Source organism: Zootoca vivipara, chromosome 10, assembly GCF_965207765.1.
Source record: "Zootoca vivipara chromosome 10, rZooViv2.hap1.1, whole genome shotgun sequence".
Taxonomy (NCBI): Eukaryota; Metazoa; Chordata; class Lepidosauria; order Squamata; family Lacertidae; genus Zootoca; species Zootoca vivipara.
The window spans coordinates 12,318,705-12,390,793 of NC_142593.1; the positions used below are offsets into that span (position 1 = coordinate 12,318,705).

Genomic DNA, 72,089 nt, shown 5'->3' on the forward strand with positions numbered 1-72,089 from the left:
TCTTTCCTGGCCAAGTTCAATGTTTTATTTCTCAACTTAGGTTTGAAAAAAGCATTTAGGGAAACACTCAGAAAACAGTTGCGGATGAATGGCTTTGTATTATCAGATCATATGTGATCAGCGGTGCCTATTTATCTACTTGCACTGGTGTGCTTTCAAACTGCTAGGTTGGCAAGAGCTGGGACAGAGCAATGGGAGCTCACCTTGTCGCGGGGATTCGAACCACCAACCTTCTGACTGTGAAGCCCAAGAGGCTCAGTGGTTTAGACCACAGCGCCACCCACTTCCTGAATAAACAAGCATCACTGATAGGTCCACCGCCATTGTGAGGCTCAAAGCAATGAAGATGATGCCTCCCCAGCTGTTGCCATTGGCTGTGGGTTTCTTGTGATGTCACAAAAGCACTTGGCAACTGAGTGGATATGAAGGCAGGCCAAGGGGAAAGCCCTTTTTATTTCCAACTGGACACACCTGGCACTGGATGTGACATTCAGCACTGCCCAGGTTTCTTCCACTTGGAGGAGGCAAAGTGGTGAATGGAAGGAGACAATCCTCTGGCACAGGGGTGTCAAACTCAAATTCATCGGGGGCCACATCAGCAGTTTGGTCACCCTCAAAGGGCCGGTTGTGTCTGTAGGACTATGTGTCCACTCTTTATTATCATAAATTATTGTCACTGCATTTAATTATTCTTTTTTTATGTAATAATGTAAGCTCATTCCCGCCCCCACGCGGATCACATTCCTGCGTCATGGCGCGTGTGTAGGAGGGGATGTAAACGAGGGAATTTTGAACAAAAGGTGGGGATCGACGGCTTGCGGGGGGGCTCAACTAAACCTTCGGCAGGAAGGAGAAAGCCACTGCTGGGATTAAAAACCTGCAGATGGCTTCCCTCTCCTGCCCTGCGCACACCCAAACCCCGCTAGGCAGGATGCCACACGCTGCAGTGCAACCCACCCCATGCTTTGGAGAGGGGTAGGAACATGCAGTGCAGCGCCAACTCCCTGCTTTGCTTTTGCATCCTCCCTCATCAGCGCCAGAGTCCCTTCCCCTCGCGCTGAGGGAGGGCAGCGGATTTCCTGAGGAGGAAGGCGGCGGCAGCCCCAGCGGACGTGCATATTCGCCTCAGAGCTGCTCTTCCCCCCACCCGCGCTGTTGTCGTCTTCGCCGCCGCCTCTCCCTACCGGGACTGCAGGCAGAGGAGGCTTGAAAACCTCCCCCCCCCCAAAAAAATCCCCTCCCACCTACTCAAACCGCGAGGCGACTCCATCTGGAGCCCTACATCACGAGGGGCTGAGAGGAGGCAGCGGCAGAGCGGGAAGAGCAGGAACCCGTGCCGTCGTCGCCGCCTCCCTCCCGGCCGCCCCCCGGGGAGCAGCTCCGCCGGAACTGAGAAGCCAAAGGGCGGCTCGGGGGTGGGGGGCAGAGCAAAAGCCAGGCACCCTCCCGAGTGTCTATGAGGAGAAAACGGGGGAAGAGGGAAGAGAAACCCAGCTCCATCAAGAGAGCGGCTGTTGCGCTTCGCCTACTTCCCCCTCAGGCTCACTCCGCGTCCCTTTCGCCCGCTCGCTCGCCCACCTCCCGGATGCAGCCGAGGAGAGGAAGGGAAGCGGCGGGCGGCGGCTCCCCAGTGCCGCCTCACTCGCTCTTGGAGACAACAGCAAAGCCCGCCAAAAAAAAATCCAGCGCTGCTCCGTCCCGGCACCAACTTTGCCGGCGGCGCCTGTAGTAGGGCTTTCCTACCTCCTCGGCGGGCTTCCTCCTCCTCCTCCTGCATCTCACTTCCCCGTCTGGCCGCTGTGCCACCGCCTCCCTCAGCCTCATTCGAAATTGAAATTCCCTGGCCAAGGCCGTCAGCGCGGCTCCAGCGCCCCGGCCTCCGCCTGCAGCCCCGCCCCCGGTTTTGACCCTCGGCCAATCGCAGGCTCCAGAACTACTGTCAGTGGCTACTGGCGGCGGCTACGCGGGCCACATGACGAGGTCTGGCGGGCCGGATTAGGCCCCCGGGCCTTGTGTTTGACACCCGTGCTCTGGCAGTAGGATGCTATGGAGTGATAGTAAGGCACGTTTGCTTGCTTGAAGGCTGCTGGTATCTGTGGTTGGAAGTTGGCGGACGTCTCATGATGGACCTAAGAGAAGCTGGCAGATTGTTGGTGGATGGAAGCCAGTGGCTTTTGGATTCGGAAGTTGGTGGAGGCTACAAGGCTAAAGCAGGCTGATGTTTGTGGAAGTTGGCTGATGGAAGTTCACCTTTGGAAGACAGTCAACAGAAGCCAGTGGATATTTGTGGATTGAAGCCAGGGCACAAACGGCATGTTTTTGGATGTCGGCTGGTATGTCTGTGTGAGTACATGGAAGGTTTCAAATGTGGTTGAGGCAGAATGGCGTTTGCATGTGCACGAATGTGATGTGCAGAAGGTAGATATTCATGAATAGATGGAACCCATGGGAGGGGGGGATATTGGTTTCATGGAATCAGAGAATCAAGTTTTGGAGGGACTCCGAGGGTCATCTAGCCCAACCCCTTACAATGCAGGAATCTTTTGCCAAATGTGGGGCTCAAACCCACTAATGTGCTTCTGAACTGCTAGGCTGGCAGGAGCTGGGGCAGAACAATGGGAGCTCACCCCGTCGCAGGGATTCAAACCGCCAACCTTCTGATTGGCAAACACAAGAGGATCAGTAGTTTAGACCACCGCACCACTCACTCCCTGGATAAGTGAAGTGAAGACTGACTTGCAGTGAAAATCTCAGGAGCTTTGGAAGACAAAGCTTAAACTGGCTATTTTTTTCAACCAGGGCCTACAGCAGGGGTGTCAAACTCAAATTCATCGGGGGCCACATCAGCAGTTTGGTCACCCTCAAAGGGCCGGTTGTGTCTGTAGGACTATGTGTCCACTCTTTATTATCATAAATTATTGTCACTGCATTTAATTATTCTTTTTTTATGTAATAATGTAAGCTCATTCCCGCCCCCACGCGGATCACATTCCTGCGTCATGGCGCGTGTGTAGGAGGGGATGTAAACGAGGGAATTTTGAACAAAAGGTGGGGATCGACGGCTTGCGGGGGGGGGGGCTCAACTAAACCTTCGGCAGGAAGGAGAAAGCCACTGCTGGGATTAAAAAACTGCAGATGGCTTCCCTCTCCTGCCCTGCGCACACCCAAACCCCGCTAGGCAGGATGCCACACGCTGCAGTGCAACCCACCCCATGCTTTGGAGAGGGGTAGGAACATGCAGTGCAGCGCCAACTCCCTGCTTTGCTTTTGCATCCTCCCTCATCAGCGCCAGAGTCCCTTCCCCTCGCGCTGAGGGAGGGCAGCGGATTTCCTGAGGAGGAAGGCGGCGGCAGCCCCAGCGGACGTGCATATTCGCCTCAGAGCTGCTCTTCCCCCCACCCGCGCTGTTGTCGTCTTCGCCGCCGCCTCTCCCTACCGGGACTGCAGGCAGAGGAGGCTTGAAAACCTCCCCCCCCCAAAAAATCCCCTCCCACCTACTCAAACCGCGAGGCGACTCCATCTGGAGCCCTACATCACGAGGGGCTGAGAGGAGGCAGCGGCAGAGCGGGAAGAGCAGGAACCCGTGCCGTCGTCGCCGCCTCCCTCCCGGCCGCCCCCCGGGGAGCAGCTCCGCCGGAACTGAGAAGCCAAAGGGCGGCTCGGGGGTGGGGGGCAGAGCAAAAGCCAGGCACCCTCCCGAGTGTCTATGAGGAGAAAACGGGGGAAGAGGGAAGAGAAACCCAGCTCCATCAAGAGAGCGGCTGTTGCGCTTCGCCTACTTCCCCCTCAGGCTCACTCCGCGTCCCTTTCGCCCGCTCGCTCGCCCACCTCCCGGATGCAGCCGAGGAGAGGAAGGGAAGCGGCGGGCGGCGGCTCCCCAGTGCCGCCTCACTCGCTCTTGGAGACAACAGCAAAGCCCGCCAAAAAAAAATCCAGCGCTGCTCCGTCCCGGCACCAACTTTGCCGGCGGCGCCTGTAGTAGGGCTTTCCTACCTCCTCGGCGGGCTTCCTCCTCCTCCTCCTGCATCTCACTTCCCCGTCTGGCCGCTGTGCCACCGCCTCCCTCAGCCTCATTCGAAATTGAAATTCCCTGGCCAAGGCCGTCAGCGCGGCTCCAGCGCCCCGGCCTCCGCCTGCAGCCCCGCCCCCGGTTTTGACCCTCGGCCAATCGCAGGCTCCAGAACTACTGTCAGTGGCTACTGGCGGCGGCTACGCGGGCCACATGACGAGGTCTGGCGGGCCGGATTAGGCCCCCGGGCCTTGTGTTTGACACCCGTGGCCTACAGTGATCCTTTGCATAGGACTGCATTTGCCGCCTTAGATGCTTTTACTGAAGAATTTAGAGGTGGAAATAATCCTGAAAACAGTGACGTTTCCCTGTTCTGTTCCAAATGAGTGTTAGAAAGTGAACAAGTGTACTCCATATAGAGGAATGAAGTGGATGAAAAATGGAACACAACAACAACAACAATTTATACCCCGCCCATCCGGCTCCCAACAGAATATTAAAAACATGATAAAACATCAAACTTTAAAACTTCCCCTAAACAGGGCTGCCTTCAGATGTCTTCTCAGATAGTTGCTTATTTCCTTGACATCTGATGGGAGGGCGTTCAACAGGGTGGGCGCCACTACCAAGAAGGCCCTCTGCCTGGTTCCCTATAACCTCACTTCTCGCAGGGAGGGAACCGCCAGAAGGCTCTCGGAGCTGGACCTCAGCGTCCGGGCAGAACGATGGGGGTGGAGATGCTCCTTCGGGTATACTGGGCTAAGGCTGTTTAGGGCTTTAAAGGTCAGTGCCAAAACTTTGAATTGTGCTTGGAAATGTACTGGGAGCCAATGTAGGTCTTTCAGGACCGGTGTTATGTGGTCTCGGCGGCCACTCCCAGTCACCAGTCTAGCTGCTGCATTCTAGATTGATTGTAGTTTCCGGGTCACCTTCAAAGGTAGCCCCACGCAGAGCACATTGCAGTAGTCCAAGCGGGAGATAACTAGAGCATGCACCACTCTGGCAGGACAGTCTCCAAGCAGGCAGGGTCTCAGCCTGCCTACTAGATGGAGCTGGTAGACATATTTCACAATGGAGCCAAGCAGGCAATATTCAATACCTGGATGATACAGAAATGTCTGAAGAACCCACAGATGTAATTAAGTGTTGAACCTAATGCATTCTCAGCTGTCATGTCTAGATCATGACAATGTGGCATGCCCTTCCTGAAAAAGATTTGGTTGGCTCTCCTCAGCTTGTCAAGCTGCAAAGAGTCCCACTGCAGAAAAGGGTGGGTATCACTGGATGTCGCCATTAATTTCCGTTTATCTGCAATAAGGTTACACAGATGGGTAATTGCATCAATGACTATGCATTTCCCATTCATCATAACAGAGTGAATTGCTTCTATGCTAAGAAATAGGAAATCTTTCGGAAAGAGTCATCCTATGTAGTGAAAGATAAAGTTCCTGCTCTTCCTGCAAAGGTTGGTTGGCCTTATTTTTAGTTTTCCAGTGCCAATATCTTCCCCCCTATTTACAAAGGAAGTGTAAGGAACTGCCAGTACTAGAAATTAAATTGCCTTATTTACAACTCTAATACAATGCAAACCATTGCACTTCGGCTTCATACGGTTGACAGCAATCCAGCATTTTTCAGGGGGGGGGGGGGAATTGCAGGATTGAAAGCTCATGCATATTGAAGTGATATTTTAAAAGGTGCTGCAGTATTTGTCCTCTGAGCCAAGACCAAGGGAAGCTGAATTTAATTGTTCATTAAATCAGTACTAGGTAACTCATAGTTTATAGTTTGTTTGTTTGTTTTTTTAAAAAAACCTTGTGAATATTCATTGGTCTCTCAGTAGAGACGCCAAGAGCAAGAACACTACGTATTTTTGGCAGTTGCTATTAAAAGAAAAAAAACTGCTCAAATTTGATTGAAAAATAAGCAAGAGCATAGATTGTTCTAACCAATCATTTAATGAGTGCATCGAAAAAATGATGCTATTAACTAGTCTCTTCCAATGACTGAATCATTCTCTGCTCCACTCCTAGACAACACTGGTGATTTTATATGGATAGATATAGACTGTGCTATATAGAGAACTATAATAAGCAAACAATCAAGCAAGACCAAAGTCAGAAAACATAAAAAGGTGCATTGTGGGTCAGATCCATGGGAATAATAATAATACCGTAATACAGTTTTACCTCCCAGCTAGAAGAGCAAACTATACACCATGAAATCGAAGTTCTACGTAAAATGATTAGGAGCCCAATAAGATTCACTGATAAGGATGGCACACTTTTAATAACATAGAATCCAGCATTTTATGTGTGTTTTAAATTAGATTTTACGACATTTCCATTTTTACTTCAAAACTTGGCTGAAATGTGACACATTTCCTTAACAGGGGAAATTCTTCAGAGAGAGAGAGTTTGATAAAATTTCATACTTGATCTTTGGGGTGAAAATATAGATTTATGAAGTAAAATTCTGAAAGAGGATGGTCTAATGGCCAGATATGGTATCTTTAAAGTCCGGGGATCAGGTTTATAAGCATATGCAACAGTGGCTGTCCCCGTTGCCCCAGGGCAAAGCTAAAAACAATGGCTGGGGTTAATACAAGTTGACTGAAGAATGCGCATGATGGCCTGTTATTGTGCACATTCACCAGAAAGGAAGAATAATGAGCATGTATAAGAAGCAAAAATAGGGAATTGGGCACATCAACACGCATAACTTCCAATTAATATTGAAAGACGTGAGAGTTTCACACCTCAGTAAGTAAAGGTATACATTGCCCAAGAAAATAATAGGCTGAATGATCAAGCAATGTGTGAAATGCCCCACATGAAATACCCAACATTTTAAGCTTGGCTAATATGGGAAATCAAAATTTATGCTGTTCTTTTGTGCACATTCTCCAGTCCAATGATTCAGCACAATGGTTGGTTTTATGCACATTCTTCAAGGCAAATCACATTAACCACAAGTGAGTGTGTGTTTGTGTGTGTAGCAAGCACATATCGACATATCAGCCTTTTTTCTTTTTTGCCTCCACAGGGCTATTAAATTATACACCGTTTTTAAGAAGATGAGGTGATGACAGAATAGTAGACGTTAAATGCAGTAACAAAGGCACAGGCTAAAATATCTTAATCTTATTTTCGATTAGTCTACTGCAAGCTCTTGCACAGAGCTCTTCTCCTATAGCACATACCGGCATTTCAGCAAACTGAATTGCTGACAGATGCCAGTCATAGCTGCCAAGTCTCCCATATTCCCCGGGAAACCCCCGTTTTTCCAGCTGCCCCCAGCTGAAAAAACAGATTTTTTTGTTTCCCCCCGGTTTATTCTGGCGCGACGGCCATTTTAGAACTGGGCGGAGCATGCTCAGAAGAGACTTTTGATGCTGCATTGCCCAGTTCCAAAATGGCTGCAGCGCATAGCTGCCAAGTTTTCCCTTTTCTCACGAGGAAGCCTATTCAGCATAAGGGAATTTCCCTTTAAAAAAGGGATAACTTGGCAGCTATGCTGCAGCGTGACTTCTGGTGCGGCAGCCATTTTGGAACAGGGCAGAGCAGCATCAAAAGTCGCTTCTGAGCATGCTCCGCCAAGTTCCAAAATGGCGACAGCGCTACTTCCGGTCTGCTACGTCCGGTCCAGTCCCTTATTTCTCAGGCCGGAACTTGGCAGGTATGATGCCAGTACAAAAAAAAACCATGCAAGAAACCCAGATATAAAAGATACTTATGGAAAGTCAGGCCTTGACATATGAAAAATATGGAACATAATGAACTTCTATGCTGAAGCTTCCTTGGGATATTTTCTCTCATAGCCATGAAGTACCTTTCAAATTAAGGTATCAGGCCCAAGCTTCTTTTGCAATAAGAGTTAGGCTAGGGGTGGGGAACCTCCAGCCCAAGGGCCAAATTTGGCCTCCCAGGCCTCCCCATTGTGCCCATGAGTTGTTTCGGGGGAACCATGACTACCTTTGGGCCACGTAAAAGTGGGGCTTGGCTCAAAGGAGTTGCGTAGGCACTGCAAAACCTCTTGCACACAGCTTCCCAGATGGCCAACAATCAGCTAGTTGTTGAGCATTTGGGAAGCACTGGGCAAAAAGGCAGAGCAAGTCAACCCACGTTATATATTCTATATAGGGTTGAGGAAAAGAGAATGTATGTTGCTGGGATGCTTCAGAATCAAGCATGGAGAGCCTGTGGCCCTCTGGGATGTTGCTGGACTAGAACTCCCACCATTCCTGGCCATTGGTCAGGACGACTGGGACTGCAACAACTGGAGAGCCACAGGTTCCCCGTTCATGGGGACAGAATCCTCTATCACTTTCCCAGCAAATACCTCTCGATGCTCAAAGACACAAGCGGCAAAAAAATAGACTTATCTCTAAGTACTGTATAGGGATTAAGGAGCTAAAACAAAGAGGGCTTAAAAATAATTTGATAAATTGTGTGTCCTTGTTTCTCAATTTGATCCTTTCACATGGTTTTGTATGCTCTGTGATATTTTGTGCTGTTATTTTCATCGACGATAGTTTAGTAACTCTTTATTGTAACTGATAAGTGTCAACAGTTCAATTATTATTTGCTGATAGTTATGTTATTTTTACTGTTTACTATTATATTCTAATGGATTACCAACTATTGCTTTATTTGATATAAGTTGTTTATTTTAAAATTACTGTGACTTTTTTTGTGTGTGTGCATTGGATCAGATTGTTATTATGCGTTTGACCTTTGCTGTTTATTTTGTTGTTTCTTCAGCTTGCAAACTGCCTTGTGTATACAAATTAAAAGTGAAATGAAATTTAAGCCTGCAATCTTATTTAACCTTTCTGCGAAGTAAGCTTCCGTGAACACAGACGGGCCAACTCGTTTAATAAAATATTTCCAAACTCACCTTTTGAATTAAAGGCAGCTACTTACTACTAGGTGTAAATATGCAGAGGAAGCAGTTCTGAATTCATTTCAGAATTCGTTCCCTGAATATAGATATGGAAGAGCACCACCCGCTGTAGACATTGAGAAGATTTTTAGAACAAGTCTTTCTCAACTATCTGTTCCCACAGATACTAAAATTTAAATTGAAATGACATTTGGAGGGGGTACAGAGTTAGGGAGGGTTCTTTGTTAAGCCCCTTCAGTGATTGGCTGGCTGCACAGTTCCCCCGCATAGAGAATCTTAGCTGGCCTGTTCTCAACGCCAATCATATGATGAGAGAATTTTGTCACCTCTGCCTCTCACCTGATGTCAGAGATGATGCCACCTATCGGGACACATGCTGGACCTGATTAGTCCCATGGGCTGGAGGTTCCCCAGGAAAGAAATCTCAGCATGCAAGGAAAGAAGTCACACTACAGTTAATAATTACCATAAAACTTTATTCCCCCCAATTCATGACTTTTGCTTCGGTGTGTCGCTGAAAGGCACGTTGTCCAGAAGCAGCTCTTTTCTTGGTACAAGCACTAGAAGAGAAAAGTGTTACCTGTAAGAGTTCATGCGGTCTTTACAAAGGGATGTCAGCTGTTTGTCAAACTATAGCAACTTTCTTTTTCTTAATGGCATTTGCAGAGGGGATATATACCTATACAGTGGAACCTCGGTTTATGAACACCTCGGTTTACGAATTTTTGGTTTATGAACGCCACGGACCCATCTGGAACGAATTAATTCACTTTCCATTACTTTCAATGGGAAAGTTTGCTTCAGTTTATGAACGCTTCAGTTTATGAACAGACTTCCGGAACCAATTACACCCATGCTTCGGGTTAAGTACGCTTCAGGTTGAGTACTCCATGGACCCATCTGGAACGGATTAATCCACTTTCCATTACTTTCAATGGGAAAGTTCGCTTCAGTTTATGAATGCTTCAGTTTATGAATAGACTTCCGGAACCAATTGTGTTCATAAACTGAGGTACCACTGTATCTTGTGCGTTAGAAGCATCCATACGTTTGTGCCATGGCAATAAGTATAATTAGTAAGGACTTGACCAACTTATTACTCTGGCAGTGTGCCAATTATCTGGGGCCAAAGAAAAAACAAATTTTAGCATTTAAATCAGGCATAGGCAAACTCCGGCCCTCCAGATGTTTGGGACTACAACTCCCATCATCCCTAGCTAACAGGACCAGTGGTTAGGGATGATGGGAATTGTAGTCCCAAACATCTGGAGGGCCAGAGTTTGCCTATGCCTGATTTAAATCAAGTGCTCCATTATATAGGGAGGTTTGCTGCCAATTTATCTGCAGTTTTCTTAAAGGGGGGGGGGCAGGAGGAGGGCAAGAGAGAAAGGCAGCCAGTTTATTTTGCTTGACTGCGTTGTCCTTTATCTGCCCTTGTCTCTACTGTAGTTCTGACCATCTGGCACCTTAAGCACCCTCTCGAGGGCTGGTCTCTAGGTTATTTAACCTAATCTGACAAAGGCTGCTACCCTAATATACACCTCCTTTGTAACAGCATTTAGTCTAAGGGTAGCATGCACAAATCAAAAGGCCCAGATATCCCTGTTAGGAACAAGGGGAAAGGGAAGGGGCTACGGTTCAGTAGTAAAGTCCATCATTGGCACACAGAAGATCCCAGCTTCATTTTTTGGGCCATTACCAGCAAAAGGAAAGGGTCTGTTAGCAGATGATGGGAGAAGCCAGCCAGAAACCCTGGTGAGCCTGCTATCAAACCATTGATCCACCTCAACCAGTATTGTCTACTCCAGGGGTTGCCAACTTTTTTGAACCTGTGGGCACACTTGCAAAATGGAGAAACTGTTCTGGACACCCACACACCCTGCAACCAAGCACACATCACAGTCTATTACGTTAACTGCAATATACTGCTTCTTTCGAACCTAATTTCAACGTAGGGAGGGGATCTGAGTGCCAGGAAAGGCATATATGGGCGCATGTGGACCTGTGTGGACCATGCCGATAGCTCCTGGAGTAAAAAAAGGTAAAGGTAAAGGACCCCTGGACAGTTAAGTCCAGTCAAAGGCGACTATGGGGTGCATAGCTGCCAAGTCCGGATCGTAAAGATCCAGGATCGGCAGCGCGCGCATGACCGGAAGTTGCGCGACGCAACTTCCGGTGGCGCTTCGCCCTTCTATGGGCACCAGAAAATGGCGGCGCCAGCGCCGGAAGTCGCTTCCACGCATGACCGGAAACACGTAAAAGCGACTTCCGGCGCCGCCATTTTCTGATGCCCATAGAAGGGCGAAGCGCCACCGGAAGTCGCGTCACGCAACTTCCGGTCATGCACGGAAGCGACTTCCGGCGCCGGCACCGCCATTTTCTGGTGCCCATAGAAGGGCAAAGCAGCACCAGAAAAATGGCCGCCGGGAAGAAGCGAATTTAAGGGACAATGCTGGGATTTTCTGCCAAATGGGAGACCGCCGGGAAACGGTGAGAAAAAATGGGTTTTCCCGGCGGATACGGGATACTTGGCAGCTATGATGGGGTGCGATATTCATCTCACTTTCAGGCCTGGGGAGCCATTGTTTGTCCACAGCTTTCTGGGTCATGTGGCCAGCATGATTAAACCACTTCTGGTGCAACAGAGCACCGTGATGGAAACCAGAGTGCACAGAAACATGGTTTACCTTCCCGCCGCAGCGGTACCTATTTATCTACTTGCGTTGGCATACTTTTGAATTGCTAGGTTGGCAGGAGCTGGGACAGAGCAACGGGAGCTCACCCCGTCGCCAGGATTCGAACCGCCAACCTTCTGATCGATGAGCCCAAGAGGCTACATGGTTTAGACCACAGCGCCACCCACATCCTATTAGCTCCTGGAGTAGACACTATGAGACTAGGTGGACCTGACTCTGCAGAAGGCACTTTATGAAGTTTTATGTGCCACCTGGGCCATGACAGACATCCATAGCTAGACCGATCGCGATGGATTCCTGCTTTTGTAGGAACGCAAGAGCCCTTTCTGAAGTCGAGCTTACATGGAGGAGAGAACGTCTTCAGAAAGGAAACTGCATGCAGCCAAATGGTGAATCAGATAGATTCCAGGATACTTAATCGTTTCAGCATGGGGGGGGTATCGTAATCCAGCAGCACCACTGTATATCCTGTCCCCTGAACAAGACCACTTTTAAAGGTAAGATGTCACGATGCAAGAAGGGAGATTTGATATGGTTTGGGGCCTAGAGGGGCAGCATTGCTTTTTTATGCAACGAACAAGTGTATCCCATATGTGGAAATAAGAGGCATAAGGCAGCTGCCTATGCTCTGATATTAAAGATTCTGGTTCTATACGGAGGACTCTTCGCGCTCATGCAACGTGGCATGACCCGTTTGCCGAGCTGAGTTGCAACCTCCCCGCATCTTCAGTCCATGTTTTTGTCTTGCTTTTCAAAGGGATATGGGGGAAGCCAAAGATGGACAAGAGGAATAATGGGTCGTAGTGAGCCTTATATGGAAGTAGGCAGTTGGGAGGGGTGTAGAAATGAAGAGAACGTCTCCGGTTGCCAAGGAAATGGGAGAGAAGGCAGGGAAGGGGGGGGGGGAATGTCAGAGCAGGCAGTTGAGAAAGGCGGGTGGGAAGCAATGAGAGGTTCGGGGACACGGGAACTATTATGTGACTTCTTCGAGTGATTCTTGCTTACTCATGTTATACAGGGCTCTTTTCTTCTCCCTTGCTGATCCAAAATACTCTGATCCCATTTTCAGCTAAGGAAATCCTATTCCTGTTTTTGAGAAAAGGCCAGTTTGCGTACTGTTGGTTTTTTTTTAAGGCCGTTTGTTGATCTGAATCCTACTCTCTCTTCAAGGATCTCAGAACACTGTTTTAGCCACTGCCCAGTGAGGTAAGCTCAGGTTATGCTCAGCGGCAGAGGCTTCTAAAACCTTTCAGGGAGTTTCAGGACTGAACAGAGATCTGGACTTTCTCCGCATTTATGTCCAATATGCTAAATGGCTGCTGACTGACATATCCATTTAGCTGATATTGTGAAGAACTGGGCAAGTTTTTGCTATGTCTTTCAAATGAATGCAACATATTGGGTAACATCCTATGATGTCCACCCACTTGCACAATGGGAACACCAGTTTCCCTTCATCCCAGAGTGCCCTGCGCACTCCTCAGAGCTGTTCCAGAGGGTCTCCCAATCCTCTAGAGCAGATTTTGGGGTAAAATAGGGCAAGGAAGACAAACATTGTTGTGTGAGTGAACACCTGCTTGAGCAACCTTGGTTCTGATCTACTGTTAGATTAAGATATTAGTGGGAAAAGTATAACAACTGTCAATATCAAGGATAACAGCAATGCCCTAGCTAGATAACAAAATAGATAAATTGAAAAATACATATATACAGTGGTACCTTGGTTCTCAAACACCTTGGTATCCAAAAAACTTGGAACCCAAACACTGCAAACCCAGAACTAAGTGTTCCGGTTTGTGAATTTTTTTCGGAAGTCAAACATGCTCTGTTTTGAGTGCCACACTTCTATTTTGAGTGTTATGCTGAAGTCTGTTTTTGCTATTTATTTTGAGGTTTGTTTTTGTTTTTGCGGCTCATTGTTTTTTGTGACTGTGTGGAACCCAGTTCAGCTACTGATTGATTGAATGATTGTGTGATTGCAGTACATTATTTATTGCTTTCATTTTATGGATCAATGGCCTCGTTAGATAATAAAATTCATGTTAAATTGCTGTTTTAGGGTTGTTTTTAAAAGTCTGGAACGGATTAATCCATTTTGCATTACTTTCTATGGGAAAGCACGCCTTGGTTTTAGAACGCTTTGGTTTTGGAACGGGCTTCCAAAATGGATTAAGTTTGAGAACCAAGATACCACTGTACAAACTAAGTAAAGAAGAGCAATTACAGACAGAACTAAGAAAACCCAAGCACAATTCCTGTGGAAGTAGAAGATAATTTCAAAGTTATTTTGGTAGGTCCCCCAAGATCTACTGTTCCTTTTAAACGTTATTCAGAAACTCACTAAATTTCATAACCAGCATTGTTTTTCTTAGCAATTAACGGTACCGCTTGCTCATTCCAAACAAACCTGGCACAAATGCTGAAGGTAATCTTATAATGGAAGTAAACAGCAGTTAAACCTGAAACCTGCTTTCATCATTTGAAAGGTTAGCAAAATTCTGAATACATTTAATGCTATCTACCCAAGAGGAAGTAGCAGTGTTTGGTGTTTAAGCAGACATGAAGCATTTACAACTTTCCAACTTAAAATATTATTTACTTACATAGTTGGTTGGAATCCACATGAACACCTTGAAGGACAGATGTTCTGAGTATAAATTCTACATCTGAACCTATTTTTACAAGCTGTTCATAAAAGGGGAGGAAAAATAGAAGTGATTGAATGCCACAGCATTATTTTTGGAAGACATCCCCTACGCTTGTCGAGTATAAAGTACCAAATCTATATATATATAAAAATGTAAAAATTGTGAAACTGCGTTTTCCACTTTTCTCCATAACCGCTTGACCTATTGTCCTGAAATTTTGACACAACGATCCAGGCCACTCCCCGAGCGTTGTTGGGGACAAAAATCCCTCAAATCACACACCTGGGCAGGTATAGACCTGGTTTTCCATCAACTCAAACAGCGCCCTCAAGTGGCGTAATACCCTCCTCCACCCCCTCCCGTCCTGTGAAATCTAAGCCACACCCACAAACCAAATGACATCATCAACCAAGCAACTGAAACCACCAAGGCGGCCATTATCAGACAGACTAGGCCGCCCCCCTAAAAAAACCCCTGATATGGTCTCAATGTTATCAGACTAAAAAACCCAAAACCGTGGGATTTTAAGACTAACAAATGCACCCCCGAGGGCTGGTTTTGAGCTGCCTTGGTCACCTCTGTAGAAAGCACAAACATCTATGATTGGTTCAAACACAGCTGTTACTGGGTGGGGAGGGGAACTTACAAAAAGTGATCTCTTCCATTGCTACAGATTCTGCAAGTGGACTCATGAACATTTGTTCAGTGTTCAGTGCAAGGTATCGTTTTACCCATCTTGTGTTTGTATGAGAGTACCTGTCCTAGTTTTGCATGCAAATTACTGTAGAGGATGATTTAGGTTTATTTTACCCCGCACTCCCCCTCAAAAAAGAACCTCCAGGAACGCCACTCTTAAGAGCTCTTCTTTCCAAATTCCCATAATTGGTGTACATTTAGAAATGGAAACCTTTGCAAAGAAATAATTCAATGAATGAAAAATCTTTCCTGAATGGGAACCTCAAAGGCTTATTCACTCGCCCTCTGCAGGTGGCAAAACAGAACACCTACCTGTATGGTTAATGTTTCAATATGATTCAGCTCATAATTGAAGTAGTAAGTTATTTAGAAATGTGTTTCATGACCCAAAGGAGAGTTTGTAGGTGATTTAGCTTTGTTTTTTTTTGGTTCAGCTTTTTCTTGCTCCCGTAGCAAGGAGCAAGACACATGGGCATCAACCGTCCGTAGGAGGAAAAAAAGGAAGAGTTCCAACATACTAGTGTACCCCCTAGTGGTAGCAAAAATAAAGTTTTATGAAGTCACTCAGAATTATCTGCTAGAAATACCCCAAATTATAATTTGTGCATTAAAAAGCTTGGAGATGGAGAGGTGGTCAAAAAGGGGTACCTGTGACAGTTAAGCCAATTTAAGCTTGCAGTGGGCTGGAAGGGATTTCTATTAAAGTACCTCAGCTATTTTTTCGGAAGAAGTCTCTTCTTTATTATTTTTGAATTCTTCATTTATCTTAAGTCTTGCAGCTGGATAAATGGAAAAAAGGGGAAATGTTAATTTCTCTACATTTGGTCTTTACAGGTTCTGCTTTCATTTGCTAACAATATGCAAACCTGTAACATACCATTGCAGTCACAGAATTGATTCTACCCCGTGAAACAAAAACCTCATGCAAAAATCTATAATTCTTTGCATGTCATATTTGCATGCACTAGGATTGGGGTAAAAAGCTAGTTCATTTCCCCAACAGACTAACAATAATACAGGGTACCATGATGTGTTTTGAGAAGTTCAAATGCTGCTCTTCAGTGTACAGGTTTAAATCTAGCTACAAATTCCACTACATGATGCAATTCACGCAACTATAACCAACCAAATTTAATCAGTCTTTGTAGAATGCACCGGTTTAAGAAGAATATGCTATTTTGGTTCTATCTCGCACCATTTAAAATGTGTAATAAAATTGCTAGTGACAAGAACTATGTATCAATGGTCAGTCAGACATCATCATGTAAACACACAGCAGTCTGCTAATATACCACCACCTATTATGGTACTTATGACAAAACGATATGACAAAATCGATATGACAAAATACCACCACCTATTATGGTACTTATGACAAAACGATATGACAAAATGCTCTTGGTAGGTAAGACTTCAGAAGAAAACAGTTCTGCATATATGGAAGAGTCACTAACATTGCTTCATTACATGCTGGTACATACTACACTATATTAAAATCATGCTATAGTAAGTAACTTGAGAGCAACACAACACTCAGTCCTTCCTCTGAATCCAAAAAAAGTGCCCGAGAATGGAAGCCCCCTCCTCCAGCCTCTAAAAAGTTACTATAAATTTTGACAGGCCAAGGATGTTTGCAGGGTTATTTGCAAATCTGTTAGTCTGGCCAACACCCCAAGAAAGCAAACTTTTAGAGAGTACAGCCATACCTCAGTTTAAATACGCTTCGGTTTGAGTACTTTCAGTTTAAGTACTCCGTGGACCCATCTGGAACGGATTAATCCACTTTCCATTACTTTCAATGGGAAAGTTCGCTTCAGGTTAAGTACGCTTCAGGTTAAGTACAGACTTCCGGAACCAATTGTGTACTTAAACCGAGGTACCACTGTAGTCATGTTTGCCTCTTGTAGTAAAGCCTGCAAAAGCATATGCCACAAAAAAGCCAATAAGGTGCTCAAAGACAGCTCTTAGTGCCAAGACAACAAAAAAAATTACCTTCTAGGGCTCTAGTATCATTTTTGAAAACGCGTTGCCTTGTTCTGTGCAAAGTTTTGAAAAGCTTCAAGACCTGAAAATTCAACAGAATATTATAGGTTTTCTGTTTTTGCGCTGTCCTCAGCAGGAGACTATTCACCCTAAGGAAGAAAAGTAGCAACTTCCACATTTTTTAAACATGCAAGATGGTGCTGTTTCTTGCCGCTCTTCCTCAAAGTGACAACACAGACCGCAAAGAGTGCAGTACAATATGCACTACTTGGTTAATACATGCCCACAGGTGCATAGACATGGTGTGTACTTCTCCACTTTGGCACGCTAAAATATGCATTACCATATAAAAAGGCCATCAGCAGAAAGGAAGGCGTAATCAGTCTCTGGCAGCAAAATAATAATAATATGAAGAGCCATTTTGGATCAGATCAAGGGCCTAACAAGGGAGGGTTGCCACCTTTGTTTTGGCAAAATACAGGACAGGGTGGGGCAGGGTGATTGGGGGTGATTCCCCCCCCCCAATCTAGTGCTGAAGTGACTTCAAAGCAATCCATTACAATCTATTGCAGCCTAACAGGATGGCCCCTCCGGAATTTGTCGCGCATGCACACGCATACCCATGAAATTGTAAATCTGTCAGTGCTTGGCTACCCAGAGCTTAAATACAGTCAAACCTCGGAAGTCAAACGTAATCCGTTCTGGAAGGACATTCGACTTCCGAAACATTCGACTTCTGAGGTGCAGTCGAAAGAGCCATTCGGAAGCAGCATGTCTGCTACGTCGGACATTCGGCTTCCAAAAATCGTTCTAAACCCAGAACACTTACTTCCGGATTTTCAACGTTCGGGAGCCGAAACATTTGACTACAGAGGCGTTCAGCAACTGAGGTTTGACTGTACACAACATTTCACACACCCTTTCACACATGTTTGGAGACGATCCCTAACTTGGCAGAAAGAGAGGGAAGAGAGAGAGAGAGAGAATTCCTGAAATACAGGACAACCTGTATCAATACAGGATATAGCATTTTACATTGAAAGACTGGACAATCCTGTAACAGGACAGGTAGCAACCCTAGTTACTTGGCTGACACATGCTCAGCTCACAGGATGGTGTGTATGTCTCCACTTTGTGCACATTAAAATTGCTTTCCCACCTAAAGGAGGCTATCAACAGAAAGGAGAGTGTAATCAATATCTGGCAGCAAAAGCAAACACCCAGCACTCTGTTCCGACAGTGGCCAACCAGGCAGCTGCAGGGAGCCCACTAGCAAAATGCTGAGCGCAGCAAAAAACTCTTCCCGCCTGCGATTCCCAGCAATTGGCATCCCTGGCCATGGAGTGGGGTCCCCAAATCAAGCAAATAAAATACAAATTCTTAACTAACAGTAGAAACTGTGGAAAGATTTTGACAGATTTTTCTGAGCGCTTGGGGTCAAAAGAAACTAATTATATATATATATATATATATATATATATATATATATATATATATACTTTTCAAGTTTATACATTTCACTAATTTTCAAGTTTATACAATTCACTAATTTTCAAGTTTATACATTTCACTAATTTTACAATCATTTTGACATTTCAAAGCTTGACTTCCTTCCCTCTCTTTCTGCGGTTCCTTAAATTTGTCTTTAATATCTTCTGCAGATCCAAATTAACTTAATTTACTTGTTTGTTCATCTTCTTTAAATATATACGCTTATGAAGCTGCAGGTTATTACAATAATAAAAAGTAATTTGAAACCTCCAGTTGTTGAGACATTTCATTCGGAATCTGCTGGAAAGAGGCAGATAGAGGTAATCCTGACTACGCCCATGTCAACAGCTAGGGATGCCAATTTGAATAAAATATTTGGGGGGAGGTAAGCCCCGCCCCACATAATCAATCACATGACATGGCACAACACACCATTTGGGAATTCCCATCAACTCTTTTTTGGGGGGTGGGGTAGCCCCCTCAAATATATATACAGTATATATATTTGGGGGTGGAGGGACCTCTGCCCCAGGAGTTGGTTCCTATGTGCCCCCCAGCTCCCCAATGGAACCCCCACTCCCAAGCTCAGCTCTGCAGGGCTCTCAAACCAGCCCCCCACCTCAGTCTGGGCATGCAATGGGGGGCATGTGACAGGTCACGTCACGTGATTGCAGGGGGTATATTTACCTCCCGGCTTCTCATTGCAAGAGCAGCAGAAGCAGCAAGCAGGCTCAGCAGCCAACGCTTTCAAGGTAGAGGTGAAGCCACGCCCACTCACGCCCACTGCCGCTTCCCCGCGACCCAATAAAAAGGGCCTCCCCTTGAGGACGGCCCCTACCCTCCGATCCTCTTCTAAGCGGCTGCGCGCGGCGCCGGAACCATAGAGCTAGAAATTAAAACTGACCGGCGCTGCCTCGGATAGCGGGAATCCCTGGAGACTTAGGGTGGGGTTAGTTTGCTTTTTTAAAAAAACAACAACACCGCGTTTGGTTGATGTACTGTACAAGGTAGAAGTTGTTGCCAGCGGCCTTTTAGTGCTTAGGAGGATAAGACCTCCGGAAACAGCAGCATGGCTCTAGGTCCTGCTTTCCAGAGGGCATGGGTCCCCTGTTTTAAGGTGATGTCTATTTGCAGAGCTTTCCGACAGTAGCCTAAGTTAAAGAGCCGTCAGAAGGGAGAGCAGGGGCCTCGAAGTTGATGGCCAGGCAGCACCTGGACAGCAGCCTGACAGCGAGTCACACGGTCATAACCTTTCCCACCAAAAGGAGATGTGTTGCATTTAAATAATAATTATTTCTTACACTTATATACATTATTTCTACACTTATATTTTTGTGATGCTCACCTGCACCAAAAATAAGCCCAGTCTTTAGCTAACTGCTTCTGGCTTGTGCAGACATTATTGGCTTTAAAATGCAGCCAGGAGGAGCTCGTCCTTTTTCTCAACTTGCCTTGAAGCATGAATGCCTTGAAGCCTTGAAGTTTGAATGAAGCACAAAGCAGTGGGGACCCTTTTCCCTAGATAAGCATTACCCCCTATTGGAGGAATAGCCAGGCCCCTTTCCCCAGTCCCAAAATCTGAATCGGAGGTAGATGTTTCATGGGGACCAAGACGTAGGCAGGGCGACATACATTTGCCTCCCCATTAGCTGTCGTCTCATTTTCGACTGAGGCCCCTTTGCAAAGTGGCAACATGTATTTAGCAACAGTCCTACCTGGAAAGCGAAGGGTTAAAGTCGTAGAGATGCGCGCTAGAAGGGGGAAGAACGAACCACGGAGAAGAAAAGGCCTAGAGCGATCAATGCGGACCTCGGCTCCCTTATCGGCTCGTTGCTCCTTTATCCCCGCCCCCTTCCCGCGAGCACGCGTCCTGATTGAGGCGTAGTTAAAAAACGGCGCGAAAGGCGGGGAGAAAGTTGATGGGCGGGAGGACAAGCCAATAAAGCCATGGTATCACCCTACGCGAGAGGCGTGGAGTGGTCCGCTAGCTCATGAAGGTCTATCATTGGTTGGATGGAACCGGAGGGGGTGGAGCCGGGATACGAGCCAGAGAGAGGGTCGCGTGAGGCGGCGGTTCGTGATGGCTGACGAGATCAGCAAAGCGCAAGTGGCGCAGCCGGGAGGGGACACCATCTTCGGGAAGATCATCCGCAAAGAGATCCCGGCGAAGATCATCTTCGAGGACGAGAAGGTGAGGAAGTGCGGAGGGCGGGACGGGCTGAGCTGAGACCCCGGCGGGGCCTGTTAGCACCGCGAAGGGCCAGCGGCTGAGGGAGACCTTCGCTGACCGGGTTGTGAGGACTAGGTAAAAATAAACCCAGGGCTACATTTAGGTTTGATGAGGCCCTAAGCCACTGAAGGTAACGGGGCCTTTTATATGACCAGCTGTCCTTTGTCAACAACAAATTGTCACTGTTTTTTGTGTTAAATATATGCTATCTGGTAATTTATGGACCTAATAGGTATCTCAAGCCATTTGCACGTAACAAAATAGGAGCCTACACAACACAAAACACTGTTGCTGTATGTAGGTTTTATTTGTTTTTTAATCTTATATTTTGGAAATGTACATCCAGTTTGTTTCCCTTTATTTTTTTTGGGGGGGGGGGCAAAGAGAGTGGGGCCGTAAGCTATAGCTTGTTTAGCTTACAGTACATGTAAATCCGGCACTGAATAAACCACAGCAACAATAATAATTGCATGCCAAAAAAGAGGAGTTAAATAAAACTCACTTTCAGCAACAATAATTGCAAGCCAGAAAAGGAGTGTTACTGTACATAAAATTCTCTTTCATCTGCTGAGATGTGACAACTCATCTCTGCAACCTGAGTCATTGATGCAGTTGTCATAGCTATATGAAATTGATTTGAAATGGTTAATAGCAAGATGGTATTAAAATGTGTATTGTGTGGCTCAGAATGGTGGACTGCATGATGTTTTATTACCCTTGTGCAAAGTTAACATGGGATTGGAGATGAATACGCTGATATTAAAATCTCCCTGGCAATGGCATGAAAGGTTTGGACAACTAACGCCAACATTGCAGCAACAATAATAAAATAGGGAAATGGGTACTACACATTTCTTCAGTACTTAGGTTAACATTTTGAAGCATATCCTTTGCATCATAAACTAACAGCAAATAATGTAATATTTGAAAAAGGAAAAGAAGTGTTGGTGTAACTGTTTTTGAATCCACAGTATCTTGGATTATTAGCTTGACTAGGAGGACACATAGCAGTTACCTACCCTTAAATCTTTGAAAACTCAGCTAGATAAGTCTGAAAAAATCTGCCACAGAAATGTGTGTCAGCCTTGGGCAGATATTGCCCAGCCCTCGCTGATACTCACCATGAAGTTGTTACAGTAAGTGCCACACTTTTAACAATTGGAAAAAGTGCCAGTTCTGAGTACACTTGGGTACCCCCAGAAAAAGCACTGAGAGTTAGGATCTCCATCCTTGCCAGCTGTAATAGTAATAAATAATGGGGTGAAACATGAAACCAGAGCTCCACTTAGCCCACAGTATTTCTGGAGATCAACTGCTTATGTCATAATTTAAGATGCTAAGTCTGTTCTGCTCCCTTGCAAAGTGACTCCATTCCCAAATACAGTGGTACCTTGGTTTACAACCATAGTCCGTTCTGGAGGTCAGTTTGTAAACCAAAACAGGTTGTAACCCAAGGCGCGCTTTCGCCAATGGGGCCTCCAAAATTTTTTGTTTGTAATTAAAAAAAAAAGGGTTGTAATCCAAAAAAAGGTTGCAAACCAGGACACACACTTCTGGGTTTGACGTGTTTGTAATCCAAAATGTATGCAAACCAAGACGTATGCAAACCAAGGTGCCACTGTAATGAGCTCCAGCGACTCCGTAAAACTGTGTTCTAGTAAAAATTAGTTTTTAGTTATGGGAAAAATTAAAATTGCTCAAAAAATTCTTGCATGTGTCTTATCTTTGGCTTTTAAAAGAATGGTGTCTTAAAAAATTGATTCTCTCTCTCTCTCTCTCCCCTCTCCCCTGCAGTGCCTTGCATTCCACGATGTTTCCCCACAAGCTCCAACCCATTTCCTAGTAGTTCCCAAGAAGCCTATTGCTCAAGTATCTCAAGCACAAGATTCTGATGAAGCTGTAAGTATTGCACAGAGGCTTTTAAGTGGTGTTCTGCTTTTCGACTTTTCAGTAAAGCTAAGAATAAATGCTGCTCTTATCTCGCTTCCCATTACAAGCTTTCCAAACAAATCCTAAAACAATTCTGTTGCATGTCTCAAACCTTTTTTGCTCTTGTGTTGCTTATAAGAACCACAACAGAAGTTGCATCTTCCTGGTGCTCTGTGGACTATAGTTTGGCTCAATTTTTATTATTATTTTTATTTGCTTGCATTTCTATCCTACCATGCTTTCATTGCAGAAATTAGGTAGTGAATTAATTTCTGATGTTACCATCAGAATTACCATATATGTTTGCTCATGGGACAACTTTATTGCATCAGAAATTATTCTCGGATGTACCTTCAAATTCCTGAAATTAGGAATAGATAGATATGGAACCTGTGCCCCTTGAGATGTTGGACTTACACATCCCATCATTCCTGACAATTGTCCATGCTAAGTTCCTCGTCTCTGCCTTGAACCCATTCTGAGGAAGTGGAATGTACTGCTTGGGGGTGTCTGGGTTCAAATCTCCATTCAGACATGAAGCTCACTAAGTGTCCTAGACCAGTCACCAATTCTCGGCCTAATCTACTTCACCGCCTGTTGTGAGGATATTATGTTGGAAGAAGGCACATGTATGCCATCTTGAGCTCTATGAAGGAAAGGTGGAATATAAATGCAAGAAATAAAATCTTACTCTCTGTTTTGAGTTATATAATTATGAATTTTTTTAAAAAAAATCAGATTATGTCCTCATGGTCAGTCTTAAAAGTGCACAATCCATTTATATTGGACAAGCTTGCATCACTACTTTAATAAACAAAAGTCAGGAGACATGAAATGTCAGTCGCTCTGATATGAGGCACTATAATGTAAATGGTTTGCCCATTTTCCAGGTATAGTTGGTTGGAACTATACAACTATTCTGTGCATGCCAGGAAAGAGGAGAGTTAAATAAATCCCACTTTCATATGCTGAAATGTGAGAACTCATCTCTGCAACCTGGGTCATGAATTTGACAATTGATGCAGTTTGAAATAGATTTGAAATGGTTAATAGAAAACAAAATGGTACTAAAATGTGTATTATGTGGCTCAGAATGGTGGAATGCATGATGTTTTATTTCCCTTTTGCAATGTTAACATGGGATGGGAAATGAATAGGTTGATATTAAAATCTCCCTGGCAATAACATGAAAGGTTTGAACAACTAACGCCAACATTCCAGCAAGAATAATAAAATAGGGAAATGGTTACTACACATTTCTTCAGTGCTTAGGTTAACATTTTGAAGCACATCCTCCTCTTTGGCCCTTTTGTATCATAAAGTAACAGCAAAGAATGTGATACTTGAAAAAGGAAAATAAGTATTGCTGTAACTTTGCTTTTGCATCCAAGATTATTAGCTTGACTAAGAGGACACATGGCAGTTGGATAGCTACCCTGAAATCTTTGAAAACTCAACTAGATGAGTCTCTGAAAAAATTGCTCCTGAAATGTGTATTTGATTTATGTATACACAAAGTCTTGGCTCAAGTTCTTTTTCCATTATTTTGGTCAACGAATGAGCCCCAGGAGTGATTCAGGAACTTCTCAAGAAGGGTGTGGAAAAACACAAAACATTAGGGGCTGCTAGATCAACCTGTGTGTGAACTTTGACGATTATGTTTCTAGCTAGTTCCATGATCTATGAGTCCAACTTTAAGCAGTGCTTGAAAAGGAGTGAATTGACGTCCATCTGAGGGATGTTGAATATCTGAAACTTCTGGTGGCAGTGTATGTGTGCACTTTTCCAACTGAACTCTTTTACTTTAGTTGCTCCATAAAATCTGAATGTTTGCATTATTGGTGTGTTTTCCTTTTCCTTTCCCCAGCTTCTCGGACACATAATGATTGTGGGCAAGAAATGTGCTGCTGAATTAGGCTTGACGAGGGGATACCGAATGGTGGTGAACGAAGGGCCGGATGGCGGCCAGTCTGTCTACCATCTGCATCTCCATGTCCTTGGTGGTCGTCAGATGGGTTGGCCTCCAGGTTAAGAAGGTGGGAAGAAAGAATGTTGCCTCCCCAACTATCTCTTGAACACCCTGAATAAATATTTTCAAAATCCAACTATGATCAATACCTTCAGCCACTTAACCTTTCCTGTGGAGTACAGTAGAAGTTTGCGCAATCATTGTTCAATAAAGTTATAAGCATGTCGGCTCATCTTTTTTGTGTTCTTCTTCCATGTTGTCTAACACAAGCTTCCCCAACTTGGTGACCTCCAACAGTTTTGAACCATTGGCCGTGCTCACTGAGGCTGATGGGAGTTGTAGTCCAAACCATCATCTGAAAGGCATGACATTTCTTGAAGGATGCTCTGATGGTTCTATCCCTTCAATACGTTAATGTCCTCCCATAGAAGAAGGTGGCATAAGGAAATTCCTGGATCATCTCCCATCTAGGTAGTGACTATGCTTTTGGTATAGCATTACTGCAGCTGAAGCCCTTAGCCTTTCCCCCTTTACCTTGTGCCATAATGTCTTTCCTTGCAGCAACCTTCTGTAATGAGTTGTTGCTATTTTACAAATGAGTTACGAAATCTCAGGCGGGTATTGCCTTGCTCCAGGTCATTCCCTAAATGCAATGGTCAGGGATTTGAACTCTGCCCCTGAGCTGAAGCTGCAGGCTTTCCTGAAACCTTTGGAGCCTCATCATTAAGAAGAAGAAGAAATCTGTGCAAGCCAGGTACTCTTTCAGTATAAGATTACTGTTTTCCCTGATTAAGGAAAAAGTTCTACTTGCCCACATCCAGAGAAAAAAGCAACTGAATATTACTTTGTTAATGGTTGGAGTGTTACGGAGTTCATATAGAAAAAGATATATACAGTATAGCCCATATCACCTAAAGGCCTTTGCGTGATATGCCAAGCAGGTGGGAAAGTATTTTATTTAATGTATTTATATGCCACCTTTCCTCCAAATTGAGATTCAGGGAAGCCAATAGAGTTTGAGGATCGTGATGCTAACAGCATTAAACAAAGTTGGACCATTCATTATATGATAGAGGTTGGAAGGGAACATGGAGATTGTCCAGAAGCTGATTGAATGTTCTGTGCCAGTGCAGAAAATGCTGGATCGATAATGACACCTGACCTGCTTTCTTCAGATGGAGGTGAAGTTCTGGGGTTAATTAACAAATGAAAAATGCACTTTGTGTCTAAAGATCACACACCTGAGTTCTTAATGTTCTAATGAAAATATGCATTTACAAAAATAGCTTACTGGATAACTGCAAACCACCCAGTGTAATAATTTGCCCACATGTGGAAAAGAACCCAGAGATATGACTTCGTAGGAAAATTACCTCAGTACAAATCATAATCAAAGTTGAAATTATTAAGCATATCAAAACTTGTTGAATAAGAATCTACATAGCCTCTGCAAAGATATATTAAATTTATCAGTTGCTTTATCTTGCCCAGGGCATCCCAAAGCAACTTACAACCAAACAAACAGACACACCTAAACCACAGAGATGCATTAAAATCTGGAGGAAAACACTCCATGGCAGTGGGGAATTTTCAGGAAAGGGACTGGGCCCCCTCAAAATTCCTCTTACAGGATACCAGATAGTGGCGCTTTCAGCTGTAGCCAATTTATTTATTTTACAAAATTTATATACTGCTTGATTGTTGTTTTTAAATGTAGTTTGACTTTTCAATACTGATGCAAACCCCTTACTAGTCTGTTGTTCCAATGCAAAGTTGTACGTGTGAATTCTGAATAAAAAAATTCCTTCAGTAGCACCTTAAAGACCAACTAAGTATTTTGGTATGAGCTTTTGTGTGCATGCACACTTCTTTCTGGTAATCCTTAGTGCTTATCTAACTTTTGGCCTTGCCAGACATACTATTTTTAGCGTTTATAGCTGTTCAGTGTGTGTGTGTGTGTGTTTTTAATTCTATATGTTTCCATAGGATGCTGTTATCATTACATTGCCATGCCTGAATATCACAGTCATGAAACCACCTGGCATTTTTGAAAGGTCTGAACTGGTTCTGCGATATTTTCATGGCGTGGAAGGTGTTTTGCACAATACTATGCATTTTGTGTGGTATTCAGAGTGTGGGCCTGGAGTAACTTCCATTTCACGACACCCCTCCACCAGCTTTTCTTTGACAGGAGGTTAGTCATAGCCAGTGTTAGAAACCGAGACATGAAAGCTAGGAGCTAAATGACACCTTAAAACTAGGTTATGGGTGCAACAACGGAATGTCTAGGAGCACTTTTTAAAATACCAAGAATACAAAGCTAAAACTGAATGAACTGCAGCTAAAATATTGTGTTCATTTTTCACATGGTCTAGTCCTTCCCCTTCCCACTCCCCTAAAATTCTTTGATAATACTTTTTATTAATTTTCAGTTACCATCCAATAAGAGCCTCAATACCAAATTATAATACAGTTACTAATACCAATCATTCAAATACCGAATTATATAATTTAGGTTCCTCCCCCCCCTGCATGCTAGAATTGATGGTTTGATTATTTTCTTTATAGGGCTTGCTGATCAGAAGGTCGGTGGTTCAAATCCCTGCGACGGAGTGAGCTCCTGTTGCTTGGTCCCAGCTCCTGCCAACCTAGCAGTTCGAAAGCACGTCAAAGTGCAAGTAGATAAATAGGGAAGGTAAACGGTGTTTCCGTGTGCTGCTCTGGTTTGCCAGAAGCGTCTTTTTCATGCTGGCCACATGACCTGGAAGCTGTACGCTGGCTCCCTCGGCCAGTAATGCGAGATGAGCGTGCAACCCCAGAGTCGGTCACGACTGGACCTAATGGTCAGGGGTCCCTTTACCGTTACCTGTGTTCCAAAATCTTGCTAATTTCAGTTACATTCCAGTCAAAATAATAATCCCTTATACAACAACTGCAATATTAATAACTTCTGTTTGTGTTGACACATTAAATGTTTTATAGAACTACAAGTGAGGCACTCAAACTATATCCTTGTTCTTCCTGTGCATGGCAATTAGTAGGCACCCCGCTAATATTCTTAATAGGGTCTCTTCTCCCGCCTTCAGAGAGTAGCTGGAAGTGGGGAGGCAGAAAAAGCTCCTCCTTTCCTTCCACTCTGCAGTTTTAATCTGAAATTTTAGGCGCAGTACTGCTCCCAGAAGCCACTCTCGCTGATAAAATGCCCAGTCACAAAACATGCCTAGAACAATGAGAGCTGGTCATAGCTCGGGTCAAAATAGTCAATGTCCTGCTTACTAATTTTTGTCACGAACAGAATTTCAGGATAGCAGCTAGTTAAATACCAAACAACAAGAAGAACAACAACTAGCAACCCTGTGAAAGTACTGTTGGTATTTTGCTGCTTGGAGGAAGCAGGGATTGTAACCGAGTGTGATGACAGCCATAGAACTTTTCTCAGTCTGAACACATTCCATCATTGCTGTGGACACAGGAAAGTGCAATGATACTCTAAAGAACAGAAACACAGTAGTATAGATGACCCACTCCCAAGATTTGCGACAGAAAACATCAGGGCAAACAGCAACTAAGATAAAGGGACCCCTGGCTGTTAAGTCCAATCGCAGATGACTTGGGGGGGTCAACCGAGGGAGCCAGCGTTTGTCCGCAGACAGCTTCCGGGTCATGTGCCCAGCATGACTAAGCCGTTTCTGGCGAACCAGAGCAGCGCACGGAAACTCTGTTTACCTTCCCGCCGGAGCGGTACTGGCACTTTGATGTGCTTTCAAACTGCTAGGTTGGCAGGAACTGGGACCGAGTAACAGGAGCTCGCCCCATCTCAGGGATTCAAGCCGCCAACCTGATCGGCAAGCCCAAGGCTCAGTGGTTTAGACCACAGCGCCACCCGCGCTACTACAGTGCGACAAATGGTACACCGTGGTACCTTGGTTTAAGAACAGCTTAGTTTATGAACAACTTGGATTAAGAACGCTGCAAACCCGGAAGTAGGTGTTTTGGTTTGTGAACTTTGCCTTGGAAGCAGAACATGTTTCACTTCCTGTTGAGTGTGTTCCATTTGTTCGTTTGAGCCCCCCACTGCTATGGGAAAGCACACCTTGGTTTAAGAACTCTTTGGTTTAAGGACGGACTTCTGGAACGGATTATATTAGTAAATCAAGGTACCACTGTATTAGAAAGCACCCCTTATATTTCATTTCTATACAAGGTAGAGTTTATTGTTTTGCCTTATCATTGGCTTGCCCTAATTTATTTGGAAGTATTATTACAGACTTGATAGGTGATTGTTGCATTTGTTGGGTTGACCACACGAGGGCAGAGCAAGACTATTGCTAGTAATTCTTGGATGGTTTGGAATTCCTTGCCTCTCGAAAGCAGCGTGGAAACATTAAGCTGACTGGTGGGAGGCTTGAAAAGGGGTTATAACTAAAGGTAGGGCAGGAACAAGTCTTCTCACTGAAGGAAACAGGGCACGTTACAGGAAAAGACAGATCACTGTGTCTTCTCCCAGCCACCCCAAGTTCATGTCCAACAAAAGTTTGAAATGTGAACAGGAGCTTGTGCTAGCTCTGTAAAGGGCAACCCAAAGATCTCACTGGTATAGAAAATATCAAGTCAGAAAAGCATGGCAAGTTAAAAGCAATTTACACCACTTGGTTTGCTTCTTCGAAAAAGCTAGCAGACCTTGGTTACACAAACCCCAACAAATATAATTATGCCTGTGAGGCTTCTGGTTCTGCCACTTGGATGGGCACCAATTCTTTCCCACTGTTTCAACGGCTTTCACAGCAGCTTCTGAGCCATGGCTGAAAAACTCATGGGAAGAGACCTTGAATGAATGAATTTACTTTATTCGGTCACAGACCAGCATAAGCAAAGCATCTAAATAAATAACAGTATGAATCTAAGTGAATAATTATTAAATAAATGGGAGCAAAAACCAACCGTAGATTAAAACAAATACATAGAATACTTGATTAAGCATAAATAATGGGTGAATAAAAACTAATAAGAATTTTAAAAAGATCAGTTAAAACAGCTATATGGCGTGGGGTTAGATACAGATCTAACAATATGGGCCTTCATTTTAGGACTGATTTGTAGCTTGGACCATCCTTCGATGAGTATCATGGCAGCGCAGAATCTGGCGACTGAATATGTGACTTCTGGGCTTTCGTTCTGTAGTAATAGGGAGATGTGTTGTTCTGAACGCCCTGGGAATTTATATAGGATGGGCTGGATAAACCTGGCTCGAATGTCTATGTAATACTGCACTGGCAATGAAGAAGGGCACGCTCCGTTGTTTCCTGCTGCCCAGAGCCACATGGGCATTTCCTCTCCTTGTATGGTATGGAAGAGACCTTACAATCTGGCCCCCAAAGGCTCAGCCAGTCCAAACCACATGCCAGGACCCTCGCTCCTCAATTTCTGTGACTTCCACATTGCAGAAAAGCATGCACTTGTGGGAATTGGTGTTTACTATATCCATATCATTTGGTTAGCGTGATATTTGCCCATGTCAGCAAGCAACCGGGGATTGCCTGCATTTCAGATGCATTGTGTGGATAGCTGCGTAATTTGCTTGCTGGGACTTTCTAAGTTAGTGCCCAGTAATCTCGAGATCTATTGTAGCTTTCTAGAGGACCTTTTCCTGTCCTTGAGGGAACTGGCACGAAACCCTCCCAGATGCATTTATTTAATTGGATCGTTCGGAATGACTTTTCCCACCAACCATCAGTTTGATGTTGATAATACTGGGTGAAGTACACAATTTAGTGTCTTTAGTGCCACATCCACGTAGATTCAGTACAGGGGGCTAAATAGGACTGTAGTAAATGGGGGGGGGGCGCGCGAGTTAATAGGATGCTACGTGACTCCAGCCAGAACTTTACTGGGCTTCTAACATATATAGAAAACATAATAAAATGTTAAACATTAAAAAATTTTCCTGTACAGTACAGGGCTGCCTTCAGATAGCTTGGGGGTCAGATAATTCCATACCCTCCAAAATTTCTCCAATGAAAATAGAGATGTCCTACCATTCCCTGAACATTTTTCTGATGGAAATAGGGGCATCCTCTTTTTAATAATAATAGTTATTATAATTATAATCATATTCATATTCTGCCCATCTGACTGGGCTGCCCCAGCCACACTGGCCGGCTTCCAACATATATAAACATATACTAAAACAAACTTCCTTATACAGGGCTGCCTTCAGATGTCTTCTAAAAGTGGTCTACTTACTTATCTCTTTGGTTCGGGGGTCGCATAGCTCCATACTCTCCAACATTTCTCCAATGAAAATAGGGATGTCCTAAGGTAAAATGGGATGTCCTGGGATCAAATCAGAAACCGGGACGGCTTCTGTAAATCCGGGACTGTCCCTGGAAAATGTCCTGTGCACATCGGGGCCTTTTTCATGCATTTAGCTGAAGGTATGTCAGTCAGAGGTACGGCCAGGAATAGAGTCCTGCCCCCTGCCTCAAACTCTAACGTGTTCAGTGAACATGTGAGGAAGTGCCTGAACAGGACTAAGAACTCATCTCTGGGATCATTTCATAGAATCATAGAGTTGGAAGAGACCACAAGGGCCATCCAGTCCAACCCCCTGCCAAGCAGGAAACCCCATCGAAGCATTCCTGACAGATGGCTGTCAAGCCTCCGCTTAAAGACCTCCAAAGAAGGAGACTCCACCACACTCCTTGGCAGCAAATTCCACTGTCGAACAGCTCTTACTGTCAGGAAGTTCTTCCTAATGTTTAGGTGGAATCTTCTTTCTTGTAGTTTGAATCCATTGCTCTGTGTCCGCTTCTCTGGAGCAGCAGAAAACAACCTTTCTCCCTCCTCTATATGACATCCTTTTATATATTTGAACATGGCTATCATATCACCCCTTAACCTTCTCTTCTCCAGGCTAAACATGCCCAGCTCCCTAAGCCATTCCTCATAAGGCATTGTTTCCAGGCCTTTGACCATTTTGGTTGCCCTCCTCTGGACACGTTCCAGCTTGTCAGTATCCTTTTTGAACTGTGGTGCTCAGAACTGGACACAGTACTCCAGGTGAGGTCTGACCAGAGCAGAATACAGTGGTACTATTACTTCCCTTGATCTAGATGCTATACTCCTATTGATGCAGCCCAGAATTGCATTGGCTTTTTTAGCTGCTGCATCACACTGTTGACACACGTCAAGTTTGTGGTCTACCAAGACTCCTAGATCCTTTTCACATGTACTGCTCTCAAGCCAGGTGTCACCCATCCTGTATTTGTGCCTTTCATTTTTTTTGCCCAAGTGTAGTACTTTACATTTCTCGTTGTTAAAATTCATCTTGTTTGCTTTGGCCCAGTTCTCTAATCTGTTAAGGTCTGTTGGCAGCAATGCATTCTGATTCTTCTCAATTCAGGTTTTATCTTCTTTCTCGTCACGTTTACATCCTTTGTTCTAGTACAAAAGAAGCAAAGACTGCTGAGTTTTAAAGACAGATCCAGGGGGGCAATGATTGCCAGCCTCTTTTTCTTTCCTTTTTTTTTATTTGCATACAGGTTCAAGGTGGTTAAATGATGCCAGGAAGAGAATTCAGTTGTCTTGTGTGATGCGCCATTGACATCTTCATCAGGGTTCAATTCTTGACTCTCATTGTTTTTGTGTATGATGTGCTTAGAGACCGTTAATCTAGCAAATAAGAATGTATGGATGGCGTCAGTACTATTTGAAGCACTCCACAGTTTAAGATCAGGTGTTAGAAAATAGAGCTCTTTTTAATAAGTGGAAGTGACTAGAACCTTACTGACAGTGCTTCTTTCACCGACAGTGAAATGAACAGAAAGAAACACCTTCTGAGATCCAGAAAGGAGACAGGTAATTATCTCGGAGTTAGATGTCTCTGCACTGTTTCTCAAGTAGGAGTTAAAGCACTTGCTGTAAAGAGCATTGTTGAAAGGCTACCATCACTTTTAGTTCTACAGTTTTTGTTGCATATTCCAGGAAAATATCAGGTTGATGTTGCAAATGAGACTCTTTTGTTCAGATGCAAAGTGGAGAGTTTTACACATGAAGGCTACATTCCTTAGTCTGCCTACTCCGTAGTAGTCAGGCTACAGTAAATGGGACAATTTGTGAGGAAAGGGGTTGGAGATTTTGCCACATTTCTGCACACTGCAATATTCTCTGACACCATGGAAAGTTGGGTCATTACTAGGGCTGGGCGATGTCTGGTTTTCAACATTGTGATATATCACCAGCTAAACATCGCGATACACTGATATATCACAGTGTTTGAAATAAGGTGTGGCTCTAGACACAGGAAAAACCTGCTATAAATAAGTCAGAATTTAGATCGTTATAACAAAAGAAAAAAAAATCTCTAAGGAAAATCGTGTTTTAAAATTTCCTGCTCTTTGGCACCATCTGGTGTTGCATGTTTATAATGCATTCAAATCGCTGTTTCTTTACTACTTTAGCTAAGTCCATAGATGGATGGAGCTATGTAGAGGCATTAGCTGGCTTCACGGTTTTTCTGTCATTGTTATTTTTGAATAGCGCTCTCTCTCTCTCTCTCTCTCTCTCTCTCTCTCTCTCTCACACACACACACACACACACACCATTATTTGCAATACATTGCCAGGTCAAAAATTATGAAACCAATGTCACGATATGGACTCAAAACCAGTTTTGGATGATATATCGTGCAGCCTTAACATGCATCATGATTCACGATACATTGCCAGGTCAAAAACTATGAAACTGATATCACAATGTGGACTTTAACGTTTTGGACGATATATTACCCAGTCCTAGTCATTACTAACGTAATGGGGAGTCTGGAATCTGTTAGCCTCCTTCCAAAGAACTGAACAAGGTTGGAGACAAGTGATCTGACTTTGGAAGTGTGCGCTCTGCAATTTCAGTGTGCACATATCCTCCAACCGGATTTGCATAGCACTGATTACCTGGCCCTTATCTCAGTTATAAAGAGCCTCTTGCCATTTCTTGGAAAAGGGCATTGCACGGTACTAATTGGCTGGCCATTGTGTCAGTCAGGAAACAATCTCCCCGGCGAGACACAATTCTGCAGTGGAGCTTCTGCTAGCAGATTTTGAGTATAAGGTTGTGCTCTGAACGAAATGCCCATGCGCTGAGAATTTGTGCTAGGCCTGCATGCCAAATCCCTTTCCTCAAGAAAAGGTGATCATTTAACTTGTGTTGATCGCATTGCTATAGTTACTATGTAATATAAAAAGAGTAAGCATAGCAAATGCTCTTAAAATACACCCATTTCCCTCCCTCCCTCCCTCCCAATTTACTCTTCAGTACAGCCAAGAACAGAAGTAGAAATGTTGCTGAGAATCTTCCTCCATAAACCCTGAAATCTGAAATGGAGTGTTTGCCTTTCAAGAGGTGGATTAAATTCAGAAGAGCACCGAGGATACTAATCCTGGAGGACTACCTGCTCTTTGGGTAACCCACAATTGCGCAGTCAGGCGGAGTCCCCCCAGCCCCCCAGGGCAGCCCCGAGTGGAATAATGACACAGGACCACGTATTTATGGGATTAAAAATTGGCCACAACTTTATTAAAATTCAGATGTAGGAAGACCTTGGCGCAGGCATTGGGCGTATATCCCTCCCAGCCCCCCGCAGGGGGTGGGGTGATCTTCAGGGTTGTCCAGCATGAGTGGGGGTTGGGCTAACTCTGGAGAACATATGTTCAAGCAGATAGCCCGCCCCCCGGATCGCCGCCGCTGGAGGGGGAGGGCAATAACCAGCCAAGTGGCATCGCCAAATGCCCCCCCCCCTTGATGCCCGATTACGGGAACCCTGTTATCGCCGCTGCAATAGGGCGGGGGGTCACCGCCCCCACGCCCCTCCCCTTTGTGTAAATGACTAAAGGATTCCGCCCAAGGCCTGCATCCGCCAAAGTTGTGACGAATTGCTACGGGAAAGGCGAAACCTGCCAATGCAGGGAAAGTCCTTTCCAGCCCTTTAACAGCGACCGGTCGTAGCAGCGCCTGCGTGCGTGTACGCCTGTGGAAGAAAAACCTGAAAAGCAAGAGGCCTGTGGAAGAAAACCTGAAAAGCAAGAAGCCTGTGGAAGTAAATATTTTTTAATTTTTAATTTTTATTTTATTTTTATTGTCTTTTTATTTATTTTATCCTTCTATGGACCTGTAAAGCAAGCACAAGGTTAGGGAGTGGAGGGTGGGAAAGCTCTGAATCCGTCGGCTGCTTCCCAAGAATGGCTCCTCTTCTTTGTGTGCAGGTAAGCCTACCTGATCCTACCTGGCCAATCCCCCTGGCACGCCCCCTTCGGCCGGATTGGTCGGCTGATGGAGTGGGCGGTGACTCCAGCCTCCAGCCTCAGGTAGGCAGTGCCAGCCTCCAAACTTCCAGGTCTGCCCTAGGGTTCTCAAGGGGGGGCTGCGTGCGACTGCGCAAAATGCGCCTCCCCTTTATGTTGGGGAAGCGGTCATTATGCCTTAAAGTGATGGATAGTTGAGATTTTGGTGTGGAAGGCATCTGTGTGAAATTCTCCTTCCTTCACATGCCTGTCTCTTGTGTTCTGCCTCCTTCACCTCTGAAAAAGCACCTGGCAACTAACTAACTAAATAAAGCCCTAGATGCTTTTTTGAAGAACCGCTGTCAGTTCTTTTCTCTTATCCTATCGTTGCTCCCTTTTGAAAATCAGTTGACAAATACTGCTTTAATGTCGTCTTATTTTATCTTTCCCTTCCTGTGTGACACAAGCTGAACTTGCCTCTGCTACACAGCCGACATTAAAGGCACAGGGACTCACCACCTTCCTTTGCCGGTTTCTCCAGCAAGCGCAGTGAAAGGTAGAGCCCGTTCCATATTGAAATACAGCTTCTCCTCAACTGCATTCAGATGAGGCTGAACAGTTAAATCTTCATGACACAGAAGAGCAATCTAATTGGATGAAAAACAGAATCCGAGGTGGATTTGGCCAAGCATGGTTTAAGAGAGTATTCCATTTTCAGGACATCAGTAAATCAGTAAATGTTAATGAAACATCTTGTTTATAGCTTCTGTGCATGCTGGGCAAAATATAGACCAGGAAAGTTCATGTTATGATGTTATGATAAATGTTTTAAGTTGAAAATCCTTAATAAACATTATTTTTTTAAAAAAATATTCACCAGGAAAAACCTTTGGAACAAATTTCTTCTTCTTCTTCTTCTTCTTCTTCTTCTTCTTCTTCTTCTTCTTCTTCTTCTTCTTCTTCTTCTTCACAAAGTAATAATCATAAATAAATAAGAATAAAAATGTGCACCCCACCACCGAGACCATTCCATTGTAACTATTGAATCTCCCAAAATTTCAACACCTCTTGTGATGGTTTGACCCCTTTCCCTTTCAACAGTACAAATTCTACAAACAGCCCCCATATCTCCTCAGAATCATTTCTCCTGCATATTCCCCATCTTACCTTAATGGCACATGTTAATTTATCCCACACCTCTTTAAACCATTATTCCATTTTATACTCTGCTTTCCCCTTCCACCTCCTAACTATAATAATTTGTGCAGTTGTTAATAAATTTATGGACAAGTCCCTCATAGCCCGTGAACCTTCCACCCCTTTGTAAATTGATGATAATGCTACCTGCTATCTGCTTTAACTAAGTTCGGAGCAGACTTGTCTCTAGCTCACTGTGTGACGAAACGGATATTTGCGAATGTGGAAGCAACTCGGATTAACACTGACATCAGTTCTGCTCACGACAGTGGAGTGAAGGGTCAGAGAAGACGCCATGCTGTAGATCTGTCATCATCTGAATCTCCTAGTTGCCTGCTTGAGTCTAAAATGATCCTGTGGGAACGAGCAGGGCAAGGTGATGATGCTACAAGGGCTGGCAGCAGTTCTGAGGCAACATATGACTGGTTTAAGTCCAAAGAGAGGCATTTTCATTGTGCAGAAGGTTTCCAAGATGGCGACAGGAACCCTTGCCAACCAAGGTTCCAGTGCTCATGTTGGGTACCCCATGCACAAATAAGACTTGGCCTATCACCTGTCAGCTCAGATGTGTCACAAGCACATGTGGCATCATCAATGGGGCAGACCTAGTTCTGCTTGCTCTAACAGGCCTGAAGGTGCTGGTCTTGTGTGCTGGTCTTGTTTGCTAATGAGCAGTCCTAGCCTGTTCTTCAAAGCAGCCGCACGGAACTAAAACCAGTTAGAACATGACCCCAGCTAAATTGGCTAAAATAAATAAATTAGTAACAAATGTTGGAGGTGCAATCAAAAGGAGGGGAATCTTTTCCACATGTGGTGGACATGCCCCAGAATAAAAATATTCTGGGACATGATATATGAAGAAATAATAATAATAAAATGATTAGACATACTTTTTCAAAAAACCCAGTTACTTCTATTAGGAATTTTCACAATGGACATTCCAGAGTCTATCTATATGCAGTCACGGCCAGTAGGATCGTGATTGCGAAACACTGAAAAAGAAATATATTACCAACAAAAGAAGATTGGCTCTTAAAACTAAGTGAATATTTAGAATTGGCTAAACTTACAGAATCAATAAGAAATCACTCAAATAAGGAGATAATGGGATGTTTTTATAAATTACATTAAAAAAGGAGGTTCCCAGGACATTGCTTGGCTTAGTGTAAAATCCCACTGGTAATCAGAATGTTTCTCCACAGACTTACTAGCTGAATAGTGGAAAGTCATGTTACAAATCAGGGAGTCAAGCCAGAAATTGCAGAAAGATGGCTTGTATTCCCTACAAAGAAGTATATTTGAAAATGTTTGCATTTGAGTTTTTCTTTCTCTCTTTCTCTTTTCTCTTTATTTTTTCTTTTCTTTTTTTCTTTTTTCTTATGCTTTATTTTTTATTTTCCTTTGTATATTCAATATGTATAGGTATATGTATATGTAATATCTAAATGGCTAGAAAAAGGGGGAAGGGAAAAAATAAGTAAGAACAAACATTAAAAACAACAATCTTGCAAGTGATGCCATTCATGGCTCTTCCATGGCACATCTACTTTAGCCACAAGGGCAGCTGTGTTTTGTTCACCTATGCGGAAGTCTTCTTTCTTTGGCGATCACTCATAGCCAAGTAAGATTGTCTTTCATGAACACAGTATTAACAGTGAGTCCATAAGTGAAGGCCAATTCTGGATCCACACGCCCTTCCACAGTGGGAACATAGGTTTCTGGGCAGGAGTTGATCATGGTGAGGGTATGCCAAGCGTTTCTCCCTTTCATCCTGAGTTTGAGTGTCGTCAAAGTCCATGACACCTTTGGTAAAGGCTGTTCTCCAACCGGAGCGCTCGTAGGCCAGTGTTTCCCAGTTGTTGGTGTTTATACTACATTTTTTTAGAGTTGCCTTGAGACAGTCTTTAAACCTCTTTTGTTGACCACCAGCATTACGCTTTCCATTTTTAGGTTTGGAATAGAGTAGTTGCTTTGGAAGACAATCATCAGGCATCCGCACAAGATGACCAGTCCAACGAAGTTGATATTGAAGAATTGTCGCTTTGATACTGGTGATCTTTGCTTCTTCCAGTACACTGGCATTAGTTTGCCTGTCTTCCCAGGTGATGTATAAAATTTTTCAGAGACACCGTTGATGGAATCTTTTGAGGAGCTGGAGCTTGCGTTTTTAAGTGGTCCATGTTTCACAAGTATACAGTAAGATTGGTAGTACACCTATGAGGAAGTAAGCCCAGCTGAAATATGAGGATTCTTTCTAAGTAAGAGCACAATGAATCAGACTGCATACCAGGTTTTAATCCATGCACTTGGAATTAGATGGATCTTGTTCGGCTTGTTTTTTGAGATCTCGCCTCCCTACCCCAACACACACATATTTAGACAACTATCAATTTCAGTGTTGGTGCATGAGAAGCTGCCTCCATTGTGCAGTCTGGGCAGCTAAGAAATTCAGATTCCTGTACTGAGCTACTATTGATTATGGGAAGATTCATGTTGGAATTGTGCATGCCTCCCAAAACACAGCTATTAAAAAGGAAATATCTGACACCTCAGAATTTGCAAAAGTAATATGGTGTACCTAACATAATAATGCTGAGCTACCAAGATCTCAATATTTAGAAAATGCAGGTTGCTGGTGGTCTGACATAGTGAAAAGCAACACATTTTTATTAGGGTAAGTGAGCTCCATCATTGTGGGTTATCCATCACAACCATCATATTTTCATTTACCATACAATAATCACAGATTTAAAAACTCAGACCTTATTATTATTATTATTATTATTATTATTATTATTATTGCTTACTCAGTCTGCTTAGACCTTTTCTTTGTTTCAGCAGAGTCGTGCTATTTCTTTCCTTGCTCTTTCTGGTACATAAAATGAAAGCTCCAGGTGCAATATTGGCATTGTATTATTGCTTTCAGAGCATTCAGTGACTGAACTTCTAAAATATTGATTTATTTTCTGTATAACAAGCCAGTTTTCGAATGGGAAGGAAAATTAAAATTCTTTATCAAACACAATAACAGCATCCTGGGGGAAATTTCTGTGAAGGATTTTCATCCAAAGGAAATTATTCGTATTTAATTATTGGCTTACCAGCCAATGCCAAGACTTGCTGTGCCAGCAAATAAAAGCTGGCACTGTGCTGTATTGATTTCTGAACCACTGCACTGCACTGCCCAGGCCAAACCCAAGCTCAAGCAATCCAAGGGTGAAGGCACATGTAGTATTTAAAGAATAATTCCAGCAGGCTTTTCATTGGTCTTTTAGGAATTCACATAATGTAACAATCCTTTACTTAAGGTCACAACATATTAATAGCACATGGCTACCCCCAAAGACTCCTGGGAATTGTAATCTGTGAAGGGTAAACTACAGCTCTCGTGATTCTTTAGGGAAAACCACTTGCTTTAAATGTACAGTGTGGATGCATCCTAAAATGCTTTCCCCCCCCCTGAGGATAACTAAGAGGTAACTGCTTTCCAGCCACAGAAAGCTACCTGGACCTGCAGCCCTGTTAAGTCCAGTCAAAGGCGACTATGGGATTGCGGCGTTCATCTCTCTTTCAGCCCAAGGGAGCCGGCATTTGTCCACAGACAGCTTTCTGGGTCATGTGGCCAGCATGACTGAACCGCTTCTGGCGCAATGGGACACCATGATGGAAACCAGAGAGCATGGAAACGTTGTTTACCTTCCCGCCACAGCAGTACCTATTTATCTATTTGCACTGGCATGCTTTCGAACTGCTAGGTTGGCAGGAGCTGGGACAGGGCAATGGGAGCTCGGGGTTTTGAACCACTGACCTGATCGGCAAGCCCAAGAGGCTCAGTGGTTAGGACCACAGCGCCACCTGCAGCCCTAGCCCTGCAATAGCTGCCTGGGGTCTGCCATCTCCCCCACCGAGAAGACTATTTGCAGCTGTTGCTAGGGGGTTGCTAGTGCCCCCCACTCAAGGGGGACTGCAGAGAGTCCTGCAAGGATCAGGACTCTGGATGGGTGGGCAACTCTGGAAACATCCGCTGCCCCTGCAAAAAATACATCAGCGGCTGGAGCAGTTCTATGAAGGCAGATAGACTGCCCGCCCTGGAGGTGGGGCCAGCCCCAGTGGGAAGACACCAAAGGGAGTTGTTCCTTGGGTGGCAGCACTTTGAGGGGTGGAACAAGGGCAAGAGCCAGCCCTTTTGTTAGCAGCAGCAGCAGCAGCAGCAGCAGCAACAACAACAACAACAACAACAACAACAAGTTTATTATTTATACTCTGCCCATCTGGCTAGGCTTCCCCAACCACTCTGGGCAGCTTCCAGCACATATAAAAACATAATAAAACATGCAACATTAAAAACTTTCCAATACAGCGCTGCCATTTAACAGGGATGGGTTTTTAATTTGTGTAGGTGCTGTTTTTTTGGTGGATGGGGTTGTTTTCGATTGCTGTTAAACGCTATATGTTAATGAAGTCCGCCTGGCGCCTTAATTATACACCTTTAGGCACCAGGCAAAAAACGTTCCTTTTAACCAGGCCTTATTGACATCCAACACCCTTTTAGAATGTGGTTATTCGGGTTTTTTTTTAATTGGGTTGTTGTTTTTGGTTTGATTTTATATGTGCTTGTTTTGTTTGGGAAATGCCCTGAGACCTCGGGGTGTAGCCTTATTAGCTACTAAGGGTTCTTAAGTTGCGCCCAGGCAGGGACAGGGACAACCAATAATGACACCGGGGGTTGAATCCAGAGAAAGAGTTTAATTCTTAATTAAGAGACTCTTGGTGATCAAGCTTCACGACAAGAGTAAAGAAACACAAATTTGCAAAGGTTCTTATACACTTCTTGGGCTCCTTTCCCCCTCCTCTGTAAATGTGCGCACGCAAGGGGGTCACAGGTTACAAATCCATATTAGGAAAATCTGTATCCTGTCCTTCTAATGAACACAAAGGGGGTCACAAGTACATATAAGGAAGATCCGTGTCCGGTCCTGTGCATAAACACATGCTGACTCATGCTACCCCGGTAGCATCCTCACTCAGCCTTGAGTAAGACCATGCGTGAAGCATAGCAGCTTCCAGCGTCAAGCTCATCCGCTGATAAGCCTTTCCCTGTGTTCCAGACAAGGCCAGCTTATTCGGCCTTGATAGGAAGCTGTCTCACTTACATTACACTTTGGCACACAAAGAGGAAAGCATTTTAAGAAGCATTTTAGGAGGAAAGCATCCCAGAGATATGGGGGGCTAAGCCATACAATCAGAATTATACAATGCAACTATATGATCAGATTTAGCTCAATAATACAATTGGCAAATCTCTCCCTTCAGGGGCAGAGGGCAGTGTATAAATTGAATAAATGATGATGATGATGAAGACAACGATGATGATGATGATAGGATTTTTGTATTTGTGGGCTAGAACATTGTTTAGGGGCTTTTGTTGGGGAGTGTACTGTTGTTTAGTGTGCATACATTCGTATTGTTGACTGTTTTGATTATTTTTTTGATTGTTTTTATTCTGTATTTTGTGCTTTGATCGTCTTTAGGATGTATTTTGTGCTTCGTATATTGCAACTTGGTGTTGTGAACAGCCCTGAGACCTACGGGTATAGGGCAGTATGCAAATTTAATAAAAATGAATTAATGAATGAATGAATGAATGAGTGAATGAATGAATGAATAAATAAATAAATAAATAAATAAATAAATAAATAACTGCAACCCTTTAGCTCAGGGAGGTGGCCCTCCAGATGCTGTTGAACTCCAACTCTCAACAATCCCAGCCAGCAGGGCAGATGGGAGTTGCAGTCCAACAATATTGGGAGGCAACTGGCACATCTTCCGTCAAGTAAATGTAATAAAATTGATCTGTTTAATGTGCTGGTGGTACATGTTGCCTCCATTGAGAAAAAAAGAGGCAAGCACAGCATAGTCCAATTATTATGCTCACCTGGCACAGAGGACAAAGGTACATTGAACTGTGCTTGAATAAGGAAGTTGATACATGACTGATCAGTCAGATGGAGCATGTAGAGGGGAGCAGAAAAACCACATGTGCTTGTTGTTGTTACATCCAAGTCACAAGACATTCCAGTGACTGAAGTATGGACTCAGCTACATTGGTCCAAAAAACAGCGTTTTAAATCCATTCTAAACATGCAATGGCAGATGGCGCTGGAGAGCAAAATAAATCGCGATTTTCCATAGCGGTTTTTTCCTTTTGTTATAATAATTTAATTTCTGACATTTACAGCATTCCCCCACCCCCCGTGTGTAGATCCACCCTGGGTATACTTTGGTGTAGGCAAACACTACAGCTATAGCACGGGACATGGAATTTCAGTCATTTTGGACTTTGGGAAAGCAAAATGGTTAACTATGTGCATTCACTGGGTGTAATGTATCCTCGTTCTTTGCTAGGAAACGGAAGAAGTCAACCTGGGACACATGGAACTTATTTCCAGATGTTACAGATGCATTTGCGACGCTGGCAGAAGACCCAGCACATAGCTCTTGAAATAGTTTTATGCTATTTGAAATGTTTCTCGTATTCTGTATGATAGATCTGGTGAATTGTGCAAAGCGATTGAGGCAAGGCAACATCTGTTTTTTAAGCCATGGTCCTTGGAGAATGCTCCAAAAACACAGGTGGCTTGCAAAGAGTACACAGTGTCTATCAGGAAATACATTTATGGGGGAAGAGATTTCAAAGTTGCCAAGACCTGCAGAATGGCTTTGGGACAGGAAAACTGGATTTCGGGGACAACCAAAGGAACAGCTCTTCGCCAAGCTAATCAAAAGGTTTATGACCAGACACACTGTATCTGCAAGAAAATATACATAAGAAGCCTTTGCAAGTGCAACAAGCCAGCCTTCGCTGTGTTGCTCATTGCCACTTTGAAGTCCATATCATGATATTGGTTTCATAATTTTTGAACTGGCAATATAGCGCAAATCATGACGTGTGTGTGTTTGTGTGTGCTATGGAAAAATCACAATGTGGGAAAAACCATGAAGCCAGCCAGTGCCTCTACATAGCTCCATCCTTGTTTCAAACATATATCAGTATATTGCGATGTTTAGCTGGTGATATATCGCAATGTTGAAAACCGGATATCGCTCCTCTCTAACGTGAAGGACATTGCTTTTGGAAATAATTCAACTTGAATAACAGTAATCACAAAACATATGCGGCAAATAGAACAAATTTCTAGAGTCCCAGTTGATCCATAAATCAGGTACATGCCCGAGATCATATTTATACCTTGATAATAAAGTATCAATTTGTACATGCAACCAAGATGTTTGCAAATGTATTTTTGGGCTACAAATGCTCAGCGTTAATATTAGGCAGCTTATAAACGTAACATTATTTTTCAGAGACTATTTTGTATTGCTTACCATTTTCTAGTTAATGATTTTTGATGCATTTAGGTGATGTTACAGGATGCACACCATTTGTTTTATGTTTATTGTCTACATACAAAGATTTTCTGTTTGTTATCTGAATCTACTGGGACCTTGCCTTCACTGTTGGGAATGTTGTCTTGATGCAGAGAATATTGAATGGTGTAGAAACATGATGGATCCATATCAGGAGATGTTTATGAATGATGGCTTCATGTCCATGGTAAGTTCAATGTTTTTAACCCAAACTGTATGTTTTGATTAAAAAATCCTAGGTTAACTGTTCAACACGGGTGTCACTTCCTGTCAGTTCCCTTTTCTGTGACACAATTGACACATTCTTGTCTTAGAGAGGAAGCACTTGCCTTTCATCTATCCCTTTACCCATAAGAAATAGATGGCAATAATTGTCTGTCAGAGAGACCTTTACAGTGGTACCTCTACTTACGAATTTAATGCGTTCCGAACACACATTTGTAAGTAAGTCGAAAAAATTTGTAAGTCGAATCCCATAGGAATCCATTGGGAGAAAAAATTCGTAAGTAGAAAAAATCCTATCTAAACAGCATCCAAGATGGCGGACGGAGCTCCATTCGTAAGTAGAAACATTCATAAGTCGAGTCATTCGTAAGTAGAGGTACCACTGTATTCATAACCTTTTCCCTTGTGCATTCTTGTATACATTTAACCTTAAAATCCACATTTTTGTACACGGCTGAACCTGAAACATGCACACGTTTTGGAATTTTTTTGAGTTGGGTTGTAAAATGTGGAAACCTATAAAAATGGAAGGGCCACTTCTGTCCTGATCTATATCCTTTCAGTTTGGAAAGCGTGAATCAGACACTCTCATGTAAAAATGCAGGCTGAATATAATCTGCACCCTTCCGTGGCGTAGGATATTGGGGACTGAACAAATATTGCTTTCTGCTTCAGTTAGATTTCAATATCCTATCATAAGAATCATTGCGTGATTCATCCTGGCTGTGACAGTGTGTGATGGGGAGAGGGAGGGGGGGAGAGAGATGAAGAGCCCCTTACCTGAAAACAGATGGCACAACAGTTCACCTATCAAACAAAGTGTTGCAGCTTTCCTTATTAAATAGCATGAGGAGGCTCTATGAATGATAATTATACTTAGTCCTCTTTCTCACTCTTCCTTGTTCTCCATAGCAACAGTAAAGAAAGCGTGACAACCCCAAAATCTGTGCCGAAAAGGGTACACACGATTATTCTCAAACCTTTGTGTAAAAAGGAATATGCAATTAGCCGAAGGAAACAGAGAGAGAAGGGGGAGCACTCCGTAGGGCTGTGAGCAAACAGGATGCTACGTTTCAGCTCACACTTTACCCTCGCTGCTAGGGATGAGCCTTTTCGAAGCCTCCTGTTGTGCAAGATGTCAGATGTTTGAAAATAACAATGCCTTCACATTGATTGGCAAACGCTGAGCAAATTTCCTGCCAGGGCGCCTATACAACCTTGCATAACCTCTCGTAAATAAATTGGCAGAAGTTATCGGCAGCAGGGTGAACGTTCAGTAGCCAAGCTTCCGTGGACCACACAAGAGGGGTCATTTGACTGAAGGCCAGGGGTCATCAGGAATGGCCTCAGGCGGAAGGCAGCTTAGTCACCCCTGCGCTACTCCTCTTCCTAACTGGTGTTAGAAACATTACACCTCAAGAGTGTCCCTCATTGCTCCCCTGGCAGCTTCAGCAAGCTTGGGTCTAAAGCAGCCGTCAGTCATGGCCCCTGGTCTCTCGGTGCAACCTCCTCCAGCCAGTGCCCCTTGCAGTTCTGCCTAATTTCCTCCTCCTTCTTCCCAGAACCCCTTGCCAGAAAACCTCTGTAGACAACGTTTTTTTCCGTGTGATATCACTCCCAAGTTGCCCTGGCAACCTCCTCCTGGGTTACTGATACGGTTTTCGGCTTTTGCAATGGGCCACCATCTTCCTCTGCCCCTCTGTATGGCAGAACAATAAGCTCAGGCAGTTAGCATTACAAAAGTTGGGCACCTACCCTTCTCTTTGCCGAGCAGTGGCAAGAGCCCAGGGGGTTCCAGGCACTCACCCAGGGTCTGTGGTCCTATGAAGAGCTGAAACACAGTGGAGATTGTCGTAGCTTTAAGAAATATGGTTTACTCACCTTATTTGGACCTTCAGCCTGCATGGAGGGAGTCCAGATCTTACAGCATGGTCATTTCAAGAGGGGCTTGTACCCCACAGCAGCCAGCCTGCCCAAGATGGATCCCAGTCCATCTTCCTGCTTCTTCTTCCCAGCAACCCTTGCTCAGGACACTCTTCCTACCGGTATCACCTCACACCTTGGCAACCTTCCAAACCCCTGTTCACACCTCAGAGCAAGGGGGAAAGACAGCTAGCTCTCTTGCCAATGGCCCTCAACATCCCTGGATTGTTTCTTAATGGCCTGAGTTTGGCCAGATTGTTCTGCATAGGCTAGCCCAGGAATTCCTCTCCAGCTTGTATTTCTCCCTTCACATACCAAATAATCGAAAATCTACCATTTACAGTGGTACCTCTACTTACGAATAACTCTGCTTACAAATGTTTCTACTTACAAACGAGCTCCGTCCACCATCTTGGATGCAGTTTAGATAAGATTTTTTTCTACTTACGAATTTTTAGATAGGGTTGCTTCGACTTACGATTCTTTTCTCCCAATGCATTCCTATGGGATTCAACTTACAAATGTTTTCGACTTACGAATGTGCGTTCGGAATGCATTAAATTCGTAAGTAGAGGTACCACTGTATTAATTTATAGAGCCCCCCCCCCGTTGATTAAAACCCAATGCCCAAGAATCTAGAGGAGGCATCCCCAAACTTCGGCCCTCCAGATGTTTTTTTTAAAAAAATATATTTTTATTAATTTTCCAATTAAAACCAATTATATCACATTCATTATTTCAAATTATACACATATATATCAATCAAACCGAATGTTATGCCAAATCATCTAGAAAATTTTTTTGGGTTCCCATGCTTCAAGAAATTGGGGATTCCTCGCAACCGTCCACTGCCGTCTTTTTTCTAAAGTTCAAATCGTCTCTCCGAGTTCATAATAATCCAGATCTTTCCCTTACAGTCACATAGATGTTTTCCACTTTCAACCGATTGTTTCCCAGCTGCTGAGATAAATATCAAACAAGGTTTCACAGATGTTCTTCTCCTGTGTGGGTTAATCAGTCCAGCCTCCCCATAAATCTTCTTGGTCTGGAGCTCCCTGTTGCGTCGTCAACACGAAGCAGCGCCATCTTAAAAAGCTCAAATCACTTTCGTTTTCTCTCATAACCATGTAGATTAACGATCTTTGTAAAACGATCTTTTGTAAAATTTACAGCTTTTCCAGGCAGAAGACCCAAACATCAAACCATAGACTCTTGGTAAATTAATGGATCTCCTTGCCCTATAGCTGAACTTAGCTTCAGGTCGCTGCTCCAATTCAAAGTGCGTCACAGCTCATAAATCCTCCGAACGCGTCCAGGCACTCCTTCCGTCCAACTAGAGGGGGGCTTTTCTCGTCGGCAACTCCACATCTTTAAAAAATATGCTCAGTAATAACAGTTTATAAAGTTCAACTCACACAGTCTTTTGCTTCTCTTTCACTCCAAACAAGCCAGGACATCGCGTCTGGGAAGGTACGAAGTAACTCATATGAAGAAAAATAAAAAAAACTCACTTCCCTTATCGCTCCGTCCCCATCAATCCTTCTTCCAGATGAAATACAGCCTTTGACTCCTCTCCCTCAGCAGCATAAATTTCTCAGCAGTAAACAGCGCTTCTTCCCCTCCTTCTGAAGTATGTCCATAGATTTAAGCCTAATTATCTTCTTTAACCATGGAAATCCCCGCCATGCAGATTAGCGTCCGGGAGTCCTGGCCCTCGTAAGTACTTTTCAGCCCAAGCTCCCCCCACTCCATAAACAGTCGGAGTGGGTCTGGGGGCATCGCGGGCCAGCGCCCCCTCTCTGTAACCCCCGGAGAGGGTAGGGGGTTGCCATTTACTCCCCTAGCAACCGCCAAATTCCTCACGAAGGTCAGAGGGATGGAAAACAGGTCCGCCATTCCTGCCGGCGGAAACCGGAACCCGGCCCTCCAGATGTTTTGAACTACAATCCCTATCATCCCTGACCACTGGTCCTGTTAGCTAGGGATCATGGGAGTTGTAGGCCAAAACACCTGGAGGGCCGCAGTTTGGGGATGTCTGATCTAGAGGAAGAAATCTGGCGCTCAGGGTGATCCCTGCTCCCCCACCAACCCATAATACTAGAACTGATGCTGCTGATGTCCTGCTAAGCCACAAAGGGATCTTCCTTAGCCGGTGGTCTCCAAACCCTTCAGTGCAGCTGCTAGTCTTCCCTTGTTTTTCCTGCCTAGGTCTTGTGGCCTCAAGAACTACACCCACTGGCTCAACTTCTCCCACCCCTGCCAAGCCTTATGACGGTGTGGGGTTGTGTCCACACTTTCAAGGCAACTGAGCAAGCATGTCTTACTATGCATTCAGTCATGGATCTGCTGGCCTTGTCTTTTCAGATGGCAGCTCAGCCAGCCACATCATTCTGTCCTCTTCCTCGTTGGAAGAGCGATCTGAATTTTACAGCATGCTATTCTTTGAAGGAGAACTACTTGAAAATGATTTACGGATGGTATTTAACTCCAAGTAGGCTTGCTAAGAAGTATCAGACTGAATTAGATAAGTGCTGGAGATGCAATGAGGTTGAGGGTAAGTTCTTTCATATGTGGTGGACCTGTAAAAGGAGCATTGGGAAATAATTCATAATGAAGTGAAAAAAATGTTTAAAAGTACTTTCCCCAAAAAATCAGAGTCCTTTTTGTTGGGGATAGTTCAGATGGAAATTCCCAGGTGTCAAAAAAGGTTGTTTATGTATGCCACTACTGCGGCCCGTGTTTTGTTAGCCCCCAAATGGAAAAGGAGCGAGGTCCCAACCAAAGAAGAACGGCAACTTAAGTTGACAGGATATGCACCACTTGCAGACTTAACATATAGAATAAGAGAATAAGAAGAACATACATTTAAAGGAGATTGGAAATCGTTTATTGAATATATGGGAAATAATTGTGTACAGCTGAAAACGCTGGCAGCATTAAGATAAATTCAACAGCGTAAACAAGTTTTGATGGAAGTAATAATTGAATACTGAATGGTTTAGTTTATGTAAAATATGCAGGGGTTTATGAGATGTAAAATGAAAGATGGAAAGAGAAGAAGGGAAGTCACTGACATTTTAAGTTTGTTTAAATGAAAATGTTAAATTGTTAAGCAGAAAATTTAATAACACACACACACACACACACACACCACTGCCCTCTTGCTTTGCTGGAACAAATGCCTACCCCACATGTAGACTTGCGCTGTTTGTCCCAAGCATGCGCCCATGTCTATTTTGCAATGAGACCACTCTTTCTGCATGTATTTGCTGCCTATTTCAGGCTCTCTCTCTTCCTCCCAGGCTTACATATGTGTTGTTTGTGGCAAGGGAACAAACAAAATGGAATCTGATATTGAGACAGCTACCTATATGCAGTTGTGCACATTCGACCTTTTTCAGGGCCAGTATTTTTGGCTGTGTTTTGGCACTGTGTCAGAACGTATAAGATCCTCACTTATTCCAATGAGATGGCAAAAAGTGCACCTTGAAATTAAACTCTGCTTCCTAGGCATTTCTTTTCCTACTCTGCATGAGATTCCAAAGGAGTAGGAAAAAGACACATCTAAAGTAACAACGCTTGTTAAACATTATAGCTATATACCATAGTGTTATAGCTAGTCCAAGCACAATTGGCACCAGATGGGAAATTATGGTGGCAAATCATTCCCCTGGAACAGAGCTATAAACCAAAGTTCATGAAAACAACTGTATGAAGGAACCTGCAGCAGAAATATTGTCAAGTATGGACAGATTTTTCCAGTACTTGGACTTCCACATGTCACACTGATGGTGGGAAATTTTAAGTAAGGGCTACTAGTAATGAGTTAAGTTCAGATGGCTGGACAAACCAATCTTTGGCATCACCAGGAAGGGGTGAGATACTCCAGAGAGCCAATGCCAGCCAGTGAAGGCAACAATGGTCTAGATCAGTGTTTCCCAAACTTGGGTTTCCAGCTGTTTTTAGACTACAACTCCCATAATCCCTAGCTAGCAGGACCAGTGGTCAGGGATGATGGGAATTGTAGGCCCAAAACAGCTGGAAGGCTGAGTTTGGCCACCACTGGTCTCTAGACAAACCAGTGGTCTGACTCCATAGAAGAGTAGTTCCCGGCGTTGGTAAGTTTTTCTGTTCTCAGGTGAGTCAGTTATTCAAGCAAAAGCATGTAAGGAGAGCATTGCCTCAATAAAGAAAGACAAACATATGCCCATTTCCCCAAACCCCAGCAGAATTACTGCCCTGCTGCCACCAGCTCAAACTATATTAATTGCAAGACTGAAATGCTTGACACTTCATTCCCCACTGAACAGAAGGAGGCTCTGTTTTAAATGGCTGTGCGGGACAATAAAAATCAGCAGCAAAATGACAGCAGGCTATAAATAGTGGTAGGATCCAATAGGTATTATAACTAAAAGGGACAAATCCCAGATGCTGAGCGCAAACAACTAATAAATAAATGCTTGACACACAGAGCTCCATCAAATAGAACCAAGGGGAGCTCTACGAGGCACATTCACCCCATACATTTAAAGCACTGTGACATCACTTTGAACAACCAGGCCTTTCCCCAAGGAATTCTGGGATCTGCAGTTTGTTAGAGGTGCTGAGAGTTGTTTCAGACATCCTGTAAACTGTGTGAGTTTAGTTAGATGGCCTTTCTTCCCTATAATTTCATGCCCTCCAACATCCCGATGAAAATAGGGACGTCCCATTCCATGATGGTGATGATGATGATGATAATAATAATAATAATAATAATAATTTATTGAATTTATATACCGCCCTATACCCAGAGTTTTCAGGGCGGTTCACAGAAAAGATCAACATAAAACCCACAATATATATAATCAAAATAAAAACAACAACCCAATAACACACCCCTAAAAAAAAAAGAGCCACATTTTAAAAAGGGCATAGGATTTTTTTTACTGTTTATAGCCCACACATCTTGCTGGGTTGCCCCAGCCACTCTGGGCATCTTCCAACATATATAAAAAACACAATAAAACATTAAACGTTAAAAAAATAAACACTTCACTATACAGGATTGCCTTCAGATGGGGGTCGGATAACTCCATACCCTCCAACATTTCTCCACCATAGCTGCCAAGTTTTCCCTTTTCTCGCGAGGAAGCCTATTCAGCATAAGGGAAAATCCCTTTAAAAAAGGGATAACTTGGCAGCTATGTTCTCCACTGAAAATTGGGATCACCTTAAGGAAAAGTAGGACATTCATCACTGCATTGTCATGGAAAAGGGGCTTGAATAAATCCAAGAAGCTATGAGCTATCCCGTGCAGGGCCACCCAAGATGGACAGGTCATAGCCGAGAGTTTAGACTAAATGTGATCCACCTGGAGAAGGAACTGGCAAACCACTCCAGTATTTTGCCAAGAAAACTCCATGGGCATAAAAAAGGAGAAGCTTTGAGAAGAAAGGGAGAGTTTCCAAGGCATGGTCTGGTTCATGGGGTCACGGACAGTCGAACACGACTAAGACAACTAAACAACAACAACAAAGGAAAAGTGGAACATTCTGGGATCAGACCAGAAACCAGGACAACTTCTCTAAATCAGGGACGTCTCTGGAAAATAGGGAGGCTTGGAGGGTCTGCAATTTGAGAACACGCAGAGTGCATGTTATGTTTCTGCTATCCCACATGCCATAAGTACCACAATAGCCCAATTGTTCCTATGCCACTTAGCCTAGCCATTGAAACGATGGAGAGGGAAGATGACCCACTGACCACCTGGCATTGTCAATTTGGGCTCCATGAGCCAAAAGAAACATCACACCAGTCTTGCGGACACACACAACGATGCATCATTTATCAGGTAAAAGGGTTTCCCTTCTCTGATTAATATGCTACCCTTTTTGCTGCTGCGGATGCGTCACTGCTTTGCCACATAGAGACCTGCCATTAATCAAGTTTTTAATGAGCTCTGAATGGGATGTAATTTGGTCAGGTACTATTGGCAAACAACCAGCTTGGACACCCCATCATTAGCAGGAGGTTATGCTACTGAACAGGTGCTTGTTTGTATCTTGAAACAGCTTTCGTCCTTCCCTTCTCCTTGTCTTTCCACACACAAAAACACACCTCCCACCTGATTATTCACTCTAATTTGCACCTCTCCGCTGTGTCTAGATATAAACAGGATGGATCCTTGACCTTCAGTGTCCAGTTTTTTCTTCACAGACTTCAGGTTGTTTGTTTCTGTGAAATTATCTCCGGATTTAGGGCGGTGCTTCTGGAAGAGTAATGTGGACTTTCCAATGACGGGGTGGACAATTAGTTTGACAGGCCAACCTCCTCCTTGATTTCCATACCCTGCTGCTTTTCCAGCATATTTTGATGAGCCAAGGAATGTAGTTTTGGAGACCAGTTTAGAATTTCAAAACAACAGGATAGACTTCTTTTTATTTTTAAAAAAGTATACGTATAAAGCTCTACTTAACCTCCCGCATCAGTTTGAAAATGTGGAGGCCCATTGGATAATGTTGCAATTTTTCTGCAGACCTCTTGGAGTGTGTAACATGCCATGGACCAGCATAGCTGCCAAGTTTTCCCTTTTCTCGCGAGGAAGCCTATTCAGCATAAGGGAAAATCCCTTAAAAAAAGGGATAACTTGGCAGCTATGTGGACCAGCCTTTCCAGGAGTAAAAGGTAAAGGTAAAGGTAAAGGATGCCTGGACAGTTAAGTCCAGTCAAAGGCGATTATGGAGTTGCAGTGCTCATCTCGCTTTCAGGCCGAGGGAGCCAGCGTGTGTCCACAGACCAGGGCCGTCTTAAGCACCTTTGGCGCCCTGGCGCCGTGGTGTGACGGATCCCTCCGCGGCCCCCCGCCGTCCCGTTTTCCAGCACGACAGGCGGGCGGGCTCAGCGTGCAGCGCAGTCGCCGAGGGCGCTGCTGTGCGACGGGCGGGCGGGCTTGGTGCGTGGCGGAGCGGCCGGCGGGCAAGCAGGCACGGCTGGGTGGTGCCCCCCCCCTGGCGGGCCGGCGCCGTGGCGCCCTGTGCCACCCAGCCTGGCCGTAGAGCCGGCCCTGCCACAGACAGCTCTCCAGGTCATGTGGCCAGCAGGACTAAACTGCTTCTATCTCAATGGGACACTGTGACGAGTGCCAGAGCGCACGGAAATGCCGTTTACCTTCCCGCCACACCTATTTATCCACTTGTACTGGTGTGCTTTCGAACTGCTAGGTTGGCAGGAGCAGGGACAGAGCAACGGGAGCTAACTTTATCGTGGGGATTTGAACCGCCAACCTTTCGATTGGCAAGCCTAAGAAGCTCAGTACAGTAGTTTATACCACAGTGCCACCTGTGTCATTGCCAGAAGTAATGCAGACTGAACAGACCACTCTGGACCTTGCTTTAAGCCTCATTTTCTGAACAGATGGACGAAGCTTAGCTTAATACACTTGTGTATCTGCTCTGATGACCCTCTGATCACCTCCTTACCCAGCCCAAATATATGAGAACTGTATTTACTTGCAACCTTGACAGGTAGCTATGGCTGTGTACACCATACATTTAAAACACATCATGGGTACTATAACTATAATTCCTAGCAACCTTGACAATCTACGGATTCATTAGTAGTAGGAGGGGAGGGAATCTGCTTTACAAGTATGCTATGCAGACAGCACTCGTCTCTTCAAACCTCCTTATTCTTTCACTGCTTATAGAGCTGTAAGATTTTCAAAGGACGGGATAAGGATTTGCTTGTTCTGCAAACGGAAATAACATTTTGGTTTCATAACTGAAAGCTATTCCACAGACCTGCATTCAAATGAAATGATGAAATGTGATTTGGAACCCCAGGCCCGCTGCATTGCAATCTCACTGAAAATAGCAGGTTCCAGAAGTTCTAGAAGCTGTACTTGTGCACATGCATTGGGCAGCAGAAATGGGTGGTAATGGCGAAATTACTTTTTTTAAATAAAGTGATTTTTAATAAATTTTATAAAATCACACAATTAGCATTCTTAAAAAACATTGCAAATAAAACAAGATTCTTTCAAATCTTAAGACTTCCCTCTTCCCTTCCATGGATTATTTAAATATCCATTTCAGCTGCATATTATAATTCATCCAAATTTCAGTTCTCCATTGTTTCCAAAGTTTTTGTAACATTGCAGGAGTTATTTAAAGCCTGCCAAAGAGTTCAAGTGTTTACGGTGTTCTTGTAAATACACTCTATATTTATCCCATTCAGCAAAGTCTTTAGAATATGTGCCGCTGGGGTGCAAAGATCTGCCCAGCGCCCCCAAATTTAGTTTAGCCCCCAAATAAACTTTTATTATGATGTAAGAGTTAATTTCGTGTGTACACCGCCGTTGTGATTGACAAGCACCACCGCTTGCGTGGCACGGCTTTGGTAAATGAGTGCACAAAGTCAAAAGTCCTTTAGTGAAACCGTAGGCATACATTTCAGTAATACCTAGGTATATATGTATTTTGTTTCTCTAGCTTGATCAAAATGATTTATTATTTAATAACAGGTAGATAGTTAAACGCTTACGTGGCTTCAGTGGCGGATGCCTGGCGCCCCACAGAATTTGGCACCTGGGCTTACCTTCCAAGTCCTGGACTGCAGAATCCGGGACCGGCAGCCGTGTGACACCGTAAGTTGCGTCGACGTAACTTCCGGTGTTGTTTTGCCCTTCTATGGGCACCAAAAATGGCTGCCGCCGACACCAGAAGTCGCGTCTATGCACTTCCAGACATGTGCAGATGCCGGTGGTGGCCATTTTTGGTGCCCATAGAAGGGCAAATCAGAAAGAAAAAAAATAGCCGCCGGCAGGAGAAAATAACAGAGAAAAACGGGAGACGAAGTGATACGGGGGACCACTGGGAAAAGGTAAGTAAAAACGGGGGTTTCCCGGGGAAAACGGGGTACTTGGCAGCTATGCACCTGGGTGCCCCACACCCCTTGCACCCCTGGGTAAAGATGGCCCTGATCCCACTCTTTATTAAAATTTTGATCTTCCTGATTTCTGATTCTCCTGGTCAGGCTTGCCATCAGCTATACTGGCCTGTCAACTGACTCCCTCCAACTTTAGCCAGTAGCAGGAGACCAGACCTGTTCTTCTCTTCTTGTCGTTTGCCACCAGTGGTAGATTTTGCCTCATTTCATATTACATAAGAAAGCAGTCAATAGATCCTGAATAACATGTGTGGGGTCTAATTAGAATCGACAGTGCCATCAATCTGAGAAATTGGGGAGGGCCTCATTTTGTCTTTCGGCGGGAGATTTTCCAGCCCGATGGGCTCGAAAGATCCAATAAACTAGGATGCTAGATAACTTTCAGAGCCCCCTCCCCTGTGGAAATCCACCCATTTTGGTGGCAAGCCGAGCAGTGATGCCAGGCTGTCAGACAAGTGTGGCTATTACCCAGAATGGGTGGACTTACAGCTGTCACCCCCGGTTGCTGCATGGAAGCTCCTGGTTCATTGTTATTCAGCTATGCTGCAAAAAGGGTTACAAGGCCATAGTTTTTTTAGGCACAGGCTTAAAAAACCCAAACAGGATATGTGTTTATTGTTGTGGTCAAGAGTATATGCCTGTGAGACAACGGATGAGTTTTACACTGCGGAGGAGGTTTTTGTTCTTGCTTCCTAGGTTCCAATCCTGACATGATTTCGACACCGATTCTGAAGATACCCCAGTGCACAGTTCCAGTCTGGTACAGAACGGTCACTCATGACAACTCTCCCTGCATGGCTTTTTAGCAACCTCCTGATATGAAGCTGCGAAGCCATCTGGTGCTTTCGAACGTGCACTTTTGCTACGGCATGATAGCTTATAAGTGGGCAATGAAAGTGGCATTTTGTCAGGAACAGCAAAATGCCATTCCACTGCAGCCGCGAAGAAAAGGCAGGCTTTGGTCTCGATTAACTCAGAACAGCTGCACTTAGCAAAAATGGTGCCTGAAACAAAAGTAGCTGAAATATACCGCTCAACGGTCCTCATTGAAGCAGGACACCCCAGATTAACAGAAGCCATCCCAGCGTCTGAACAGATCCTGGAATATTCCCGTGTTGTTGTTTTTTGGTCCAGCGCTTTGGCATGAGTCAGCTGGCTCCTGTGAGAGCTCAGGAACAAAACCCCCAAGCATCTCAATTTGGATTAGCTGGATGTTGTAGGGTATAGCTAAAAGTCACTGACAGTAGCATGACTAGAAAGAGCAGGCCATTGGAAGATCATAGAATCATACAACTTTAGAGTCGGAAGGGCCTTCCGAGGATCATCTAGTTCAGGCATAGGCAAACCCGACCCTCCAGATGTTTTGGGACTACAATTCCCATGATCCCTAGCTAACAGGACCAGTGGTCAGGGATGATTGAAATTCTACTCAATATTGATCCAGAACAGATTCCAGCGTATAGTTAGCAGAGAAACAACTTAAACACGTTCCAGGATTCCCAAACAATAGACCAGAGGCAATTGTATTCCATCCAGCAGAGCTTTACTGCTACTGAAGGCAAATGAGCATCATGGTCACAAATCCAATACATTCAGGATTGGCACTGTCCATAAGAAATCCAGTTGCAGCCAGGGAGGGGACATTCTCTGCAGCAGTTCCTATGCTGTGGAATTCCCTCCCCATGGAGGAGTGTCTGGCTCCTCCACTATGCAGTTTATAATGAATTCCTTGGCCTCAGGCATCTGAGATGTGTGTTTTCAGGGCCCATGCTACTCCTATGACTGTAATCCGGGCCGTTTTACCCATAGGCACTAGGGGTGCGTGTAACCCGGGCACCAGGCTCTTAGGGGTGCCATGCCGAGAGTCCGGGGCCTGAGAGTTGAGTGCAGGGAAGAGCCCGCCCATTGGTAGGGGCACCGCGGTGGGCTCTTTTGCTGCGGGCAGCTCTGCGCTGCGAGTTCGGGGGCGGGCTATGGCCAAGTGCCACCCGGGAGCGCATCCGCATTGAGGCCTTCAACCTGGGCTTCACCAAGCTGCACAAGCTGCTGCTTACACTGCCCCCTGACAAGAAGCTCTCTGAGATTGAGATCCTGCGCCTGGCCATCTGCTACATCTCCTATCTCAACCACGTCCTCGATGTGTAAGACAGGCACGTACTTCCCTCCAGGGGTGGCGCGAGGTGGGGCAGAGAGGGGAAGAAACCAAGGGCCGGGGGTGGGGTTGACGGCAGTGACTGGAAAGGTGGTGGGATGCCGGTAGGGGTCCCCCAAAGTTCTGAGGGCCGTCCCAGGCTCCCTTGGTGCTTTGCAGAGGCGTTGCCCCCCCTGGAAGCCAAGCTCACGGTGCGCTCCACATGGCATCCTGCGTCCCCAGGGAGTGCACTCTTGGTGTGCCTCTTCCTTCTGATCCCCGCTCTGAAGCAACTCTCCCACTCTGTGGTAGGGTCCCAATTCAGCACAGTTTTAAGATCCTAACGGCCACTTGGCGGGAAATCCCTTGGCTTTAAGCTTGTGCCTTTAAGGGCTTTCATGAATCGGGCCCTAACAGAGAAACTTGAAATGAAAGTGGAGCTCTTCTTTGGGGGGGGGCAGGCAGTTGCAGGAGGAAACAAAACCCACAAAAGACCCTGAAGTGTCAAAGTGCCACTTTCTCTAGATCCAAAAAGTCTCAACTAAAACATGTGATCCCCCTAAAAAAAGGTTGACAACTCTGGGCAACCTGGGGGGCAGGGGTGGGCAGATCTTTGCACCCCGGTGCCGCATATGCATAAAACAGCCCTGACTGTAATCCAATGCTATTGTTCTATAAAGTGAGGTGCCGTAACTCACCACGAACACCTTGCTCCCTTAGAACAGCAATGGCACCCACCTGAGAGGTGCCAGAACTGAATACCAGGGAGTTCCCGCTGGGGAGAAACCCCTGATCCTAGGGCTTGCCGATCAGAAGGTCGGCGGTTCAAATCCCTGCGACGGGGTGAGCTCCCGTTGCTCGGTCCCAGCTCCCGCCAACCTAGCAGTTTGAAAGCACATCAAAGTGCAAGTAGATAAATAGGTACCACTACAGCCGGAAGGTAAACGGCGTTTCCGTGTGCTGCTCTGGTTCGCCAGAAGCAGCTTTGTAATGCTGGCCACATGACCCAGAAGCTCCCTCGGCCAATAACGCGACATGAGCACTGCAACCCCAGAGTTGGTCACGACTGGACCTAATGGTCAGCGGTCCCTTTACCTTTACCTTTAATAATAGTACAGTCGTACCTTGGAAGTCGAACGGAATCCGTTCCGGAAGTCCATTCGACTTCCAAAACGTTCGGAAACCAAAGTGTGGCTTCTGATTGGCTGCAGGAAGCTCCTGTAGCCAATCGGAAGCCACAAAAGCCCTGTCAGACATTCGGATTCCAAAGAATGTTCACAAACTGGAACACTCACTTCCAAGTTTCTGGAAGCCAAAACATCCAAGTATCAAGGTGTTTGGGATCCAAGGTACGACTGTAATAGAAATAATAACACAATGGAAGAAAGGAATCCCTGTAACTTAAGTTTCCACAACTTGGTGCTCTCCAGATGTTGTTGGACTCCAACTCCCATCAGCCCCAGCCAGTGTGGCCAATAGTCAAAATGATGTTTGTTGCAGCACAACACCTGGAGGGTCACAGGTTACCCCCAGGCCTGCTTTAGATGCATTCCCCCAGTTTTAATGGGAATTGTAGTCTCGCCTGGAGGGCACCAGGTTGGGGAAGGCTGCTAGAGCTAGTGCAGTGGGCCTACCTCTTATTGCAACAGTGAAGGTCATTTTCTCCAGTTAGCCCAGGGGCCGTACCTATGAATCACTTGTCTGAAAAGGCACTCTGCCTCCAAGACTGACTTGAAATTAACTTATTTCCATTAGAAAGTCCTGTCATGTCAGGGATATTCTGCTCTTCAGTTGGAAAATGGCTAAAAGCAGTATCAAAACACTGGGGCATCTCTGTGTGCAGTCGATACCAGATAGGAAGCAAGGGAAAATGTTTCCGTTATATCACCTAATGCTGAATTTCTTTTCTCCATTCCCGCAGCTATAGGGAGTCTATAATATCTGACCGGCAAACCGTGCTAGGATTTTAGATTCACTCATCACTCTGCTGTTTATTGAATGTGATGAGAGGGTTCCCTCTGCAATTTTGAAGGAATAAGGTTAAAAATAATCTCAACAGAGGCAAAGCCCAGGGTCTGATAAGCACAAATAAACATCATCTCTGGGTTGTATCCAGCGGTGCTACTTAGCTGATGGTAAGGCTTATGCAAGTGGAACATGTAGTGTACTGGGCCCAGGAAATCCAGTTGGCATCTCTGCAAGAAACTGCCAGAGACTTGGGCTTGTTGACAGGGTTGGATCTCACATGTCACAGCAAATGGCAAGAGGCGGTGGGGTTGGCTATTTAAGGAAGCCTCACCTCTTCCGACTAGCTTAGATTACTGCAATGCGTTATGCATAGGGCTGCCTCTGAAGATGGTTCGGAAACTTCAGCTAGTGCAGAATTCAGCGGCCAGGTTGCTCACCAATGCAAGATGGTTTGAGCATATTACACGGATCCTGGTCCGATTGCACTGGCTGCCGATTAGTTTCCGGGCCCAATTCAAAGTGCTGGTTTTGTCCTATAAAGCCTTAAATGGCTCAGGACCACAATACCTCAAGGACCACCGCTTTCCATATGAACCTACCTGGACCCTGAGATAATCTTCTGAGGTGCCTCCTCGAGAGGTCTGGAGGGTGGCAACACAAAAACGGGGCCTTCTCTGCAGTGGCTCCCCATCTGCAGAATGCTCTCTCCAGGGAAGTTCACCTGGCGCCTTCACTATACACCTTTCCAGGCAATAACGTCCCTTTTTAACCGGGCCTTTGGCTGATCTGATTGACTTATTATGCCCTTTTAAAATGTGGCTCTTTTTTGAGGGGGGGGGATGTCATTGGGCTGCTTTTATTTTGATTATATATATAGTAGTTTTTATGTTGATCTTTTCTGTGAACCACCCTGAGACTTCCGGGTATAGGGCAGTATATAAATTCAAATAATAATAAAAATAATAGCCTTGTGTCCTACTTTACAGAGGGTATTTCTTTGAATATAAGGAGCCATAAGCATGGAGACCACAACCACAAGACCACTGACAGCAGTGGTGGGCGTGTAGTAAGGTTAAAGCTTACTGGGAAATGATATATAATGAATTGAAAAAAAAGATGTTTAAAATGACGTTTGTAAAAACCCTGGAAGCTTTCCTTTTGGGAATCATAGGGACAGAATTCCTCAAACTGTATAGAAATTTATTCATGTACTAGCTGGCCCGGCCACGCATTGCTGTGGGTTTTTGTGTTAAATGGACCTTTTTGTGTTAAATGGACCCTTTTCTGTTAAATGGACCTTTAGAGTCCCCTCACCTGCCCTGTCCCAACCCTGACTCCCCTACTGTAAGTTTCAAAAATAAGTCTCCCCCACCCACGCGTGTTCCTGAAAATGTCCCCACCCCACACTGCTTTGGCTGACTCAGGGTCCTACCTCCCCCCATGGCTATGTGTTTCCCCCCTCCCCATTGTTGTGCCTTATCCCTGTGATTCTCCCACCCTGTGAAAGGTCCATTTTCTGTTTGTTTTTGCCTGTGGCCTACTGGGCAGTGTTGCCTACTCAGTTTTCCCTGTCCCAACCCACCCCCCACTGCTTTGGCTGACTCAGAGTTCTTCCTCCCCCCCATGGCTATGTGTTTCCCCCTCCCTTTGTTGTGCCTCATCCCTGTGAACCCCCCCCCATTGTGAAAGGCCCTATTCTGTTTGTTTTTGCCTGTGGCCTACTGAATGGTGCTGCCCACTCAGTTTTTCCTGCTTGGCAATGCTGCGGCCTATTGAAAAAGCTGGGCCTTGTTGCTGCAAAAGGACTGTTTTCAGTTGGATGTTGTGGAATTTTGTGATGTCATCTGGCAGCACAGCTTTGGAGACGGCAGGGTGCGACCTGCCTTTCTGTTGGATGCTGCTGGAGTTTTCAGAGCTTCTGGTGGTGACGTCGAATTTGGGCACCACTTTTTGTGTTTAATCATTATTTTAGGTGTGAAAGGTGTGGTTTTTGGATTTTTTTTAATGCCAGATCCCTCCCTGATGGGCATGGAACGCTGTGGCCAAATTTGTTACATTATGGTTCAGCAGTTACGGAGAAAGGCTGTGACCTCCGTGCATGCAATGCCTACATTTTTATATATATAGATGTGACTACATGGGCAAGAACGTTACTTGCCCCAAAATGGAAAGAAAAAGTCCCAGCAAAAAAAAAAAAAGGACACAAAAACTTATGGAATATGCAGAAATGGTGAAACTTACCAGAAAAATAAGAAATCAAGATAACAAACTTCTTATAAAAGAATGGAAATGGTTTACTAAATATTTACAAACAAACTGTAAACAGATAAAAACGTTGGCAGGATTATTGTAATAACCTGCAGCTTTATAAGAGTATATATTTAAAGTAGATGGATAGATGAGCAAAGTGACTCCCTCCTTGCGGTCCGAAGGTGTAAATAGGTGAATAAACCATCTTTCTTAAAGCTGCGACAGTCTCTGCTGTGTCTCAGTTCTCCAAAGGAACGTAGACCCTGGGTGAGTGCCTGGAACCCCATGGGCTCTTGCCACTGCAAGGCAGAGCGAGGAGGAGGAGGCATCCAGCTTTTGGAACAGAATATGCAATGCTGACTGGCAATGACTTTCCAGGGCTTCAGCCTGGGAGTCTCTCCCAAATTTACCTGGACACTGCGGCAATTGAACAGGGGACCTTTTGTATGCAAAGCAGATGCTCTACCACTGAGTTGTGGCCTGTCCCCTTGTCTGCTGAAATGTCAACTCATGCACAATTTCTTTTTCTCTTCCATCTTTCCTTTGTGCAGCAAGGTTTCACCACCACCTCTGTAATACTGTACAGTCCAGCATGACAAAGAATAACCAGTCCAAAGCTTATGCATTTTTTCTCATGCTGTAGAAACCAAAGCTAACCCTTAGGTGGCGCCAGATATCAAGAGACATCCTGAAGGTCTGTAGCGGATGGTTTGCTGTGGTACCCTGTTGAATTCGACGCATGGTGAGAAAATATGTGGCTGAAAGGCTCATCTTGTGGCATCAACCACCACCGTTTAAAGTAGCTTTTATAAATCTACTCTGATTTTGTACATTAGCTGTCGCAGAGCTGGCACGCTCCGAAATTTGGTATCTCTAGGAATTGATAAGATATTGTCAGGGGTTGTTGTACATATTCATGTAACTGTTTGTTTACAGGTAGCTGCTGCCATGTGGCACGGTTATGTTCAAGGACAAACCTTGTTTTTACATTGCAAATCCAATAGGTAAAAATAAAGGTAAAGGACCCCAGGATGGTGACTATGGGATTGCAGCACTCATCTCGCTTTCAAGCCGAGCGAGCTGGCATTTGTCCACAGACAGCTTTCCGGGCCATGCGGCCAGCATGACTTAACCGCTTCTGGCGCAACAGGACACCGTGACGGAAACCAGAGCGCACAGAAACGCAGTTTACCTTCCTGCCACAGCGGTACCTATTTATCTACTTGTGTGCTTTCCTGCTAGGTTGGCAGGAGCTGAGACCGAGCAATGGGAGCTCACCCCATCATGGGGATTCGAACTGCTGACCTTCTGATCGGCAAGCCGAAGAGGCTCAGTGGTTTAGACCACAGTGCCACCTGCTTTTACCTTTTACCAATCCAATGGAAGCATCCCACCTGCACACTGAATTGAATGGTTTCTGTCCCCAACAGACCTGAAAAAGCAATAATGTCTGTTAAGCTGTGGAGAGATTTTGGCTTCTCATAGACAAATTCATGGATGGCAAGGCTGTCAACAGCAGCAAAGTTACAACGACGGTGTTCTACCTCTCCTTTCTGAGGCACCATATCCGTTGCTGGGAATCACAGCTGGGGAGGCTGGTCTTACCCTCATGTCCCGACGGCAACCTTCCCATAGGCATCTGGGCAGCCACTGTGAGAACAGGATGCCGGCCTAGATTGGCCAGTGGTCTGATCCTGTGGGCTTGTCTTAAGTCTTATGTTCTTTCCTAGGAAGGAAGGGGAGTTAGCAAAAGCACTGCAGAGGCTAGTCCCATCTGTGCTGCTGAAGGGGTTCTGCATGCAGGGGAAAGTTGCACGCATGCATGTTGATTTTTTCTTCAAGGTTCTCCTTTTCCCCATTTGACCCTTGTCAGGGCTGCCTTAAGCATATGCGACGCCGGGGTGCAAAGATCCGCCCGGCGCGCCCCCCCCCAGGTTGCCCAGTGCCAGGCATGCAGGAGGTGGAGCCGGCTGGTCACCTCAGCGTCTCGCTGGCTTGCTCACTCCCAAACTCGCGGTGCAGAGCTGCCACAGCGCTCTGACAGACTGGCGGGCTCTTCCCCGGACTCAACTCTTGAGCGCCAGACTCTCGGCCTGGCACCCCTGAGAGCCCGGCGCCCGGGTGCCCTGCACCCCTAGTGCCTACGGGTAAGATGGCCCTGACCCTCGTAACCAACCTGTGAGGTAAGGTGGGTAATGCCGAAAGGCAGTTACTGGCCCAAGGTCACCCAGTGAGTTCCATGGCCAAAGGGATCCCCCTTTGAACCCTTGTATCCCAGGTCCAAGTCCAGGCATAGGCAAACTTAGCCCTCCAGATGTTTTGGGACTACAACTCCCATGATCCCTAGCTAACAGGACCAGTGGTCATGGATGATGGGAATTGTAGTCTCAAAACATCTCGAGGGCCGAGTTTGCCCATGCCTGTCCTAGTCCGACAATCTACACCACACTGGCTCTGGTGCATACTGTAGCAGGCAACTCCTGATGGGGCTTTGGCCCTCCAATAAAATATTTGAGGGGGTTGCCCCCCTAAAAAAAGTTAATGGGCATTGCGATTCAAATGGTGCATGTACACTGCATCATGTGATCAATTATGCTGGGCAGGGATTATCTGCCCCCCCCAATATGTTATTCAAGTTGGCACCCCTGCTCTGGTGCATGTTGTTGTCTGAATAGCCACCGCTGCTATGACACACCACCCACCAGTTTTTAACATACTGTACAGTGAAATGAACGGTTGTTGTTTTTATAGCTGGGAGCAAACGTTTGTGAGTATATATATATATATATATATATATATATATATATATATATACACATGAGATTACATTTACCACTCATGCTCTTTCAAACAACCTAACATCTGTTTAATATCATGTACAGTATGTTAATAACGCTGTAGGGTTTCCACCCCTGTTCAGGGTTTTTTTTTTTAATCGCAGGTGTGAAATTTGGCAGAACGTAGGTCCACCCAAATTCAAAAGGATCCACCTTGAGGAGACCACACAGGCAACATAACATAACATTCCATACCAGAGTTGGATACATTCAAAGTGGGGAAAGGGTGGCCTCAAGGAACAGGAAATCTATTCAGAGTTAATTATCACTGTATTAGATGACCAGCGTTCCAGGTGTTGCCAATGAGGAAAGCAGTAAATCAGCAGTCTGGACACTGTTTGTTCTGTTCAAACTAATGATGCTGATTTATTGCCCTCGTTGACAGTGATACAGTACCTTTGTGGCCTGTTCAGCCTTCCAGAAGTATTGCTTGCTGGCCAGGCCTATTGGACCTTTCGGATGAAAAGCCTACAGTATTCCAGATGTTGGGCTCCAATTCCCATCAGCCCCAGCTTGCATGGTCAATGGTCAACGCAATGTTTGCTGTAGCTCAACCACATCTGGAGGGCAACCGTTTCCCCTGTGTCTTTTATTAATTCTGTACGTCTTCATACCATGGGATTTGCAAGGCTTTACTGTCCGAATCCCTCGTATTTTTGCCCTTTGTTAGGGGAGGTGAAATGTGTCTGATGCTGCGACGGCATTTTATTGGAACAACAATAAGAAGCAGCACAAAACGGTGAGAGGAGAACACAGGAAACGCCACGTTTAGATGGAATGACAAAGCTCTCGTCTGAGATGCTCCGTAAAATGCGAGTGGAAGAAGGCTGGCAATTGCACAGTGTGGAAGTAACTTTGGTGAAAACATCTCTGCTTCTGCCACCTGCCTGAATATAAATGTCAAATGCCAATGGCGAAAGAACTTGGTTTCCTTGAGTCTAATCTGCTCGCAGGCCGTGAGGCTCCCTGCTAAAACACAAAGTAATGCAGAGGAACGATTGCCTAACTGCAGTGTTTCATTAAGCACTGGGCGATTTTAACTCTCCTTTTTAATCACTCAAGTCTCATTTCCACATCTCCATTCCCCTCTTTCTTATACTTTCCCCTTTCTTTTCTTTTCATTTGCCCACAGAGGTTTCCCACTGGTGCAGCTATTATTAAGGGTTGGCTATTAGCTATTCTGATTAAGGAAACCTTAATGTGTTCATTATGTATATTGTTTTGGAGGCATTTGAGCTTATTTGCTTACAGCTCAGTGCTGGTGGCCCTTTTGCGTCTTTCTTTAAAAAAAATCATTGCAATTTGCAACTCTTCCTTAGATTGCACACATAAGTTTGCTCCACTGCATAATGTCACAGAGAAGAAACTGCCATAAAATAAAATAGCTGACGATTAGCAGATCAAGCAGAAGAAACTTAAAAGGTGGTGCTGGTGGGATAATTTGAGAAAGACCTTCAAAAATAAGTAACGCAAGTCTTCTGAGGCCACTGCTCTACATTAAAGACCACCTTTCTGAAAACAGGCATTGGATATGATCTAACAGGGAAATTCTTTACATGTTTACTCAGAAGTAAGCCACACAGAGTTCACTGAGACTTAAGTACGCAAATAGCAATTGTCCTCAACCTGGTGCCCTACAGATGTTTTGGACTGCAACTTCCATCAGCCCAAGCCAACATGGTCATCAGTGGTCAGGGATGATGGGAGTTGTAGTCCAAAACGTTTGGAGGGCACCAGGTAGGGGGAGAGTGGCGTACAAAATTGCAGCCTAAAGCATTTTGAGTGCTGTCGATTTAAATGGAAAAGGCTAACCTAAGGCATGTGCTTAAGGGTCTTAAACATGGACTATCATGCCTAATAAAGGTAAAGGTAAAGGGACCCCTGACCATTAGGTCCAGTCGTGACCAACTCTGGGGTTGCGCGCTCATCTCGCGTTATTGGCCGAGGGAGCCGGCGTATAGCTTCCAGGTCATGTGGCCAGCATGACAAAGCCGCTTCTGGCAAACCAGAACAGCACATGGAAACGCCGTTTACCTTCCCACTATAGCGGTTCCTATTTATCTACTTGCATTTTGACATGCTTTCGAACTGCTAGGTTGGCAGGAGCTGGGACCGAGCAACGGGAGCTCACCCCGTCACAGGGATTCAAACTGCTGACCTTCTGATCAGCAAGTCCTAGGCTCAGTGGTTTAATCCACAGCGCCACCTGGGTCCCTTTACTAGATTGCCTAATACTAGATTGCATGCCTAATACTAGATTGCAAATCAGCAAATGAGAGCTATGCATTTCCTATTGTTCTTTTCAAAGGGAGATAGTGCTACTAAGTTTGGGTGGCACAGCAGTAGAGTGTTTGGCCTCTAGAGCAGCTGCTGGGTTCCTTTGGCCCTTCAGATGTTGCTCAGGCACAAGTTCTTACCATCCCATACCCTCCAACATTTCTCTGATGAAAACAGGGACGTCTCATTCCATAATGATAATTTTAATATTTATACCCTGCACATCTTACTGGGTTGCACCAGCCACCCTGGGCAGCTTCCAACATATATAAAAACATAATTAAACATTTAACATTAAAAAAACCCTCCCTATACAGGATTGCCTTCAGACGGCTCGGGGGTCAGACATCCTACCAGACCTTCCCACATTTTCCCAATGAAAATAGGGACATCCTAAGGAAAAGTGGGACATTCCGGGATCAAATCAGGAACCAGGACAACTTCTCTAAATTAGGGACGTCCCTAGAAAATAGGGACACTTGGAGGGTCTGCCATCCCTGACCATTGGCCACATTTGCCAGGGCTGATGAGAAAACCAAAAGTTCCCCAAACCTGCACTAAAGTTCCTATAATATCTCCAGATAATGTGGCCACTTTTGCCACTCATCCATAATGATATTCATTTCATTGTCCAATAGGTGACTACAACGTACTTGCGATGACATTTCACGCTATGTTCTCTATGGAAAACAGTATTTTCTCCAGCAGAAAAATATCACACTCTGAGCACTAGCGATATGTGTTTCCACCCCCACAAGAGCGTGCAACCAGTGAATGACAACAGCCTATTTATTGTGCCAGCGAGGTCCGAGACAAATGTTCTGAATCAAATCAATGGGAATTCTGATACAGGCACAAAGCTTACAAGGCTGCTGTCTCCCTAAACCTCAGGACAATTATGCACACTTACGGCCTTCTGCCCTTGTGTGCAATTGTGTGCAATTGAGTTCTTCAGATTAGATGTTTACTTAAAAAAAAATACCAATGCACACAAAGGGGGCTTATAGAGAAAAACTTGGTTAGAAGCCTCAGAATCTGCAGCGTGTAACTGATTTAAGGTGGGTTGGAGGAGCGGACATAATAAGGACAGGCAAAACTACAACTAATCCAGAATGCGGCCGCTAGACTGGTGACTGGGAGCGGCTGCCGAGACCACATAACACCGGTCTTGAAAGATCTACATTGGCTCCCAGTACGTTTCCAAGCACAGTTCAAAGTGTTGGTGCTGACCTTTAAAGCCCTAAATGGCCTCGTTCCAGTATACCTGAAGGAGCGTCTCCACCCCCATCGTTCTGCCCGGACACTGAGGTCCAGTACCGAGGGCCTTCTGGCGGTTCCCTCATTGCGAGAAGCCAAGTTTCAGGGAACCAGGCAGAGGGCCTTCTCAGTGGTGGTGCCTGCCCTGTGGAACGCCCTCCCATCAGATGTCAAAGAGAAAAACAGACATCTGAAGGCAGGGAGGATTTTAATGTTTAATAGATTATTTTATTTCATTTTTCTGTTGGAAGCCACCCAGAGTGGCTGGGGAAACCCAGCCAGATGGACAGGGTATAAATAAACTATTATTATTATTAGGTGCAAAACAGATTCCAGGCTGTCCCGAGTAATAATAGGGCAGAGCTACAATGGTCTCTCTCTCTCTCTCTATTTAAAAATATAAAATTAGGAGTAATTTGAGTTTAGCTGTACTGCTTATTGGAGCACATGGTCCCCTGTAAGGTGCGGAACAGAAGGGGGAGAAGTACAACAATTGTTATATTAGTAAAGATGGAGATAGCTTTTAGGTGGTTCAGTAAGTAAAGAATTAATGGAAGTCAAATAGAGTTGTATTACTTTGTGCAGGGGTAGGCACACACCTGTCCTATAACTCAGCAGGTAAGGATGGGCTTGGCTGAAATGGGTGTTGAAAGCACTGCCCTTTATGCTTCCCAAGCACTTGGCAACCAGTTGTTGTTGGGCACTGGGAATTGCTGCACAACACACTTTGCAAGCCCCATGCCAGGTGTTTGAGAAGCACCGAGCACAGGGATCTAGATCTAGATCTGTAGATCGAGAACCCTTTGCAGAGAACTTCCAATCAGCTGGTTGCCTGGTGCTTGGGAACTCTCTCCCCTGTGTTCATCTGACTCAAACAAACTTGAATGCCTTGCTATCCCTGCATTCAACTGCCCAATCATGGAGGTCCTGTTAATTTGGGCAGATTAACATCACTGGTCCTGCTTTGGAAAAAATCTTGGAACTGTGCCGCCTTGTGTCCTCCCTTCACTGGTAACACGGTGCAACATAGCAGTTCTGACCTGCTTCCTACCAACCTTTCTTTCCTCCATTTTCTTCTCATGCAGCTGAAACGGAATGTAAAAGGGAGGATTTGCTTTTTAATTCAGCCTGATGAGATCGTTGTTATTTATTACTGTTTTATTAGATTTCTGCCCCTTCCTCCTAAAGGAGGCCAGGGTGTCAAACAGGAAAATGGTAAAAACAAGAGAATTAAAATGAAATAAGAACATATTTTAAGTGTTCCAAAACAATTTTAAAAAACCAAGTAAAACAGTAACATTATTTGATTTCTAAAAGACAGTTCAGTGGCAAGTCTTAAATAGCTTCAATGTATTCTCATTGACTCTAAGGCAATGACTCAAGGAAAAGCTGTTAAATGACTGCTGGTAAATTCTCTCTATTCTTTAGCATTTAATCTGACAATCCAGAATCAAGCAAATGTGGTGATGATCCTGCCTGCAGCACTGGTGAATTCAGGACCACTGACAAAGGGGTTCAGGGGGTGCTTGTGTACCAGCAGGCACCCCACACTCTTAGCTTTCATTGTCTGTGGTGCATCAAATCTTAGGGTGTAGCCACTCCATAGTAAGCTACAGGCTATTATTAACAGTACTAGAGTAGAGAGCTTTTGCACAGTATTTCCTGCCAGTTGGGACGTTATAAATACAAGCTCCTCCTTTCCGTGGGAGTCTCCACCAGTTCAATCAGAAATGCAAAAAAGCAGCTCCCCATCTGCTGATGACTACATCCCATTGTTCTTTCACAACCAGAGGTGAATCACGATCAAATGTTGCTATCCCTTTGTTCGCCAGACTTTTCCAAAGCAAAAAGTCTAAAGTAAAAAAAGACCTAGATGTAGAGGTGGTTCAGGGGTATATATTAAACTGCATGGGTTCGACAATAAACAGTCATCGACTTTAAAACCTGGAGGAACAATAAACAACTGAACCACCATGATCCTAAAAATATGTTGATGTTTGCATGAAGGTAAAGGTAAAGGTAAAGGGACCCCTGACCATTAGGTCCAGTTGTGACCGACTCTAGGGTTGCGCGCTCATCTCACATTATTGGCCGAGGGAGCCGGCGTATAGCCTCCAGGTCATGTGGCCAGCATGACAAAGCCGCTTCTGGCGAACCAGAGCAGCACTCGGAAACGCCGTTTACCTTCCCGCTGCAGCGGTTCCTATTTATCTACTTGCATTTTGATGTGCTTTCGAACTGCTGGGTTGGCAGGAGCTGGGACCGAGCAACGGGAGCTCACCCCGTCACAGGGATTCGAACCGCCGACCTTCTGATCAGCAAGCCCTAGGCTCAGTGGTTTAACCCACAGTGCCACCTGGGTCACCTATGATGTTTGCATAATGTTAATAATATGCTATTTGAAGGTGGTGGTGGGGAGACTTCTCCACTACTCCAGATTTTTAGGTCTCTTGAGGAATTGCCTTTTATGTGCAGCAAGGAGTTAAGATTAAAATGTGAAGCAGAACATAAATGCCTATAGCAGTAAGAGATGAAAAAGCACGTCCAGAGAGTGGAGAGATTTAAGCAATATAATTCCATATGAAAAAAAATGTAGCTGAACAGTTTTGTTAAACACTTTCCACTTCCATCAGCTGTGGGAGGTTCTGGGGTTCAGTGAGAGGGATGTTGGAAAATTCCAACAGAAACAGGAGCAGAAACTGTCAATGTTTGCTTATTCATTGCATGTCCAGAATGGAAATCCACCCAGTGAATACAATCAATACACGCCGTTCTTGTTTTTAGCCTGCAAATGGTATTAAAATGATACTGCATCCCCTCCTCCCATTTGCACTGCAAATCTTTATCCTGACCAATTTCCCTACCATTGCAGTGCTGCGCTGGGCAAAGAAAGGAGAGGAAGATGCTCAGTGCTTATGCAAACTCTTCTTTATCCCTCTTGTGTGCTTCCATTGCTAGTAGGCTGGAGTGATCTGGGAACAGGGAGATCAGAGCACTGCCGTCCAACTGGATGTTTCCTGAGAGATGGCTCCGATGATTCCCAGGAGATATGCCTTGTTCAGCACCAACGGCACCACTCATTTTGCCGCTGCCACTGATAATTTGGCTCTGGGGATTTTCAAGCCATAGCAAATGACTTGATGCGCCTGATTCAATCATTCGTAGGAACTTGGACATCCTTACCAAAATTATTAGTTTCCTTTGCTATTTATTGTCAGCTGTGGCCTTTGTTGATAAGCCACTTGTTGTAATAATCTTAAACGTAGTCGTTGTGAATTGTTGACAACCGTGAGAAGGCCATTTGCACGATTTCAAAATTCAGGAAAGTCGAGCAGATGCCGTGCAGGTGAAATGGTGTGAAAATGGTAGCTGTAGAGTCAGAATTATTATTATTATTAGTAGTAGTAATCAAATTTATATACTGCCCTATACTCAGGGGTCTCAGAAGACCTTGACTTCATGTAACGTGTTAAGTTTCCTCGGCTATGTTTTCTATATACAAAGAGAGGGGTTTTGTTTTCTTTTCTTTGTTTCTTTCATTCTAAAGAGAAGAGTTTTGGAAGGGTGTTGAAAAAGCAAAAAGACAGCAATACCCTGGAGGGGGATCGTTGAGATCAGATTGAAAGATGAAAGGCTGGCCAGCTGAGGAGGGTCAGAAAACTGAGTTGAATGCAAATGGAGATGGGTTGGAAATGTGCCTTGGCATGGCTTACGGTTGCTTTGCAATTTACTTTCGTGCTTTGATTACATATAATTACTGTTGTGCTGACTGTACAATTACATTTGCGTTGTGCTGACTGTTAAAATCCAGATTGCTCTGTGTGCGCAGTGCAGCTTGGATTAGGCAGCACCAGTTGAATATTAAAAGTCAGACATGTGGGAATGTTAGGGATGTGGATCAGGATATATTATTAGATAGATCCTATCCAAGCTTGTGTTAGCAAGCTTCCAATATCAGCAGAGTGACATTCCCCTTTTGTGCGCAGCAAAACGTGAGCGTTAGGTTTGCTAGAACCTCTACAACAATATTATGCTTCCTGACAAATCCCCTTTGTCCCTCTTAAAAGAAATACACGACACAATGGTATTAAAATAAGATAGAGTTTACTCACATGACATCCTGAGTTAACAGCATAATCTCAGAAAGGCAGGCTTACATAGAAAAGTTACAAATATATACATCTGGAGTCTTCTTAGTAAAGTGAGGCTCCATCTGGTTTCTCTCTTGGCAGCAGGCCGAGAGGGAGAACCATCCTAACTGGAGATTCTCTGGAGATGTGTTCCCATTGAAGGAGAAATGGCTAAGAGAGAGAATTGCTGCTGGCTAGGGGCTTTTGTCTGCCAGCTAATCCATCTCATCTGCATATCTGGAGGAACAGGAACTGAACTTAGTCAGGTGTCCCTCCAGGTGAGTTCGTCTTAGTGGACACTCTAGGAACTGTTGTGACTTGTCTGCCCCAGTGTTCCATCCCACAAAACATGAAGCGTGAAGCACCTTCTTAGCAATTCACAAGGGCAGAGTGGATAATGACCCAAGCAAGGTGGACAGTGACCCCCTTGCCTCCCCCCCCCAGCCAAAGGTTGTTATTACTAAAAGGGGGAAACTGTATTCTTTTTGGTTTCAAAGAATGAGAGTTTGGGGGGGGGAAGCCCCTTCTCTCTTTTATGGGCCCAAATATCCCACTTGACTCAATTAGTGCCAAAACCACTTAGAACAATTAGATCTAGCCACTAAGGTCAATTAGAGCCAAAGCCGATTTCACAAACCCCTGAGCTTTCGTGTGCATGCACACGTCTTCAGATACCAATGACAAACTTAGTTGGTCTCTAAGGTGCT

At 44.7% G+C, this 72,089-nt stretch overlaps 2 protein-coding genes across 2 annotated transcripts; one reads left to right on the top strand and one right to left on the bottom strand.

Annotated features, from left to right (window-relative positions):
- Positions 1 to 9,369: 9,369 nt before the first annotated feature.
- Positions 9,370 to 19,178, bottom strand: LYRM7 (LYR motif containing 7). Its single transcript, XM_035100282.3, has 5 exons — positions 19,116 to 19,178; positions 16,947 to 17,019; positions 15,663 to 15,733; positions 14,214 to 14,295; positions 9,370 to 9,474 (listed from the first exon to the last, which is right to left on the bottom strand). Exons 1-5 carry the CDS (start codon positions 19,128 to 19,130, stop codon positions 9,404 to 9,406), a joined length of 312 nt encoding a protein of 103 aa, XP_034956173.1. The 5' UTR covers positions 19,131 to 19,178; the 3' UTR covers positions 9,370 to 9,403.
- Positions 19,179 to 20,471: 1,293 nt separating this feature from the next.
- Positions 20,472 to 24,788, top strand: HINT1 (histidine triad nucleotide binding protein 1). Its single transcript, XM_035100193.3, has 3 exons — positions 20,472 to 20,619; positions 22,453 to 22,557; positions 24,455 to 24,788. Exons 1-3 carry the CDS (start codon positions 20,509 to 20,511, stop codon positions 24,617 to 24,619), a joined length of 381 nt encoding a protein of 126 aa, XP_034956084.1. The 5' UTR covers positions 20,472 to 20,508; the 3' UTR covers positions 24,620 to 24,788.
- The last annotated feature ends 47,301 nt before the right edge of the window (positions 24,789 to 72,089 follow it).

Excerpts from the sequence above, each read along its gene's own strand:
- LYRM7 (XM_035100282.3), bottom strand. Across the intron at positions 15,734-16,946 it reads TGATACTAGAGCCCTAGAAG|CTGCAAGACTTAAGATAAAT; the intron begins GTAATTTTTTTT and ends CCATTTATCCAG. Across the intron at positions 14,296-15,662 it reads CTTCCGAAAAAATAGCTGAG|CTTGTAAAAATAGGTTCAGA; the intron begins GTACTTTAATAG and ends TTTTATGAACAG.
- HINT1 (XM_035100193.3), top strand. The coding sequence starts at position 20,509 with ATGGCTGACGAGATCAGCAAAGCGCAAGTGGCGCAGCCGGGAGGGGAC. Across the intron at positions 20,620-22,452 it reads TCATCTTCGAGGACGAGAAG|TGCCTTGCATTCCACGATGT; the intron begins GTGAGGAAGTGC and ends TCTCCCCTGCAG. Across the intron at positions 22,558-24,454 it reads CACAAGATTCTGATGAAGCT|CTTCTCGGACACATAATGAT; the intron begins GTAAGTATTGCA and ends TCCTTTCCCCAG.